At 38.1% G+C, this 72,089-nt stretch overlaps 2 protein-coding genes across 2 annotated transcripts; one reads left to right on the top strand and one right to left on the bottom strand.

Moving 5' to 3' along the window:
• Positions 1-22,548: 22,548 nt before the first annotated feature.
• On the top strand, positions 22,549-25,689 carry LOC307048689 (UDP-N-acetylglucosamine--peptide N-acetylglucosaminyltransferase 110 kDa subunit-like; the record flags this gene model as incomplete). Its single annotated transcript, XM_079697871.1, has 1 exon — positions 22,549-25,689. One exon carries the CDS (start codon positions 22,549-22,551, stop codon positions 25,687-25,689), a length of 3,141 nt encoding a protein of 1,046 aa, XP_079553997.1.
• Positions 25,690-37,224: 11,535 nt separating this feature from the next.
• LOC307065603 (ferritin light chain-like) lies at positions 37,225-58,901 on the bottom strand (the record flags this gene model as incomplete). The annotated part of the gene is made up of 4 exons (XM_079722478.1): positions 37,225-37,747; positions 57,527-57,617; positions 58,485-58,552; positions 58,795-58,901. 4 exons carry the CDS (start codon positions 58,899-58,901, stop codon positions 37,225-37,227), a joined length of 789 nt encoding a protein of 262 aa, XP_079578604.1.
• Between the last annotated feature and the right edge of the window lie 13,188 nt (positions 58,902-72,089).

Consider the following 72,089-nt stretch of genomic DNA (forward strand, 5'->3'; position numbering starts at 1 on the left):
GAAACACAGACGCAAGCTTGACACTTGGTGCAGCTTTTCTCCTTGGGGCATTTGCTGATTCAAATGTTACAGCCTAGGAGCTGAAAAGCCAAAGAGTTCAAAAGACTCTAACGACAGAAGCCAAACGGCAAGAACCGTTTTACATTGATAAACAGCATTTTAACTATGTAGAAGCAGAAAATGAAAAGAAAGAACTTTGCATTACATTTAATAAAAGTTTAGAGAGATCTTTGTGGTATATTAGTGAACTTATTTGTGGAAATTTAGCCATGTACATTGTGTTGGAGAGGCACCAAGAGTTCAAGAATTCTCACAATTTGAGTACACAGTTGCCTTAAATGTTGGCATGGTGGCATCCATTTACATAACAATGATTTGGAGGATGTTGTGTTAGTCAGCTCTTGCTGTGATAATGCTGTGGAACAAATCACACCAAAGTCAGTTACATAAACAAGAATTTATTTCTCTTGGACCTATGGGCTAGCTGCAGTGGCTCTCTTTTAGACCTCTAGATGGCTAGTTTTGCTCCGTGTTTTGGGTCAGTTTGAGGTCTGTCACACAAGCCCAACTGTGAGGCCGCAGCTCCCAGGTCCTGTCTTCTCTAAAAGTTCACTGAAACATAAGAGGTGAGCCCAACCGCACAAGCCCATTTAAGGCCTCTTCTGCTCATTTAAGGCCATCATGTCTGCTCATACTTCAGTGGCCAAAACATGTCACAGATCTAAGCTGTATTTAGAATATGTGTATTTGTTTAAAGTTGGGTGCTCTCACAGAAGAATATTGCATTTTGGACAGTGTTAGCTTGGCATTTCCATTGGCATTTGCAAACGTGATAAACGTCGTGTGCACTTTTTCACCTTTGAGAACTTTTTGAAACTGTGGGACAATTTCTATGGGAAAAGAGGAAGGTACATTTTAGAACTCAACTCTAGTTATAGCAGTGTTGGGAGAAGAATTAATGAGATAAGGTCAATACAAATGAAAGATTTGGGATTCACATATTCATAATTAACATTAGCATTCTTCAGAACATTCCTGGAGAATTGTGATGCTTGCTTTACGTGATTTTATCATAAATCATTATAATCTGACCAAGCCACTTCAGTAAAACATACATCATACAGTACATCGCATTTTAGTTTTTCCTACCACTGCACAACTTCTCATCAGGCACGAAAGGCTACATATGGTATGGTTCCATTTATGCGAGATGTCCAGCAGTGGCAGATCCATACACATGGCAAATATTATACATTAGTGGTTGCCAGGGGTTTGGAACAGAGGGAAATAGGGAATGACTCCTTAAAATGGGTGTAGGTTTCCTCTTGGGGTGATGAAAATGTTTTTCAGCTGGACAGCAGTGATAGTTGCACAACATTGTGACAGTACTAAATTCCACTGAATGGTACAGTGAATTGTAAAATGATCAAAATGGTGAATTTTGTGTTCTGTTCATTTTACTACAATAAAAAGGAGAAAGAATTAGGGAAAGACTTAGAGTTTGGGAAAGTAAGGTGAACTGGTCAAGAAAAAGACAGCTCTACTGTTCAGTTTTCTCTCAGCTCTCCCAGTGCATTAATCCTCAGCAAAAAGTAGCCTGAACTTGTAGATGATAGTCATTCAACACAGTGCAGGGAAAAGTAAATAAAATAAAAGGCACCTCTTCTTCTTTAGCACATCTGTGAAAGGTTAACTTCCTGCTCAGCCACATGGACATTCATGAAGACATTTCACTTTAGGTGTCCTCTACTTCAGTACTTTACTCACAGCTCATTCACACATGTAGGCAACAGCATTCCTTAATTCGATGGAATCTGCAGTGCTGGTTGTGATCAGTCTCATGAAAAGAAAAGGGAAGCAGGAAAAAGCCTCCACATTGACTTGGTGGTCTTGACAAAATGGATGCAGAAGACAGCTTGAGTGTCAAACTGGAAACTTATTTTCCTTTTCCTTTTCTTTTTATCTTTCCTATCAGGTCTTCTGCCCACTTCCCACCCCCTTCTTTCAAACAGGAGAGACACTAATTAGCTGCTTTTTTTTTGTTTGTGCTAAAACAACTATTGTTTTGGGTTTCTTGTTGTTCGGTGAACATTTTTGTTTTTACTGCCAAATGAGCTTCGGTGGTTGGTGTAGGGGGTCTCTTGGGAACTTAACTTTTTCCAGTTTAAGTGGGAAAGCTTTTTTGTTTGAATGGGCTTTTACTGGGTGCTTCAAGGTTTGCTCTTGGCTCTTTGATGGGGGACTGGATAGCACTGTGTTTCCTTTGAGGTTCCGATAAATAAAGGATCCTATGTCCTCCTGGGCACTCTTTGTTGATTTTGCTGTGTGTCCTCTCTAATAGCCAGATGCAGATTCCAGGAAAATGACATATAAATGAATATAAGTAATCTAATATTTTTAGAATTTGCTTTGGCCATACTCCTGGTCTTTTTCTACTTGTAGCAGATGGCTTTAAAGAGCATTAGCTATGTATATATTAAATATAATATAAATATACCAATATTAAATATTATATTGATATATAAATTTAATATACTAATATTTATATTAATGTATAACAATTATGTATTATATTAATATATATTTTTGCCTAGCGTATATTATATACAAAATATATGGGTAATGAAATGTATTTATATGGTTAATATGTTCATAATATTAATATGATATATCCTGTAAAATTGATTATAGAACAATTATATCATAATATATAAATTATAAATATATATATTTATATATATTATAAATATATAATTATTATTATCTGATATAATACACTATAGTTAATATATTCTATATAACACAATACGTAATGTATTAGTATAAGACAATTATATTATGTAATATAAATATAATACATCTATAAAACTATATATATTTTAATTATACATTACACATACAAGTATGTATAGCTATTTATAATTTTATTTACATAGGAATCTGTTCATCCTAACAATTGATGTAAAAATATGCAATATTTTCAATCAAATGGGCCTTTACCTCACTACCTACACATAACTACTTTTATAATCATGAACCCTGTCTAACTCATGCTTCCATATCTCGCAACCTGCTTTTCTACACATGCACATAGACGACACACATTTATACACGATATATATGTATACTGCCAGTTTTCAGTTCAATGTATATAACTATATAATATATATAATTATATTCCTGTGTATGTATACAAATATAAATCAAAGGTATGTGTATAGGTATGTATTTCATATGTTTATATAACTATATCATACAAATAATGTATGTGTATATAAATACATGACTATATACATACATACCCAGAAATATACTTCTTTAAACAAAAGGGACCTAAATAAAGAGTTCTCTAAGAATAAAACTAGTTATGTCTCACTGTTTCAATAAGAGTTTATAGTTTTCTACTGTATGTGCTTCTATAATTGTTAGGAACAATTCCCATTTGTTGAACGTTAAGTTGTTTTAATTTTTTGCCATTATTAATGAAGCTCTAAAGAATACGGTGGGCAAGATTACTTGAAAAACTCTCCTGAAGGAAAACGGTTAGGTATGCTAGGTTAAATGTACACAACTTATTTTTAAGTGCGTGGTTGATTTTTGAAGTATGCAGTAGAAATTTCCAGGACCCATGAAAGAAGGGTGGTACATGTGTGAGAGTTATAGCTATATTAGGAGTGGACTGAAGATCTTGATAGCTTAGAACAGAAGCTGGAAATCCTGCTTTTATGGAGCCAAGTGGCAAATATTTTAGGCTTTGTAGACCAAAGAGCAAAATTGAGGATATTATTTAGGTACTTAGGTAACCATTTAAAATGTTACCAGTTAAAATGTGAAAATTATTCATAGCTCACAGGCCATAGAAATAGGCATCTGTCTGGATTTGTAATACAGGCCATAGTTTAATGACACAACTGACATAGAGACTTGTTTATAAATGGCCATAACCACGTGAGAGGCAGGAGGTAAGACTCCATCCCTACTAGATGGGAAGATAGAACTAAACCTATCTATCCCTTGCTTCACCTTCAATGAAAGGGTGTGCCAGGAGAAAAAATATCTGCTGGCAAAGGGAGACTAAGACCAAATTCTCTTGGCCTCTGCTCTGGGTAGGAAACAGGTAGGAAATCTTGAGAATTCTGAACCCCAGATCTGTGTTCCCAGTGTTTGGGTTGCAAATTTATGTGCGGTCTTGCAAACAGAAGCTAAGAAATTAACTTAAAATGCTCCCAAATCGGTGGTATTCCAAACACAAAACTAAACCCTTTCTGGAGAGGTAGACCTTCAACACAGACCTATAGCATTCCCACAGATAAAGTTTAGCTAAACATGAGCTCATGATCTAAATTTACACAATAATGAAGAAATCAGCTAGAAGTGGAGAGAATCAGCCAAAAACAATCAATACCAGAATTATATTCCCAAGGCCATCCATCAGATGTTGGAATAATCAGGTGCAAGGCAGAAAATATACATAAAACTAGAACTGAAACAAGGAACAAGGATGTTTTAAAAGACTGGGTAGGATCTTTAAAACATTTTTCAAGTACATGTCATTGATAAAGCTAAAAACTCGAAGGTTGTGTAATACAGCAGATTAATCATGGAGAAGTGTGAATTTATGCTGTTTTTAAAAATATGGCAGGTCAGATTTTCTGCCTAATTATATAAGTAGGTTTATCTTTAAAAAATACACATTATTTTAAAGATTTTTTGGCTGTAAAATAAGTTAAGGTTATTTCAAAGGGCTTCTCTCCAAAGAAAAGTGAGAAGTAGCAAAACACAGAAAGTCGAGGGGAAAAAATGTCAATATATACATTGCAGTAGGGTGAACTAAGCCTTAGGCTAGCAACAGTGTGGACGAGCTGACCCTTAGATACTTACAACTAAGCTGGAATCTTCAAAAAGTTCCACTATTTATAACTAAAAAGATTTCTAAAATTAATAACCAAGTGTTTCAATTGACATCAGAAGAGTAAAACAATAAACCCTGAGAACATAGAAAAATAGATAATAAATATATGAGCAGAACTTAATAAAACAGAAAAAAAGTATAAAATTGAGGTGATTTAGTAAGTCAAAAGAATATTCTTTGAAAAGATTTAAAAAACACACTTTGATTAAGCAAAACAAAAACATAAGTAAATAATATACAGAAAGAATCCGGACAATGTTAGAGCAGAGAATATATGAAATGCCAGTAAATTTGAACATTTCTGTAAAGTGGACAATTTCCTAGCTCCTAAAGTTTACCAAAACTGACACAAGAGGAAATTTATAGCTGGAGTTCTTTCACCAGTAAAGGAATTATGTCAATAGTTTACAATCTTTCACCAAGAAAATACCAGACCCAGCCAGATCATTTGGGAGGTGAATTCTATGGAACTTCTATTAAACAGATAACATCAATATGAACAAAGAAAGACTTCTAGAGATAGCGAAGGAAGAATTCTCCTTTATTCATCTTATGAAGTCTATATAATCCTAATACTGAAAATAGATTAGGACTGTAAGGAAAAAGAAACTTACAGGTCAAATTTACTTGTAAATATAAAAGCAAAAATGTTAAACTATGATATTAGCTACCCAAGTTCACTAGAGTAAGAAAAAGCATGAGCAAGTTAGGTAATCCAATGAATGAAAAGGTAGTTTAATGTCAAGGATATATATCAATAGATTGAAAACACCACATTTTATTTCTTTCATCTGTCTCTTTAAAAAATGATAATTGATCTCTCTTGTACTAGGCACTGTGCTAAGTCACTTACATATTTACTCCTTTAAACCTTCTATCATCCCTGTGGGAAAGTTCTATTTTGCTTCCATTTCTTAGCTAAGACTCTAACCCCCAGGAAAGTGAAGCAACATTTGTAAGATTTTGTGGATGGTCAGTGATGGGACCAGTACAGGAACATCCAAAGTCTGTGCTTGGAAACAGTGCCCCATGTTGACACTCACATTACAGATGAAAGGAAAGGAACCATGCACTTACCATATAGATTAAGTCTCACATTACAGGTTAAAGGAAAGGAACCATGCACTTACATTATAGATTAATACCCCCATAACAGGTTAAAGGAAAAAGAAACATGTGCTTCCTCCAAAGTTGTAAAGAAAGCATATCCATTTCCTAATATATTTCCCAATTTCTTTTGCTTGTTTTCTGACCTTTGTAGTGCATTTTGCCATGAGGCAAATTTTTATTTCTTATATAATTAAATGTATCCTTTTTACTTTGTATCTGAGAAAGGTATTCCTCATGAATACTTTATTTCATGTCTCCCAGGTTTCTGATACTTCTACAGTTTCATTATTTTTTAACTTTTAACTACTTGCTGTATCTAGAATTTAGTAATGATAGCCATATTTTCCCCCTTTTGTTGAATAATTTTTGCTACTGATCCAAAATGTGAATTTTATTTTAAACTCAATTCCCTTATGCTCTTGCATCTAATTTTAAGATGCTTCCTATTCCACTGGTTGTTTTGCCTATCTAAAACAAAATGCTACCTTAGTTATAATGTAATTATAATATAATAAATGTAATTAGTAAACATAATACGACATATAATAAATAGCATATATAAAATAACAAAATATAATTTACCATATAACAAGGTCCAAGGAGAGCAATACTATACAATCACTTGAAATATCCCACAAAAGATAGTTTATAAAATTCAATATTCATTTGTAATTTAAAAGAAAGAGTAAAATAGGGATTGATGAATGCTTCCAAAATAAGGAGAAATTATATGTCTAAAAGAGAAAGATATAAATGATAAACTTTAATAACACTGGCAATAAATGCAGGACAAGATGAGGATGCCTGATATAATGTTAAAGAAAAAGTATTATGTAACATTGTTTTTGCAGCACTGATGAGTTCAGTGAAAAGAGAATCTCATAGAACAGAGTATCTCCTTCTTCTTAATGTCTGCACACTTGTCCATTGCATGAACATAACAGCTTATTTAGCCAATATGTTACTGATCTGCATCTGGATTTCTAGGTTTTCATGGAATTTTATTATGCACAATTGTTTCAAACACTAGGACTTCCTCTTATGTTTATATCTTTTGAAAGAAACAATATCTCCACAGATGATTTATCTGTTCTGGCTGCTAGCTGACTTTGGGTACTTCTCAGTTCTTCCCTTTACCTTCCTTGTCAATATGAAAACGGAAGGCAAGAAGTTCTCCTGTTTAGAGGCTGTCAAGATAGATCTTGGTGATAAAGTCTTGGTGGTAAAGGCTAAAAGTATCAACCCAGAACAAACGTTTTTCCAGCTGTAAGTATGTGTGATTCCCTTGGCTTGATTCCGTAGAGGATGTAAGACAAGACTGTAGAATCTGCCGTCAAAGTGCTTCCAGTAGGATGAGCTAAGTCAAGTATGGTGGCATATGTAATTCAAGACAAAATATAATGTCTCCTTTTCTCTCCTAGCAAAACTTGGTGGAGTGAATGTAGAAGTCACTGTATGCTTTGAATTAAAGGAACACAATAAATCTTGTTTTGGAAGGTAAGTATTCTGGTCTCTTTGTGGAGATGAATTGGAAATTGTCTAGAAGAAGGAAAATGAGGTTAACCAAAGTTAAACTCATAAATAATTGAGCATTACTTAAATATCTGTGGTCTATGTTTGTCTTTGATCATAATTTCTCCCAATTTATAGACCTCTTTGATACTTGATGAATCCTTGTCAAAGATGCACTTAACAATGGTTATCACTTGTGTATTAGGTTTTGCCTGGGCCCTGAAGAAACTATCCTAAATTACCAGCTATGATTGTCACTTCATTTCCTCACAGAGAACAATCAGAACTCCTTGTCTTAAGTGGCTTGGAATGTGAAACTAGTTAGTCTCTTAGATAGTGTTAGAGGAACCTACAGAGCCCATTGGTGAAAGTTTGGAAAACATTGGGCTTCTTAAAATTGATTCTTGTAGTGCTATAGGAAAGATCACTGAACCAAAAGGATAATGGTGCTTCTGGTTCTGTTGTTAGCGTTCTCCATGGAAACATTGCTGAAGCTTCTGGACTCAATTTCCTGCCCCATGTGTGAATGTCACTGAAAATATCCAACTCCATTCTATCCCCATATAACTTCAGGAACTAAGCAAAATGAAGACTCAAAATTCATTTCAAATAATGAAATGAATATATAACGTAGAATGGAACTGGGAAAATACCTGGTTTAAATTCTGGAAAGTACCAACTATACAATTCTGGATAAGTTGCTTACTCTTGCTTAGACTAATTTAATGCCCATCTCACAGGATGTTATGATGATTAATTTAATATCTTTGTATAACACACAGTGTTATGTAATTTCTTCTTGTTTTTCTTGAGTAAATACATATCCTTAAGCAACTCACTGTAAACAATAGTTACTTACTTGCTTAAATTACTCTTATCTTCTATTATCGCCTGAACTGTGTCCTGCTCAAGTTAATATGTGGAAGTCTTAACCCCCAATACCTCGTAATCTACCTGTATTTGGAGATAAGGCCCTTAAATAGGTAACTGAGGTCAAATGAGGTCAAATGGGTGGGCTCTAATTCAATATGACTGGTGTCCTTATAAAAAGAAAATATTAGGACACAGACATGCACAGAGAGAAGACCATGTGAAGACCAAAGGAAAACATGGCATCTACAAACCAAGAAGAGATACCTCAGAAGAAATCAATCCTGTTGACACCTTATCTCAGATTTCTAGCCTCTACACCCGTGAGTGAGTAAATTTCTGTTGTTTAACCTCCTCAGTCTCTGGGACTTTGTCATGGCAGCTCTAGGAAACTAATACAACTTTTTATGGCCTCCTTGTCTCAAGTTGAAAGTTCAATATTTGGCATCATAGCTAAGAAACAAAAATATCATCTACATTCCTTGTTGTGGTCTTTCTTCCCCATTCTCATCGCTAGTAATTTCCATATTTGGGTCTGTTTTCTGTATCTTGTAAACAGAGCGTTATGCTCATTTCTTGTCTTACTGCTAATATACAGTAGATGTGCAGATACCGAATAGATTTTGGAGAAGTGCAACATATAGTTGGTACATGTGTGATATGTGTGTATTCATATAATTTATACTTTTTCTCTATTTTCTTCCTTTGGTGTGAGCTAAGATTCTCTGCTTTTGTGACTAGCGCTCCTGAATACTAATCCCTGAATTTAATTCACCAAAAATTGTGAAAAATAATAATCATATGGGGAAAGAGAGAGTGATAGAGGGAGAAGAACAAACAATCAGGCAAGGGCAGTACTGTGAATTATTAGGGTCTTATTAATAAGATTATGTTAGTCTAGAGGAAATGACCGTAAGTACCATCAGTGAGCCCAGTTGGTCTTTACTGAGTGCTAGACACATCCCTGAGTTCTGTTCTTAGTGTCCAACTGTATGATGACTACTGTCTGGAAGTATTATCTGAACAACTAAGGTCACTTAATGGAAAAGGAATATGTCTTTAGAGAAGCAACAGTAATTTTTCTATCTGATTAAAAAGCAATGTTGACTGTCTGGAAACGTCAGTCATATTTGTAAGCAGAAAAGCATTGGCTATTAAAAGTGGATGACGTAAAGAGATGAGCAGAAACTTTGGTGATAGGTATACCTGGATTTAATTCTCACTTCTACCACTTGGCAGCTGGATAGCCTTAGGCAAGTTTCATACCTCCCTGAAATTCACTTAATTCAGTCTGTAAAATGGCATAATAACTTATTATAGCATCCTTTTAGGAATTTTAAATCAGTTATTGAAATAAAAGTACACACTATATAGAGAAGTATGGATTCCTCAATAGGTGTTTGACCTTTCATTTCTCCAGTATCCCACCCCCATCAAATAAAGAAAAATACTTTTTAAAATTTACGAATATTTCATTATTCTAAAGTTAAAGCCATAAAAATAAAAATAATCAAATGGCCTACGATCATACCATTAGAAGAACAAAAGAATAGGTGTTCATGAGAGTTCCAAATTAGAATACAAGTTTTCATTAGGCACCTGTTTATGTATGCTATTCTGCTCTTTAAAATAAATAATTAAATTTGAAAGACTTATTTCCTCACTTTTAAGACTTTATTAGTTTACAAATTACATATCAACCAATGCTAAATATTATACTGACCCATGCTAATGAATTCAGTACAGAAAACAAAAAACACTGCACTCAAGCAAACTACATATATATGTGTTTGTGTATATATATATATATATATATATATATATATATATATATATATATATATATATATATATATTACTTAAATGCATTTATATCCTAGCGTGTCTCATAAAGCATTGTGGTAACTCACCGGAATACAAACAATCAAATATAATGGCAAAAGCACTTAATATAAACAGGGCCAAGGAAACATAGACAGAAGATGAAGAAAAGATGAGGGAAATGTGAACAGGAGGAAGTGTAGTTAATCGAGTTGTATGTTTTGACCTTAAGATTCTCTGTGTGGGGACTTCCCTGGTGGCACAGTGGTTGGGAATCCGCCTGCCAGTGCAGGGGACATGGGTTCGAGCCCTGGTCCGGGAAGATCCCACATGCCGCGGAGCAAATAAGCCCGTGTGCCACAACTACTGAGCCTGTGCTCTAGGGCCCATGAGCCACAACTACTGAAGCCCGCGTGCCACAACTACTGAAGCCCCAGCGCCTAGAGCCCATGCTCCGCAACAAGAGAAGCCACAGCAATGAGGAGCCCGCACACCACAACGAAGAGTAGCCCCCGCTCGCCCCAACCAGAGACAGCCTGTGTGCAGCAACAAAGACCCAACACGGCCAAAAATAAATAATAAATAAATTAATTTTTTTAAAAAAGATTCTCTGTGGATAAAACAACATGTAAATAATTGGTTACAAAGCCACATTATTTGAAGGTGCCAGACTGCACATTAACAGTCTGACACAAAGGGACAGCACAGGAAAACTATTCAAAGATAGAGATTTTTAAATATTTGCAGTTTGAAACCTTTTAGAGCACGTATAATGAGCTCGACACACATTTCAACACTCAACATGTTAATCACATGTTCAAAGTATGTCTCAAAGTCCTTGGAAATAGCTGTTGTCTCTGTCCCTGATATCCAAAACTGATCTGTGATGTGTAAAACTCAGGAGGTATTGATATCCACTTTTTGGCATCTGAACAGGAAACAAAGTTGTTTCGCAGTGATAATAAAGAATGAAGTAAATGCAAAAGGATACAAAAGACAAAGTACTGAAGGAATGTATTAACAGAACGAGTCAAACTAAATTCTGGTGAACTGGGGCCTATGATTGTACACACTCCATGGAAATACCCCAGCCTAAATACTGGCATCGGAGGAAGGGTACTACGAAGCCCATCACCGTATAATCCTTTAAAATGTCCCTTTCAAGGTTGGCTCCACTCAACACTGAGTATAGGAAATCTTCCCATCAGGCAGAAACACGGGCTGCCCAATGATTGACCAAGAAATTAACACACTAATGAATAAATGATGCTAATTTATTTCTATCCCTGACAACGGGAAACAGCACACACTCTGTGTCAATGGTATGTCCTCTTTCCCACTTTTCTAAGTGGTAAATTATGTTTTTCCCTTCATTGCTTTATATCATGTGTGGCAGGCATGATGGGAAATGGCTATCAATGGTTCTGTTATTGATTTCTACCTTCATTTCACTGTGGCTAAAGAAGATACTTTGTATGATTTCAATTTCTTAAAAATGTATTGGTACTTGTATTGTGGCCTAACATATGGTCTTTCCCGGAGAGTGTTCCATGTGTACTTGAGAAAAATGTGTATTCTGCTGTTGTTGAGTGGAGTGATCTATATACGGCTGTTAGGTTTAGTTGGTTAAATGTGTTATTCAGTCCCCCTACCTCTCTACTGATTTTCTGTCTAGATGTGTTTTCCATTATTGAAAGCAAGGTATTGATCTCCAAGTATTATTTTAGAACTATCTATTTCTTCCTTCAATTCTGTCAATGTTTGCTTCACATATTTGGGGGTTGTTTGGTACATATATGTTTATAGTTGTTCTATCTTCTTGATAGATTGAACTTGTTATCAACATATAGTGGCCTCCTTTTCCTCTTGTGATAGTTTTTGATTTAAAGTTTATTTTGTGTGATAGTAACATAGCCATCCCAGATCTATCTTCCTTCCTTCCTTCCTTCCTTCCTTTCTTTTTCTGTCTCTCTTTCCTTCTTTTTTGTTACTATTTGCATGGGATATTTTATTCTATGCTTTAACGTTCAAGCAACTTGTGTCTTTTGAAATCGAGTGAGTTTTTTGCGGACAGCATATACTTGGATTATGGTTGTTTTTAAAGTCCATTCTGCCAATGTTTATCTTTTTATTGGAGAGCTTAATCCACTTACTTTTTCAAAAATTACTGATGAGGAAGAACTTAATTCTGTCTATTTCCTGCTTGTTTTCTGTATGTCTTATGCATTTTTTGCCCCTCATTTACTTCATTACTGACTTCTGTGCTTAGCCAATTTTCTTGTGGTGAACTCTTGATTCCCTTTTCATTTCTTTTTGCATATAGTCTATTGATATTTTCTTTGTGGTTATCAAGAAGATGACATTTACCATTCTAAAGTTAAAACAATATAATTTCAATTGAAACCAACTTCAGTAGCACACAGAAACTCTGTTCCTCTACAGTTCCGTTCCTCCTCTTTACATTATTATTGTCACAAATTACACCTTTATACTTTGTGAGCCCAATAACATGGATTTATGATTATTTTATACATTTGTTTTTTCAATCATGTAAGAAATAAAAAGTAGAGCTACAAGCCAATAACACAATACTGGCTTTAGTATTTGCCCATGTATTTATCTTTACTGGAGATTTCTATTTCTTTCTACAGCTTCGAGATGCTGTCTAGTGTCCTTTCATTTCAACCTGAAGGTTCAATTTAGCATTTCTCATAGGGCAGTGGTAGGAAGTTGTAAAATAAATGCCCTCAGCCTTTGTTCATCTGGGAATGCATTAATTTCTCCCTAAGTTTTGAAACCAGTTTGGCCAAATATAGAATTCTTGGTGGACAATTTTTTTTCTTTCAGCACTTTAAATATGTCTGGCCTCTTGCTTCCATGGTTTCATATAGGAAATTAGCTCTAATCTTTTTGAGGATCCCTGCTTTGTAACAAATTTCTTTTTTCTTTCTCCTTTGGGAGAAAAGATTCTTTCTGTGTCCTTTGGCTTCTGAGAGTTTGATTATACTGTTTTCTGCTGTGGGGTTCTTTGAGTTTCTCTTAGTCCTGAAATCAGCCAAAGATTTATAGCAACCAAACACATACTGAACCAGGGAAGAGGCAATTTGAAAATGGCAGGAAAGCTTTGTGGCATTTTTACTTGCCCTTGCCCCATCCACTGTTAGTGTAGTGATGGTGCTAAAGTGGTGGAGTCTTAATGCAGTGATAGTCTTAAAGTAGCAGCAGACCATTCCTAGTATGGGACCCTCAATCCTGCTTCAGGAGGGAGCAGAAGAGACCGTACTCTCAGATTATTATGTGTATCTGTTCTAACCTATCTGTTCTGGGAGCTACCTGAAGGTCTGACACACGATGCTTATCTCTGTCCTAGCTAACTTGGAACACAGTCTGGAAAAGCAGTGGTCAATGCTCAAAAAAAGTGCAAGGTGAACTAACAAAGCACAGATGCCTGGGGCAGAAGACTGTGCATTGAAATAAAATAGACCACATAAGATGCAGGAGCCAAAGTTGGGGGAGATTCTTTGGGAAATTAGAACCTACAAAAAGTACACGTGTCCAGAGAAATTAGGAAAGCCACATGCATGTTCTGAAAACACCAGAGGAGTCTCTAAGCTTTTACCATGGGCTGAGCCCTGAACTCAATGCAGGTCAGCTAAATGATGAAGGAGTGATCCAGCAATCTGCACAATGGGCAGAGGTGTGTGGTTTTGAGTGTGCATGTGGATGTGCTTGTGTGTATTTATTTTTGTTTGTTTTAGGTGCAGGAATTCAAGGAAATCTCTGTCAAAACATTAGCTAAACATGAACTAAAGTAACAGAGATTTCAGTGCATACATACGATAAGGAAAACAGTCATTGCAAAAATAGTTTGGAAAGGTCCCTAAACAAACAGACTACTACAGACTCCAACAATCAAAAGCCCAGGAAACCCTGGGAAAGTGGGAGAATCTGATTTCCATAGATACCACATTATAATATTTGAAAGACAAATTTTCAACCAAAAAAATCACAAGGTATAGAAAGACATGGAAAAGTATGGTCCATTTAAGAAAACAAATTAATTGATGAAACCATCCCTAAGGAAGCCCAGACATTTCTCCACTGCATATTCTTGCCTCCTTTGTCATAGATTCATTGACCATAAGTGCATGGGTTTCTTTCTGGACTCTCTATTCTGTTCCAGTGATGGATGTTTTTGTGCCAGTACCATACTGTTTTGGTTACTGTAGGTTTTTAGCACAGTTTGAATCCAGGGAGCATGATTCCTCCAGTTGTGTTCTTCTTTCTCAAGACTGTTTTAACTATTCAGGATCTTTTGTGTTTCCATACAAACTTTAAAATTATTTGTTCTAGGTCTGTGGAAAATGCTCTTGATATGTTGATACAGACTGCATTGAATCCGACGATTTCCTTGGGTATGATGGTCACTATAACAATATTAATTCTTCCAATCCGTGACCATGGTATATCTTTCCAGCTGTTTGTGTCATCTTTAATTTCTTGTATCAGTGTCATATAGTTCCCTGGGTGCAGGTCTTTTACCTCCTTAGGCAGATTTATTCTTCTGTATTTTATTCTTTTTTACGCGATTGTAAATGGGATTGTTTCCTTAATTTCTCTTTCTGATAGTTCACTGTTAGTGTATAGAAATACAGTAGATTTCTATATATAAATTTTGTAGCCTGCAAATTTACCAAGTTCATTTTTGAGCTCTAATAATTTTTTGATGGTGTCTTTCAGATTTTCTATGTATCATGCCATCTGCAAACAGTGACAGTTTTACTTTTACCTTTCCATTTTGGAGTCCTTTTATTTATTGACTTTTCTTGTCTGATTGCTGTGGCTAGGACTTCCAAAAGTACCTTCAATAAAAGTGGTGAGGGCTTCCCTGGTGGTGCAGTGGTTGAGAGTCCACCTGCCGATGCAGAGGACACGGGTTCGTGCCCCGGTGCGGGAGGATCCCACATACCACGGAGCGACTGGGCCCATGAGCCATGGCCGCTTAGCCTGTGAGTCCGGAGCCTGTGCTCCGCAACGGGAGAGGCCACAGCAGTGAGAGGCCCGCGTACCACAAAAAAAAAAAAAAAAAAAAAAGTGGTGAGAGTGGGCATCCTTGTCTTGTTCGTGATCTTAGGGGAAATGCTTTCAGCTTTTCACCGTTGAGTATGTTAGCTATGAGCTTGTCATATATGGCCTTTATTATGTTGAGGTATGTTCCCTCTATGCCCACTTTCTGGAGAGTTTTTACCATGAATGGATATTGAATTTTTTTCAAAAGCTTTTTCTTCATCTATTGAGATGATCATATGGTTTTTAGTCTTCAGTTTGTTACTGTGATGATAAGAGACCTAAGAGAGCTACAGAGGCTAAGTGACCTTTCCTTCCCTGAATGGGTAGATATCCTTGTTCTGCCTTCTAATTGAGTTAGTATCTGAGTAAAGAACTGCCAGGTGTCATTTAGTTCACAATACACTGCTGTGGCAATATAGAAATGAATTTGCCTAAATCATTTGGCTTTTCTAAATTATAGTAAATGAATATACTGAATGAATACTTCAACTTAAGGAAATGTTCTTAAAAATATATTAATGGAGGCACTTCAGCGGAGAATTGAAAACAGAACAAATAATTCAGGTAAAATTAAAGTACACTCAGTTGTATCCCGTTTCCTCTTGTAAATCTCTCTTTTTCATTTGAGTGGACAGTCACTGGAGAATATCTGACTTGGGGCTAAGGAAATCTAAGCCTTCTTGGCCACACTGTATTCTCTTATGTCGTTTAATAAAGACACCAGTTGGGTTGCTGAAAAAATAGTGGGAAAAATCAATCCCTCACATCCAAAGGGCAGCTCTTGAAAATATGTGGATTGTTGTAGTCATTTTGCTCTTCTGGCCTCAGAAGTTCTAATCTTAACCTTAGCCCCTCATGCAGAGAGACTTTTTAAACCAATTCGCACATTACTCATTATGTGACTGTTGAATAAGAGAAACCCAGCTCTTTTCCTGTGCTTTCAAGCAGTTATCTTCTTCAAAACTTTGTTTGGATTGTTATACCTTAATCTTGCCTGGCAAGGGACTTATGGGAAGGTTCTTATTGTTTGAAAGTTTGGTGCCAGTATCTGCAAAGAAAGAAGAAAGTAAAGAAGGAAAGGTGTGTTTATCAAACATCCCAATAGTGAAGGTGTGTGAAAGCAACTTTTGAAAAAGTGAATCTGTCAGAGTTTAGCCATATTATTACATTTTATTTTATTCATTGAACATAAATAATTATCAGTGAATCCTTTCTAGATTTTCTAGTTTCCCAAAGTTCCCTGTATTCACATTCTAAGGTGAAAAATGGTATTTTAAGTCACTGCTCTCCACCTTATATTATTTATAATCACTCCTCATGACCTCTTCCTTCAAAGAAACGTGATCCTGAGAAGTGTCCTTTGTTTGTCTTTGTGGAATAAGTGATGGGGATGCATCCTGGAGACCTGTGAGATGTTTAAATTGTGGCCTAATGAAACTAGGATGGAGAGTTCTGGAAAGATCTGGAAAGATGGCTGGTAGAGTGTGGCCAGATGTGGGAGAAGAGACACGTACAGAGAGAGGGAGAGGAAATTTTCAGAGGGAGACAATTAAACAAAGAATTCAATAAGTTTTGTTGTGTGGTGTGGGATGCAAGCCTTTCTCTCCCCCTTTCCTTCACAATCTCTTTGTTAAAGACTGTGTTTTTCATTAGTTTTACTAAGATAGGATTTGCCGTTTTCTTTGGATACTGAGAATGGACCCATGGAAACAGTTACATTTGGGTTATCTCTGACTGTCTTTAATGAAGAACATAAATATTGGCCACACTATCTATGCACATGCTATCACTATGCCTTTTTTGTTCTCTGTTCATATATCTAAGTCCTCTTCTTTGAGGTCAATCTCAAATCTCATCTGAAATGTACATTTATTGATAGATTCAACCCATAATGAACTGTCCCTTCTTTGTGCTCCTTAGGCTCTGATTATTTATAAAAACTCATTTTTGAACTTAGACACTGTCCAATATGATATATTAGTTATTTCATCAGCATATGTTATATCCTCAACACAGTTATAAGCTTTTGTGGGGCTGGGATCATACATTCTGTAATTTTTCTCAGTACTTACACTTACTTTGATAGAAAGTGCATTCATTCATCTAAACATCATTTATTGAGTGTTAATTAAATGTCTCAACTCAGTCAATATTGTTTGAATGAATGCATGCATGAATGAGGGAGTATGCAATAGGTAGCCTAAGTACCGCCGATGTGAAAAAACCAAAAACATAAACACAAAAGCAAGCCGAAAAGTGGACCAGGACTTTCTGTAAAATATCCTGCTTTTGTTGGATGAGGCCATGAAAATCAAAATGCTCCTGAAAGGTCTTAAGAGCTGACCAAGAATAGTAAACAATTGAAATTCTCTCAGGCTTATTCAACCCTATCACTGGACACATTTATACCTCTCAGGAATGTTATTAAAAGAAGAGATTAATAAAGCTTTTATAGATGAGTTGATAAATCTCTAAATATTTAAATCTTCATTTCCTCCTAGGTTTCTCTAGTTTGGGTTTCCAAAAGATTTCAAGAAACCACAGGATAATTAAAAAATTAGACATTATCTTTCTTACCTTCATGTTTTTTGATGGTAAACACATTGTATTTTCTCCATAGTGCTGCCCAATTTCCACCAGTACAGTTCTTAAGTGAATTTTGCTCTGGATGGTGGGATATATAAGATGTAAATGAATTGTTTGTATATGTTTTAGAATTCTTCAAAAGGGCCTGGCCATGGCAATGCATTGAATCTTACTTAAATAAGTAAAGTAACTTCCTCAGAATTATTATTTTATTCTGGTTAGGATACTCTCTGCCCTGGTTTGTTAAAATTTCCCTCTAGTGTGTTTTTAATTTTGTTTCTGATAGGGTCCTAGGATTTATTGCCACACCCATCCTGCATCTGGTTTTCTTTGAATTACTCTCCTTGCAGTTTCTGATTCATACAGGGCCTTACAGGTTAGTGACAACCTGGCCATCACAACTCTGGGAAGGACAGGCCTACTTTTCAGAAGTGTTGATGTTTTCTGTACCTGAAGGTTTTCAAGAGATATCAATCTTCCTCACCACCTCCCTTGGCCCTCTTAATGGACTAAGCAGTTCCTCATGAAAGTTCTGTAGGATATCTGTACTAACTTCTCCATATTGTTCCATCCTGAGTCTAAATTCCTGGCCTCAAGGTAATGTTAGATTTCTAGCTCCAGGCCCTATTTACGTAAGGCCTATACTAAGGAACGGAACCCATACACATCAGTCTGCTCTTATTTCTCTGGATTTAATTTCTGTGTTACTTTCTGAAACATGCAGGTGTTCCTTTCTTTCTTTTAATCTCAGCTATGTGCTTTTAACATTTTCAAAACTGACCCAGAATTTACATGTGTCTCCAGTAAGAGTACATTAAATTGAGCTTAGTCTGGTCTTCTACTGGCATATTTGAGATCCAAATAATTTGCTACTTAACTGGATTCAGTTACCTGTATATTTCAGGCACCTAAAACTCACCATGTTCCACATTTCCCCCTTGATTGTTAGTAATTTTCTTGGGAATCTGGATAACATTAGATGGAATAAAGTTAGTGAGTGGCCCAGGATTTCCTGAAATTTTGTTTGTCAGAGTGGCCAGGGAAAGTTAAGCAAAGAAGAAAACCAAATGAAAAACAGAATCACATTATTATGGCTGAGACAAGATTCCATGCAGAACTCTCTGTAGAGCTGGGTTGGGTCATAACTTATGCCAGAGCTCTAGGTGGGGCTGACACCATCTCATGCCAAGCTCTCAGTTCTGGGCTAACGTCATCTCTGGTCCACTCTATGGAGTGGAAACTTTGGAGGAATGGCCAATGTGTTCCGCGGTGTAGGAAGAGGGAAATTGTGAACGTTACTTTCTAAATTGTGGAGGAACTAACCACTGTAAATGTGCCTTGAACTATGGTGTTTAATTTGACCAGTCAGATCAATGACTTTCCCCTTGAATGAAATGCTGCTACGTATATGAGCAGAAAAACAAAACTGGTATAAGGAATAGATAGCTAGTGGGAAGCAGCCGCATAGCACAGGAAGATCAGCTCTGTGCTTTGTGACCACCTAGAGGGGTGAGATAGGGAGGGTGGGAGGGAGGGAGATGCAAGAGGGAAGAGATATGGGGACATATGTATATGTATAACTGATTTACTTTGTTATAAAGTGGAAACTAACACACCATTGTAAAGCAATTATACTCCAATAAAGATGTTTAAAAAAAAACTAGTGTAAGGAGATGGAGAGACTGGGAGTCTTATTTTCCCAGCAATTAACTTTTCCTCGACCATGACCTTCCCTTTGAGTCTCCTAGACGTTGGGGATGATCGCAACCCCTAGGGTTGGGTGATGGCAACCCCATCTTCACTAGAACCTCTATAGTTAACTTTGATCTTTCCCACTCCGTCTATCCATCCCATGTATGCAGTCAGACATTTGATCTTGGACTTTTACTGACAAAATATCCTTGACTATAACCATTTCTTTTCACTGCCACTGCTACTGCTTTTGTCACTGCCTTAACTAGGGCTTTATCTTTAAGTTCTTTATATAAATATATAAATATCTATATATAAATAAAATATACAAATAAATAAAATGTAATATTAATTCTGATGATTTTAAAGTCTTTTCTTGATAAAGACTTTTCCTGATAAATATACACAATATCTTATATAAATATTTTTGTATTATCTGTTCTTTTCTTAGAATTTTAGTCATATGATTCTATCTCTTGGTATGTCTAGAACTTTTTGATTGAATGCTGACTATTTTATTTGGCTTTTAAAATTTTTCTCAGTGGAAATGTTGTTTTACTTCAAAATATTTTACTCTACCTGGAAGTAGCAAATCTTCAAATTACAATTTTTTAAATGCTTTCAAATATCAATACTATAGGTGTCACAAAATCTAGAAAAATGACATTTGAAAATTAACTACTGCCAGATGTGTCTCTATAAAACATTTTCCCCACTCTTGTAGCTATATATTCTTTAACTGCCTCCTCATATGACAGTTTATGTGTTTTAGAAATAAAATTTTAAGAAATAAACTTTGTAGTTTATAGACATAGATTTCTTTTCACATGGTTGATTAGAGTTTGCTTTTAGTTATTAATAGTTTAGAAAAGTTTATTTCAGCGTCACAATTTATTATTGATAATGTCGCATTAATGTTCATTGTTAACTTTGAGAAAACCTCTATGGATTACTTCCTCATAAATATTTACTATTATAAATGCATTACTGATTTCAGTACTGCTATAGGTTTGTGCATTACAGGAATTCTGATAAAATACTCATTCACACCATTCCATTACACACATTATTGATGGAGTATATTCTTTTACTTATTTATTTATTTATTTTTGACTGTGTTGTGTCTTCGTTTGCTGTGCACAGGCTTTCTCTAGTTGCAGCGACTGGGGGATACTCTTTGTTGCGGTGTGCAGGCTTCTTATTGCGGTGGCTTCTCTTGTTGCAAAGCACAGGCTCTAGGCACACAAGCTTCAGTAGTTGTGGCTCGCAGGCTCAGTAGTTGTGGCTCACGGGCTCTAGAGCGAAGGTTCCATAGTCGTGGCACACGGTCTTATTTGCTCCACGGCATGTGGGATCTTCCCGGACCAGGGCTCAAACCCGTGTCCCCTGCATTGGCAGGTGGCTTCCTAACCACTGTGTCATCAGGGAAGCCCCTGGAGTATATTGGGTTTTTTTTTTTTTTTTTTTTTTTGCGGTATGCTGGCCTCTCACTGTTGTGGCCTCTCCCCGTTGTGGGGCACAGGCTCCGGACATGCAGGCTCAGTGGCCATGGCTCACGGGCCTAGCCGCTATGCGGCATTTGGGATCTTCCCAGACTGGGGCACGAACCCGTGTCCCCTGCATCGGCAGGCAGACTCTCAACCACTGCACCACCAGGGAAGCCCTGGAGTATATTCTTGACAGAAGGAAATTTCCGTTTTGACTAAGCATTGAAGAAAACTGAATCTTTGACTTATCTTTCACATGCTTGATGATTGAAATAATTTTCCACAGAATAACTTCTGGTTTTATACTTTTCAGTTCTTTTTTTCTTCTTCAAACGCACATGCTTTGAGAGCTGTGAAGTGCAAGACATGGCTATATTGTAAGGTGGTTTTTGTCCTTACGCTTCTGTGTCTTGTGCTAGTTAAGTCAGTAGAGTAGTCAGTAAGGGTACTGGAAGTTATTCCTGTAATGGGATATTATATAGTCCATTACATATGGTGGTGTCTGAAAATCACATAATAGCCTCACTTAAAACATCTCCTTAGCCAGATTTCAAAAAAGCCTGTGACCAATCCAATATGATCCAACATAGCAGAATATGATAGAAGGAACATTGACAAAGAAATAGACGCTGGACTTACCTGATGGAAATTAAAATATCTCACTTTTGACAATTTTGCAAAAACCTATAATGACATGAACTAATTTCTAGGGTTCTTCGTAGGACCTAAAAAGGAACCCATAGAGTTGTGGAACAACAATAGAAGCTATTGTGATGAGAAGCCCGGGCACCGCAACAAAGAGTAGCCCCCGCTCGCCGCAACTGGAGAAAGCCTGCACGCAGCACTGAAGACCCAACGCAGCCAAGATAAAAATAAATAAATAAAAATAAATAAATTTATCTTTTAAAAAGTAATACTCAGGTTTGAGGCATGAGAAATTTGATGAGGAGAAATTAGCAAATGTTTGCAGAACTTTTAAAATATCAAACTCAGTCTCTAAGATTTTAGCATTCTATACAACATCGGTTACTTATTAGTGGTTTGGGAAGGCCAATTTAAAATTTTCTCATCTTACTGTATTGAAATTCACGGCCCTAATGTTTTCCACGTTGACTATACGAATGATGAAGAAAAGTCAATCATGTATTTCATTTTCAACTGGACAGAAAACAATATTTTAAAAAGTGTTTGGCCTACTGACTTTTGGTTTCTTCTAAGGCAAATGGATAGGTAATTTTTATTCCCTGATTAGGAGAAAAATGGTGGAAGAGGGCAGGGTTAAGAATTAAGATTTCAAGAGCATGAGAGGTAGATGGCCAACCATAGTTCCTAAGGTTCGGTGCCTGTAACTGTTGCCGCCGCTTAAGCGTGCCAAAGCAGTGGTACGGCTGCTGCGCTCGTGTTTGCTACCACTAGAAACATTCTTGCCAGTAGTGGCGGCAGCGGGACTCCATTACCCCCTTTTTTCACTCTCTCCAGAAGCTCCAGATGGCGTCTTCCGTGGGCAACGTGGCCGACAGCACAGAACCAACGAAACGTATGCTTTCCTTCCAAGGGTTAGCTGAGCTGGCACATCGAGAATATCAGGCAGGAGATTTTGAGACAGCTGAGAGACACTGCATGCAGCTCTGGAGACAAGAGCCAGGCAATACTGGTGTACTTTTATTACTTTCATCTATACACTTCCAGTGTCGAAGGCTGGACAGATCTGCCCACTTTAGTACTCTGGCAATTAAACAGAACCCTCTTCTGGCAGAAGCCTATTCGAATTTGGGGAATGTGTACAAGGAAAGAGGGCAGTTGCAGGAAGCAACTGAGCATTACCGGCATGCATTGCGTCTCAAACCAGATTTCATCGATGGTTATATTAACCTGGCAGCCGCTTTGGTAGCAGCAGGCGACATGGAAGGGGCAGTACAAGCTTACGTCTCTGCTCTTCAGTACAATCCTTATTTGTACTGTGTTCGCAGTGACCTGGGGAACCTGCTCAAAGCCCTGGGTGGCTTAGAAGAAGCCAAGGCATGTTATTTGAAAGCAATTGAGATGCAACCGAACTTTGCAGTAGCTTGGAGTAATCTTGGCTGTGTTTTCAATGCACAAGGGGAGATTTGGCTTGCAATTCATCACTTTGAAAAGGCTGTCACCCTTGACCCCAGTTTTCTGGATGCTTATATCAATTTAGGAAATGTCTTCAATGAGGCACGGATTTTTGACAGAGCTGTGGCAGCTTACCTTCGTGCCCTAAGCTTGAGTCCAAATCATGCAGTGGTACATGGCAACCTGGCTTGTGTATACTATGAGCAAGGCCTGATGGATCTGGCAATAGACACCTACAGGCGAGCTATTGAATTGCAACCACACTTCCCTGATGCTTACTGCAACCTAGCCAACGCTCTCAAAGAGAAAGGCAGTGTTGCTGAAGCAGAAGATTGTTATCATACAGCTCTCCGGCTGTGTCCCACCCATGCAGACTCTCTGAATAACCTAGCCAATATCAAAGGAGAACAGGGAAACAGTGAAGAGGCAGTTCGCTTGTATCGTAAAGCATTAGAGCTCTGCCCAGACTTTGCTGATGCCCATTCAAATTTAGCAAGTGTATTGAAGCAGCAGGGAAAACTGCACGAAGCTCTGATGCATTATACGGAGGCTATTCGAATCAGTCCTACCTTTGCTGATGCGTACTGTAATATGGGAAACACTCTATGGGAGATGCAGGATGTTCAGGGAGCCTTGCAGTGTTATACTCGTGCCGTTCAGATCAACCCTGCATTTGCGGATGCCCACAGCAATCTGGCTTCCATTCACCAGGATTCAGGGAATATTCCAGAAGCAATTGCTTCTTATCGCACTGTTCTGAAGCTTCAACCTGATTTTCCTGACGCTTATTGTAATTTGGCTCATTGCCTGCAGGTTGTCTGTGATTGGACAGACTATGATGAGCGAATGAAGAAGTTGGTCAGCATTGTGGCTGACCAGTTGGAGAAGAATAGGTTGCCTTCTGTGCAGCCTCATCATAGTATGCTCTATCCTCTTCCTCATGGCTTCAGGAAGGCTATTGCTGAGAGGCATGGGAACCTCTGCTTGGCTAATATAAGTGTCCTTCATAAACCACCGTATGAACATCCAAAAGACTTGAAGCTCAGTGATGGTCGACTGCGTGTAGGATACGTGAGTTCTGACTTTGGGAATCATCCTACTTCTCACCTTATGCAGTCTATTCCAGGCATGCACAATCCTGATAAATTTGAGATATTCTGTTATGCCCTGAGCCCACATGATGGCACAAACTTCCGAGCGAAGGTGATGGCAGAAGCCAATCATTTCACTGATCTTTCTCAGATTCCATGCAATGGGAAAGCAGCTGATCGCATCCATCAAGATGGTATACACATCCTTGTAAATATGAATGGTTATACCAGGGGTGCTCGAAATGAACTCTTTGCTCTCAGGCCAGCTCCTATTCAGGCAATGTGGCTGGGGTACCCTGGGACTAGTGGCGCGCTTTTCATGGATTATATCATCACTGATCAGGAAACGTCACCTGCTGAAGTTGCTGAGCAGTATTCTGAGAAACTGGCTTATATGCCCCATACGTTCTTTATTGGTGATCATGCTAATATGTTCCCTCACCTGAAGAAAAAAGCCATCATCGATTTTAAGTCCAATGGGCACCTTTATGACAATCGGATTGTGCTGAATGGCATCGACCTCCAAGCATTTCTTGATAGTCTATCAGATGTGCAAATAGTCAAGATGAAATGTCCTGATGGAGAAGACAACGCAGACAGCAGTAATACAGCTCTTAATATGCCTGTCATTCCTATGAATACTGTTGCAGAAGCAGTTATTGAAATGATTAACAGAGGACAAATTCAGATTACAATGAATGGATTCAGTATTAGCAATGGACTGGCAACTACCCTGATCAACAATAAGGCTGCCACTGGAGAGGAGGTTCCCCGTACCATTATTGTAACCACACGTTCTCAGTACGGGTTACCGGAAGATGCCATTGTGTACTGTAACTTTAATCAGTTATACAAAATTGACCCATCTACTTTGCAGATGTGGGCAAATATTCTGAAGCGTGTTCCCAATAGTGTACTGTGGCTGTTGCGTTTTCCAGCAGCAGGAGAAGCTAATATTCAACAGTACACACAAAATATGGGCCTTCCCCCGAGCCGTATCATTTTTTCACCTGTTGCTCCTAAAGAGGAACATGTTCGGAGAGGCCAGCTGGCTGATGTCTGCTTGGACACTCCACTCTGTAATGGCCACACCACAGGGATGGATGTCCTTTGGGCAGGGCCCCCCATGGTGACTATGCCAGGAGAGACTCTTGCTTCCCGAGTTGCAGGTTTCCAGCTCACTTGTTTAGGCTGTCTTGAGCTGATTGCTAAAAATAGGCAAGAATATGAAGAGATAGCTGTGAAACTGGGAACTGATCTCGATTACCTGAAGAAAATTCGTGGCAAAGTCTGGAAGCAGAGAACATCTAGCCCTCTGTTCAACACCAAACAATACACAATGGAACTAGAGCGGCTCTATCTACAGATGTGGGAGCATTATGCAGCTGGCAACAAACCTGATCACATGATTAAGCCTGTTGAAGTCGCTGAGTCGGCCTAAATAATGACTGTGTGCCCAGGAGAATTACCCCTGTAGCTGAGCCTCAACCTTCTGTGGGAAAGGGAACTACTTTTTCAATATCATGGTGCAGATGGGTGACAGACAATGATAAGAAATAGCACAGCCAGACTTGCTTCCTGCATGATCACGATAGGGAGAGACCCAAGAGATGCGAAACTGCTGTTCCACAAGGAGTCTCCATCGAATTTTGCAGCAGCCAGGTGTCTGGAAGGTCTGGAAGGTAAGTCTGGAAGGTAAGTCTGGAAGGTCTGATCTCCCTTGGTCTTCCAGGGGGATGGATGGTTAGTGTGCAAGGGAGATAGAGATTGCCCAGCCGTTTTGTGATTATCATGGATTGATTGAGTCTTCTGAATTAATTTTTTTCTTTATATTTTGGGTATTGGAGCTTTTAAAAATGTTTGGTTTCAGGTATTTTTATTCATGTGAAGTGTATATGCTTCTCTTGAGATAAGGTTTTAAGCTAAAATATTCCTTGTTTTAGTTTCTGAACTCTACAGATAAATGGGGACTTTGCTGGTGTAGTCTTTTTATAGGTTTTATAAACCACTTGAGCCTATATCAGTCCCTTTAGTGTCTGACATAACGTTTGGAACTCTCAGTGCTTTGTTGGTTTGTAGATGATGGCCTCAATTCTTTTTCTGGTCCGTTTCCTTCTTCCCTTCCCCCCACTTTAAAAATTCTCCTGTAACGTGGCTAACAAAATACCAAGTGTGATTCAAAACCTCCCAGAGTGTTTCTCTTCAACACATCATCTGGTGCCAAATGAAGATTCTTAGGAGTTCTTATTAATTATGAAGGGCACAGTTGTGGTACTGTCACTGACGATAATAATAATGGATTTTTGGCCTAGAGTTTTGACCTATTTCACCAGTGTTTTACCGTTGACTGCCCCTCTATGCTGCTTCCAAAAGTGAGAGTGTGTGATAAGATTTTTACTTTCATTTCTAAAGTTTGTTTTTTTTTAGGTGAGTCCTGTTCTTCCTTTTTCTTTCAGCAGAAATGAAATCCCAGGTAAGTATAAGTATTCAAATATTTGATCAGTAAGTCACAGTTATCTCCAGTACATTAAATAACTTTCATCAAAAAACATGTTATAGGTAAAAAGCTCTGAAGGACCAGCTATGTATATGATAATTATGTATAATACCTTCTAGGGTATTATATATAATAACTTGTCTTCTGGTCGTGGTCTTGAAGTCTTTATGGATTCAGCCTCAGTAGTAGCGAACTGCACTGCTACTTGGTTTGGAGTACAAATTAGACTTTAGCCCTCCTGGAGGTTGAGTTTTTGGTATTGAAAACCACAGGAATGAGATTATTGTATTTCAACAAAGGATCGAGGGCTTGAGGCTTAAACGAGCCAACATATGTGTGGGAAGCAGTCAGCCTTGAGAGCAGGCTACGGACATGCCAGGCATGCCGCCGCTGCTCGAAGGGACTGTCCCTACTTGTTCCCCTCCTTGTTCCATTCCACGGGAGATAAATCACCAGGGCCCAGAAATCAGAAATAATGAAAAATGAGACAAGCCAATCTGTCTCTACCCTGCACGTGCAGGTTATTTTGGATGATTCTGGGTTTATGGGTTTTCTCCCAGGGAAGTTAACCTTGAGCCGAGACAGTCATTAGATAATGTAAACCACCGTCTGGCAACCTTCCCTTTTCTAGTCTATATAATCTGCAACTGTAGCATAATAAAACTTGCCTTGCAACCATCAGTTGTCTTGGTCCTTCTGACCCCATTCGACGGTGCTACTTCAGTTCCTTACCCCGTCCCTTCTGACCCTGGGCGGTGAAATCCTCTTTCTGAGGCTGGTCCGCGGCAAGTGGCGCCCGAACAGGGAGCTGAAGCGTGAAGCCAATGAAAAGAAAAAGAAAGTGCAGGTAAGAGAACCCTTATGCAAAATATGTGTGGACACGAGTAAAAGTGAAACTAATAGAGGCATAAGGCAACAGTCAGAAGTAAAATAAGATGGGGCAAAAGGGCTCCAAGGAGCGTGAATTATTTGCTCCGGTTTTACTTTTGATGCTTAAAGCTCGGGGTAATAAAGTTTCTACTCACAGTTGACTGAATTTTTGCAGTATATCCATGATGTATCTCCCTGGTTTCCTGATGGCGGCTCTGTGACATAGAAATCTGGCAGAAAGTTGGAGAAGATTTAAAAAATTATTATGAGTCTCAAGGGCCTAGTCATACTGCCGTTGTTACATTTAGTTTGTGGAATCTGATAAAAATATGTTTAGGTTCTTCTCATGATAGTGTTGATTTGAATGTAAAGTCAGAAAAACATAAGCCTCTGACAGAAGAAAAGACTGTATTGTCAGCTACTGTGTCGCCACTTCCTAAACCGAAAGAGCTAATTAATTTAAATATTTCAGATGAAGAGGAACATTTTGACTTAACAGATGAGGCTTTTAAACATAAAAGGGAGAAATATCCTGAGGATGATTTTCTAATGGCTATAATAGATAAGTCAGTGAAAAAGCTGCAAATTAGTAAGGACTGTCTTCCTCAAAATTCTCCATCTGTAAAAATGCTCAGTCCCTTGCAACGTGCTGTACAAGCAGCAATAAAACGAGGAGAAGATCCTATTTTCTGTTGTCCTGTCACGGAAAGACCTGATCCTAATAATCCTCAACAGGCTATTAGGGAGCATCAGGCTCTTCCTTTTAAAATTTTGAAAGATTTAAAATCTGCTTGTGCTCAATATGGGCCCACTGCTCCTTTTACTACTGCTATGGTTGACACTATTACAGGAGAAGCTCTTCCCCCTGCTGATTGGCAGTCTATTGCACGAGCTTGTTTAAATGGTGGAGATTATTTAATATGGAAGTTTGATTTTTATGAACGGGCTGCTGAACAAGGAGAAAAGAATGCTACCCATGATATTCCAGTTGATTATCATATGCTGATTGGGGAAGGACAATCTATTTCTTTACAAGATCGATTAACTTATCCCTTTGTTGCTTATCCTCAAATAAATCATTTGGCATTACAAGCCTGGAGGAAATTATCTTCTACACACAAAACTGAGCATCTTTCAAAAATTAGACAGGGACCTGATGAACCATATGCTGATTTTGTAGATAGATTGTTACAGCCGGTGGGGATACTCATTGTGGATGGACTCACTGGTACAATTGTAGTTAAGCAACTTGCTTTTGAAAACGCTAATAATGAATGTCAGGCTGCGATTCGACCTTGGAGAAAAGGGGGAACATTGGAGGATTATATTCGCCTTTGTGCAGACATTGGGCCTGCTTATATACAGGGTGCTGCTATGGCTGCAGCATTAACTAAAGTGGGGTTTAAAAACAATCCAAAGAGAACAAAGACTAGTTTTAAATGCGCAAAGGCAGGTCATTTTGCTGGAGAATGTAGATCTTTTCATTGTAACCCTGGTCCTTCCTTCCCTACTCAAAACCCTCCAGATGGTCAGAAAATCCCTGGTTTATGCCCTAAATGCAATAGGGGAAAACGTTGGGCACGAGATTGTCGCTCAGTGTCCCACAAGGATGGAACACCACTGTCGGGAAACTCCTCTCGGGGCCTTCCCCGGCCCCAACAGATAATAGGGGCAATGTCTGTGTATCCTCCTCAAACTATCAATCAGACATTAACCAAAAACCAAAACGTACAATATCTTTGCTCTCCAGAGAAACAGCAGGAAGCGCAGGACTGGACCACAGTACCTCCGCCCGATATGTATTAACTCCTGAAATGGGTCCTCGGGCCTTCTCTACGGGCATCTATGGACCTTTACCCAAGGGTTTGATGGGACTATTATTGGGAAGAAGTAGTGTCACCATGAAGGGTTTAACTGTTATGCCAGGAGTCATAGATTCTGACTACGAAGGAGAAATAAAAATCATGGCACAAACTATTAAAAATATAATAATGATTTCTCCTGGGGATAAAATTGCACAATTGCTACTTTTGCCCTTTGTACCTCATGGACAAATTTTACAGCATCAAAAGAGAGACACAAAGGCTTTTGGATCATCTAATGCTGCCTACCGGATTCAGAAGATAGGGAAAGAACGTCCAGAAATGAAATGAACCATTAATGGAAAGGTTTTTTCAGGTTTGTTAGACACTGGAGCTGATGTCTCTGTTATGACACAGATTCACTGGCATAAACGTTGGCCCGTTAGTCCTACTATTACAGAACTTCAAGGAATAGGACAGAGTTCTTCTCCTATGCAAAGTAGTCAGTTATTATTATGGCAAGATAGTGAGGGCCATTCAGGATACTTCCAGCCTTATGTTTTGCCTAGGCTGCCTTTAAACCTCTGGGGCCGAGATATATTAAAAGAAATGGGAGTGTTACTTTATAGTCCAAATTCTCAAGTCTCTAATATGATGTTGGATCAAGGATTTCTTCCCACAAAAGGGCTGGGAACAAATCAACAAGGAACTGTCTATCCTATTGATGTGAAAATAAAAAATGATAGACAAGGTTTGGGTTTTTCTTAGGGGCCTTGGATTCTCCTCCACTCACTGCTGATCCAATTACTTGGCTGAGTGATGACCCTGTATGGGTGGACCAATGGCCCCTCACAAAGGAGAAATTAGAAGCTGCAGAACAATTAGTACTGGAACAATTAGGGCATTTAGAAATTTCCAATAGTCCTTGGAATACTCCTATTTTTATTACCAAGAAAAAATCTGGAAAATATAGGTTATTACAGTATCTAAGAGCTGTTAATAAAACTATGCTAATAATGGGAGCTCTTCAAGCAGGCCTACCCTCTCCAACAGCCATACCACACAATTATCAGCTTTTAGTTATAGATTTAAAAGATTGTTTTTTTCACTATTCCTTTGTTTCCTGAAGATAGAAAACATTTTGCTTTTAGCTTGCCTTCCTTAAATTTTAAGGAACCCCTGAGGAGATTTCAATGGAAAGTATTGCCTCAGGGCATGGCAAATAGTCCTACATTATGCCAGAAATATGTGGCTCAGGCCTTAACTCCTGTGAGAAAAAGGTTTCCAACGTTATATCTCATACATTATATGGATGATATACCTTTAGCCACTGATAATATTTCTTTATTAGAGACTGCTTTTCAATTTTTACAACAATCCTTACAATCATTTGGCTTGGTCATTGCCTCAGAAAAAATTCAAAGACAATCTCCATTTTTCTATTTGGGAAAATATATTGATAACACTACCATTAGGCCTCAAAAGCTGCAAATTCGAGTTGATAATTTAAAAACATTAAAGGATTTTCAAAAATTACTTGGAGATATTAATTGGCCAAGGCCTTCCTTAAAACTTACTACTGCTCAATTAGAGCCTTTGTTTGATATTCTTAAAGGTGACTCAGATCCTTCTACTTCACGCTCTATGACTCCAGAAGCACTTCAAGCTTTACAAATAGTTAATAGAGCTATCAGCTCTGCACAATTAACTCGAATGCATACTCACCTGCCAATTTCTTTAATTGCTTGTCCAACACCTCATGTGCCTACTGCCATCTTATGGCAAACTCTTGGAATTACTGAATGGATTCATATGAAAACTACATCCTCTAAGGTTATTAACCCTTATTTTGAACTTATTAGTAAGCTAATAATGCAAGGTAGAACTAGATGCTTACAACTTCTGGGTATAGAAACTTCTCAAATTATTATCCCTTATTCAGTTAGTCAACAAAATTGGCTTTTTCAACATAGTAATGAATGGGGTCTTGCTCTTGCAGGATTTTCAGGTGCCTTGGAATGCCATTACCCTGCTGATAAATTGATCCAATTCGACAAACTTAACTGTTATATCTTTCCTTCTATAATTAGGCAACAGCCTATTCCTCATGTACCTTTGGTTTTTACAGACGGTTCTTCTTCAGGAGTGGCTACTGTAATCATTGACGATGGAACCAAACTCATTAAACAAACTTCCTTGACTTCAGCTCAACGTGTTGAACTGTATGCTGTCATTATGGCTTTTAAACATTTGCCTTCTATATCTTTTAATTTGTTTTCTGATAGTAAATATCTTATCAGCTTATTATTTCTTCTGGAGACTGCGACCAGAGGACATACTAATGACCCTGAATTATCATCCTCTTTTCGTTTGCTTCAACAGCTTATTCGTTCCCACGATGGTCGTGTTGCAGCTCTGCATATCCGTGCTCATTCTAACTTGCCTGGTCCATTGTCTAAACTTACTGCGGCTGCAGATGTTTTAACTCGATCTAAACGTGATCTTTATCCTGTGCGTTTTCCTCCCAAAAATAAAGTTAAAGTTACTCTTCCTCCTCAATCTCTTTTCCCTAAAGCAGGACATATCCCAAATTACCGTCCTCCTCCTTTCCGTTCGTCATGCTGTCAAGAATGGCTAAGGTATTGCATTCATTATCTTCATACTGTTGATACTCATGGTCCATGTCCTGGACACCATCATATTATGGTAAGTTATGATCAAACTGCTTCACAAGCAGCACAGCAATCGCATGCTTTACACCATCAGTCGGCGGCTACGTTACGCAAAGAATTTTCCCTTACTCGTGAAGCCGCCCGACAAATTGTTAAGCAATGCCCACAGTGCTTACCTCACCTTCCTGTTCCACATTATGGTGTTAATCCTCGTGGATTATTACCTAGTCATTTATGGCAAATGGATGTTACTCATATCCCGTCTTTTGGGAAATTACAATTTGTTCATGTCACTATTGATACTTATTCTGGTTTCCTCTGTGCTACAGCACAGACCCGAGAAGCTACTAAACATGTTATCACTCATTTATTACACTGTTTTGCTTTCATGAACCTTCATTTTACAGGAACCAACATTACTCTTACAGGCCCGGCTACCAGCCAACGAGAGGATCTTAAGGATACCATCATTTGGTATAAAAATGGGCAAGCTATTAATATTAGAGGTCGAATCTCATATGCCTCACCACTTTGGGATTCCGCTATTACTATAGCCAAGGTTCCAGGTGAAGATTCAGGAAATTATTTCTGTATGAAGCATTTACTTGGAGGACAAGGGATACTTATAGTTGGACATAAGGTTACTATTCTTAACAGAAAATCAAAAACTCAATTTCCTCCTTTTATGACCATTAACTTTGCTGGATCCAATTTTGAATGTTGCAATGCATCTTGGAATAATAACCAAATATGGTGTACTACAGATCATACCAAGGGGTCAATTCTTATCTCTTCTATTCCCATCATAGATAGGTTTATCACATTTCAAAAGAACTGGGATATATGGAAACTAGCTCTAACTTATTCCAATACACCTGTTATAACTTGTGTTGCTCCTCCATATACACTTTTGATTGGTTCTATTAACATTGGTAATTCTTCCAAAGGAGGATATAATATTAGCTGTGTTCATTGTATTTTTAGCAGTTGTATGTTCCCTTCTGCAGGAACACAATCTGTGCTTATACTAAGGCAACCCCTATATGTTATGGTGCCTGTACATCTGAGAGAAACTTGGTATGAAGATACTGGAGTACAGGCATGGGTGGAACTCTCCAAAGCCTTGCAGAGAAGGAGACGCTTTATTGGGTGGCTAATAGTAAGTTTACTTGCCTTGGCTGCTCTGTCTGCTACCGCGGCTACTGCCCGTCTTGCTCTTTCACAGAGTATTAATCATGCTCACTTTGCTAATCAATTATCTCAAAATACCAGTCTTGCTTAGTCTTTACAAAGTCACATAGATTTACAGATGAATAACAAGTTAGATGAATTTAAAAACGCAATTTTGAGGATTGGAGATCAGATGGCAGCATTAAAATTGAGGATGCGTTTAGCTTGTCATGCAAAGTATACGTGGATTTGTGTTATTCCTTACAAGTACAATGACTGTATTTGGGAATGGGAAAAAGTAAAAATGCATCTGCTGAGTGTTTGGTCAGATAATAATATTAGTCTTGATCTTAAGAAATTAAATGCTGAAATTCAGGATATACAAAATGCACATCTTGATGATATTTCACCAGAAGATGTAATTCAAACTTTACTGGATCATTTAAAGTGGTTAAACCCTTAGTCGTGGATTACTAGAGGGTTGTCAGGATTTATTACCCTGGCCATAATTTGCCTATTATTGATAATAATCTTCTCATGTCTGTTTCATATCCTCATGCAACAGTATACTACTCTCGGCACTAAGCTTCATGGAATTATTTTGCAGCAAAAATTAAAAAATAAAAAAGGGGGACCTGTGGGAAGCAGTCAGCCTTGAGAGCAGGCTACAGACATGCCAGGCATGCCGCCGCTGCTCGAAGGGACCGTCCCTACTTGTTCCCCTCCTTGTTCCATTCCATGGGAGATAAATCACCAGGGCCCAGAAATCAGAAGGAATGTAAAATGAGACAAGCCAATCTGTCTCCACCCTGCACGTGCAGGTTATTTTGGATGATTCTGGGTTTATGGGTTTTCTCCCAGGGAAGTTAACCTTGAGCCGAGACAGTCATTAGATAATGTAAACCACCGTCTGGCAACCTTCCCTTTTCTAGTCTATATAATCTGCAACTGTAGCATAATAAAACTTGCCTTGCAACCATCAGTTGTCTTGGTCCTTCTGACCCCATTCGACGGTGCTACTTCAGTTCCTTACCCCGTCCCTTCTGACCCTGGGCGGTGAAATCCTCTTTCTGAGGCTGGTCCGTGGCACATATGAATATGTTTTTGTCTTGCTGTACTGCACATATGCTGTCTAGTAACAGATATTTTGTCTGCTATTAGTGTTTTAGATTATGTCTTTCCAAAGCGCTGAGGCAGTGCACCTATTTTGAAGTTGCAGCTGATGGCTGAACGTATCCTAGCTGACAAATTATTGATTAATAAAAACATGAATTTCTGAAAGATTTGTACTGTTAACCAAAATCTGAGCAAGGAGTGTCAAATGTAATTCTTAGCCAGAATTACATGTTAATGAACCATTTAACAGTGTAAATCAAGGAACATCAATGTAGGGATTTCTTTTCATTTATTTCTTACCTGCTTGAAATATCAGTTAAAGGTTGCCAGCTTGGTTGCAGATGAACGGACGTTTGAAGTTCCCCGAACTACTTAATGTGGAATAGGATACTAGACTTCCAACGCCCTCAAGGCTGTGACCTTGCAGCCATTTTACATAGCACATCATCCTCCTATAGGGATGAACCTTTCCCTGGCCCGAAAAGTAGCCACTCCGTTGAAGCTTTGCTTATTGTAACAGGCTTTTGTTTCCAGGTTACATGTCTGTGGAAGACTTAATTCTGAATAGAGATATAGATATTACTGGAAACTAATTGTTTTTGCTATTATACTCTGCTTTATCAAAAAAAGTAAAACATTTAAATTGTGCTACAAAAATTCAGATGTTGTTTTGCAATCTTTAAACAATAAATGAATGAATTACCCTTAAAAAAAAAAAGAATTAAGCAGTTAGTTAAGCTGTTGGTCCCACATCAGACAAATTATCCTTATACCTCCTGTCAATATTGTTAACAGAGACTGTTATTTTATTAATCCTTATGATCCCGTGATTCTTTCTTTCATGTTTCGGGGCACAGCAGGTGAGAGAGTGGGTTTGTTAAGCTGGGTGGGTTTATCCTTCTTTTATGCGTTCATTCAATTTTATGTTCATTTACTTATTGTATACATATGGCAATAGAAGCTGCTAAGGCAATCATTGCTATTCTGCAAAACAACAAGGCACAGAAGCAGATGTCTTATTTCCGAGATTTCTCCCCCCAAGATTATTATGATTAAAGATCCTTTCCCCCCACTCCCTGGAGAGGACAAGGAGCTGCTCGCTGGAGGATTTTTAATGACTTGGGGAAAGGCTCAAATATCCCCCCATTATGGTAATCCACCCCAGGGGCAAACCACACAAGAATATTATGAATTTATTTTATTTTTCTATCCTTGCAAAGGTAATACTCAGCTCATTAGAATATGAAAACTATACTGTCAAATTTCAGACTTACATGGATGAAGAAAATCACCAAAGTGGCATCATATCATGTGTGTTATAGTTGTATTTACTATATTGAGTATATTAAATATGTTGTGTTAACAATGTATTGTATAACTATATATTGAAAAGGCAAAATGCTGTAACGTATTTCAGAGAAAATAATTATGTTGGCCAACCCCAAATTGTGCATTGTAGACGGGTCCTAGGAAAAGAAGATTTAATTCATAGTGAACAAGAGGTTAGCTTCTGTTTTCAGCCATGTGCCATTTCAAGAATTAAACATCATGAATAATACAGGATATAAGAGGAATAGTCTAAAGATGGAAAAGCACATTTTGATTAGGAAAGAGAATTTAAGGCTTAAGTCTTTTTTTTTTTTTTAAGGAAAACTGCCTTATTACTATGAGATAAGAAAATTGTTTCCTTCTTTTCTTCCTTGCTTTCTTCTTCTTTTTTTTAACCTTTTTAATTTTGGATATTTGACCTCTAAGCTGAGGTGACTGAAAATGCCTCCTCTGGGCATCAACCTTTTTGAAAGACTTTTTCCCCCTCCCTAAGGGCTATTTGTCTCTTGGAGGCTTTGTCTACATTACTCCTCAAGAGGCAAGCATTTGTCCTTGCGCTAAATGCTGACATCTCCTGATAAGAGGGAAGCTGCAAAGTAGAAGAATTGAAGGTCAGTATGTTGATATTGGTCTCAAGTGCATTGATGTACATTTGTGTATTGGGGAAGGGGAGTGAAGCTTGAGAGTGGGCCAGTGGGGAGGGGTAAATATTTTGTGATGCTGTCTACCTATGGGCTTATAAAGTTTACAGCTGCATTAGGAGGACAAGCATTACCATTAGCATGAAAAGTAGGGCAGACCTCAGTTGCAAAAGCTTCTAGCCATACACATAGGGCAATACGTAAATGATACACCTTATTGCATTCACCCATTCACCCTCCCCTGTTCACGCTAATTGGAAATTTCCATCCATTTCAGAGAAGTAACACAACTATCAATCATTTTCCCTGGCACGAATCTTCCAGGAGGAAGAAAATGGAATACACCTAGCGACAGAGCTCACGCACTAGTAGTCCATGTGTCTTAGATTTAATATCTGATGACTAGCTGCATTGAAGCCAAGAGGTGGTTCACAAAGTTGCTGCACATTAGAATCACCTGGGGAACTCTGAGACCTCCCTGTGCCCAGGCTCCTGCCTAGACCTACTGAATCAAAATCTCTGGGGCTGGGACCCAGACACCAATGTTTTTCTTCAAAGCTCTTTAGGTAATTCAAACGAGCAGCAAAGCTTGAGAACCAGCCCAATAATGGGAACAAACTTACTTCACACAGATAAAGTGGGGCAATTCATATGTTAAAAGAACGTGAATATATGTATATATTTCTTTTTTTCGCTTTATTCTGTTTGTATTTCAAATAGGCTTTTTTTTTTTCCTTCTGCAAAAAGCGTTATTGTTTCCATCTGGTCCAAGGCTTGGGAGAGGGCTCCAGGGCGGTTACAAAGCTGCCTAGTGGCTGCAGAGCGGGGCTTCAGGCAGAAGCTCTGACACCAGAGGGTCTCCTCAGACGCGGCTGGACTTCAGAGACTCCTGTTTGGCTCGAGGGTGAGCCTTTCAAAGAGATACTCGCCCAGCACAGCCTGCGGACCAGCCAGCCTGCGGAGGTTGGTCAGGTGGTCGCCCATCTTCTGGATGAGTTTCACCTGCTCCTCCAGGAAGCGGCTCTCCAGGAAGTCACAGAGCTGGGAGTCTGCACGGGCAGGACCCAGGGCGCGCAGATCCGATAGTGCCTGGTTCCGATTCTTCTCCCTAAGAATGGCGGCTTCCACAGCATCCTGGGTTTTACCCCACTCATCCTGAGAAGGCTTCCGCGCATCCTGGAAGAGGGCGCGGCCGCAGCACTGGTTTTGCATTTTCAAGAGGCGCTGGGCGCCCTCACACTTCTCCTCAGCCAGTTGGCGAAAAATGTGGCCCATACTGTCCAGAGTCCCATTGTTGCTGTCGAAATAGATGCTCAGAGAGGTAAGTGTCCACAGATGCATGTTGAACAGGCGGTGGACGGCGGCCTCCACCTCGGTGGAATAATTCTGACGAACCTGGGAACTCGTGGTTGATCAGTGATAAGGAGCTAAGCTCAAAGAATGGTGTTGGCCTGTCCTGGAGGCTGAGGATAGCTGAGTGTCTGATTCCAAAGGTTGCGAAAGGAAGAAAGGTTGGAGGGTGGTCGGGGGCTGGAGCAAGGAGCGTCCCTGGGTCTGTTCATTCCAAACACTGTTGAAGCAAAAGACAGATCTGCAGGACTGCCGAACGCACTGCCTCAAATAGGCTTTGATATAAATGAACAAGAAGTCCAAGCAAGGACAAAACTTACCCTTCCTCCCACCAAAATAGCTGGTGATACTGGAATCTAGATCTGGGAAGGGATTCTTCCATTACTTTCTTAACATTCCAAGCCACTAGAGCAGTGGTTCTCAAAGTATGGTCACCTTGTAACCAAGCAGTACCCTATGGGGCCTTCCTAGGACAGACCCATCCCCCATATCCTCTATTGTAGTTTCTCTCTGAAGTACTCAGATAATAGTATCTCAGGCATATTTCTTGAGTTTTCAGACACTAAAAACCACCACCCAATGGAAGAAATGAACTCCTTGATGATCATGAGCACGTAGCCCCCAGACCTTCTGGCACCTAAGGATGGATAATGTTACCTGCCTTGTGGCCTCAACATCAGCCAATCAGAGGATTGTGCACGAGCTGATCACATGCCCTGGGATGTCCCTCCCTCACCTGGCCTTTAAAAATGCTTTGCTGAGGGCCTCCCTGGTGGCGCAGTGGTTGAGAGTCCGCCTGCCGATGCAGGGGATACGGGTTCGTGCCCCGGTCTGGGAGGATCCCATATGCCGCGGAGCGGCTGGGCCCGTGAGCCATGGCCGCTGAGCCTGCGCATCCGGAGCCTGTGCTCCGCAACGGGAGAGGCCACAACAGTGAGAGGCCCGCGTACCGCAAAAAAAAAAAAAAAAAAAAAAAAAAAAAAAAAAAAAAAAATGCTTTGCTGAAATCCTTTGGAGATTTCAGGGGTTTTGGAACACGGACCACCCCTCTCCTTGCTCGATCCTGCAATAAACCTTTCTCTTCTCCAGACTCCAACCTTTAGGTTTGTTTGGCCTCACTGTGCTTCAGACACACGAACCTGCATTCGGTAACAAGCTGACCAGCTTTACCAGCGTCCCCTGATAATGTGTCAGATATTCAAGTTTTAGGGCCCTATCCCAGCCCTATGGAATCAGCAACTCTAGTGGGGCTCAGTGATCTCTGTTATAACAGGCCCTCCATATGATTTTTATTCACCTTAAAGTTTGAAGATATCTGCATTGTCAGCTGGCCAAAGCGTCCACCAGCAGGTGAAGGGGAGTGACGCCTGGAAAAGATAGGGAGTAGCCAAGGCAAGTACAGCAGCATTTGCCGTGGTAGTAATGGAGAATGCCTTTTCTCCACTGGTTGGCACAGACTAGTATCTGGGAGCAGTGGCAGGGTTATTTAGGATGCTTTACATTTCAATGTAGTGACCGCTGTCCTGGTTTGCCAGGGACTTCCCCTGTGTGAACACTTAAAATCTCATCCTGGCAAACCCCTTAGCCCTGGATTTGAAAAACTTAGGGAATAACATGAAATTTAGGGGAAACATGATCTAGGATTTGGGCAAGTCACAAGTGCTAATTAAAGCTAAGCAAGTATGGACAGCATCTAGCCTTCTTTACCCCTTTGTGGGAAGGTAAATCTGATTGGGTGAAAGGACTTATTGTTAAGAAATCTTTGTAGAAACATCCCCTGCTGCTTAGTCCGCTGGTTCTCAGTTCTGGCTAGACACTGGCATCGTCTGAGGAGATTTAAAATTATTTTATTGGTCTAGGATGACCAACAGTCAGTGTGAGGGTTTTTAAAAAGTGCTTCAGATGATTCTAATATGCAGCCAAATTTAGGTGCCACTGCTTAAGCTTTTGAACCACTGCTACATATTTTCACCTCATCTTCCTATGAGAATATCCAACTGTAGTTGAGGTTTGTTGTTTTTTCTTTTTCTTTTTTTAACTCTCTTATTATAAGATTTACTGTCTTAAATAAGATTGAATGTACAGAAAATCCTGCTAGTCCATCTGGTATAGCTAGACACTTAGAATAATATCGTTAAGATATATACCATTTAAGTACTGTGACTGGCCTTTTTAAAATTAACATATGCATTGAATTAGTACAATCTCTTTTGAAGTTGTCATGTTGGGGAGCTATACCTGTAATCTGCTGCCATTGCTAAATATCTGGACAACTCTTATTAGGAATTGTTTTTAAACATCTTTAGGGATTAAAACCAAGAGTGCTGTATTATTTGTACTGGGACCACAAAAACCTCACAAAGTTTCCCCACTGTACCTTCTACCCCCATCTCTAACCCTTGGCAACTTCTAATCTGTTCTCCATCTCCACAGTTTTGTTATTTTAAGAATAATATGTAAACATAATCATGAATTACTTAATCTTCGGAGATTGGCTTCTAAAAATTTTTTCTTCAGCATCATTCCCTTGAAGTTCATTTTAATTTTTGCATATATTAATAATTTGTTCCTTTTCGTTGCTCTGTAGTATTCTATCATAAGATTTTATCACAATTTGTTTCAACATTCATCCATTGAAAGACATTTGGGTAGTTGCCAGTTTTTGGCTATTATAAATAAAACTGCTATGAACATTTATGTGTAAGTTTCTGTGGGAACTTAATTAAGTTTTTGTTTCTTTTGGATAAATGCTCAAGAGTACAAGTACTGCGTTGTAGGGTGAATCTACTTTTAGGATTAAAAGAGACTGTCAAGCTGTTTCTCAGAGTGGCTAAACCATTTTATTTTCCCACCAGTGAGGTGATAAAACTTTTCTACGTACTCGCCAGCATTTGATGTTGTCACTATAATTTTAGTTATTCTCTGATATCTCATTATGGTCTTAATTTGCATTTCCCTAATGCTAATGATGTTGAGCATCTTTTCATGTGCTTCTTTGCCATGTGTATATTCTCTTCCATGAAATGTCTGTTCCTGTCTTCTGCCTATTTTCTAGTTGGATTTTTTTAAGTTGTTTGGAGAGTTCTTTGTATATTATAGATACAAGTCATCTGTCTCATATGGGATTTTCAAATATGTTTTCCCACTGTGTAATTTGAGTTTTCATCCACTTAAAAGGATCTTCTATGAAGCATTTTTAACTCATTTTGATGAGATCCAATTGATCAGTTTTTGCTTTTATTGATCATACTTTCGGTGTCAAGTCTAAGAATTATTCACCTAGTTCTAGATGCCAAAGATTTTCTCCTATTTCTTTTTCTAAAAATGTCCTGCTTTTACATTTCAGATTATGATCCACTTTGATTTAATTTTTGTGTAAGGTGTGGAGGTTTAGGTTAAGGTTCATTTTTTGTTTGTTTTTGTCGAGGGATGTCCAACTGTTTCAGTACCATTTTTTGAAATGTCTATTCTTCCTTGATAGCTTTTGCACTGCTGTCAAAAACAGGTTAAATGTATTTATGTCAGTCTATTTCTGGGTTCTCTATTCCATTCCATTGATCTATGTATCTACCGTCCAAAATTACTGCAAAGTCTTGAAATTGGGTGGATTAATTCCTCCCATTTTAATCTTCCTTTACAAATTGTTTTAGCTATTCTTCAGCCTCTTCTTACCATATAAATCTTAGAAAAAGCTTGTCTATATCCGCAAAAACCTTGAGGGCATTTTAAGAGTAATTGTGTTAAGCCTCTTGGGGAGAATTGACATCTTTATTATGTTGTGTTTTCTAATCCATGAACAAGGTATGTCTCCCTATTTGTTTGGGACTTTAAAATTTTTCTTCATCAGCATTTTGTAATTTTCAGTATAGAGGTCCTATAAATGTCTTAGTGGGCTTGTATTTAAGTATTTATTTAGGTCAGTTGTAAATGGCATCACATATTTTACTTTAAGCTTCTACACATTTGTTATTAATATATAATGTGATAAAATTGTGTTGATCTTGTACTCTAAAACATTTACAAACTAATATTATTTCTCAAGCTTTTTGTGGATTCCTTGGTATTTTCTCCATTTAGATTATCATCTCATCTTCAGACACAGACAGTTTTACTTTTCCTTAGGCAATATAATAGGATATATTACTATTCAACATTCAGTAGGATATATTCCTTCCTATTCAACATAGTAGGAATAGTCCTTTTATCTTTTAAATGAACTTTTTAAAAATTTAACTTTTAAATTTATGTATTTATTTATTTTTGCTTTATTTTCTTACTAGAACCTCCAGTAATATATTTAATAAAATTGGTGAGAGTAGATATCCGTGCCTTGTTTCTGATCTTACAGAGAAAGCATTCAGTCTTTCACAGTTAAATATAATGTCAGTATAGGTTGTTTGTAGATCATCTTTATGAGTTTCAGTATGTTCCTTTTCTATTCCTAGTTTGCTTGGAGTTCTTTTTTCTTCTTTTTTTACAATCATGAATGGGATTGGATTTTGTCAAGTGCTTTCTCTGCATTATTGGATAGGATCACATGACTTTTCCCTTTAATCTATTGGATATGGTGGATAACATTGTTTGATTTTCAAATATTTAACCAACTTTGCATAACTAGAATAAATGCCACTTGGTCATGGTATATTATTCTTTTTATATATTTCTGGATTTAATTTGCTAATATTTGGCAGAGGATTTTTATAGCCAATTTCATAAAAAATATTGGTCTGTAGTTTTCTTCTTTCTATCCTATCCCTGTCCGGTTTTGGTATCAAGGTAATACTGGCTTCATAAATTTAATTAGGAACTGTTCCTTCTACTTCTCTTTCTTCTCAAATCATGTAAAATTGGTGTTAATTCTTTATGTCTTGGGTAAAAGTGAAACATCTAAGCCTGAATATTCCTTTTGGGAGTTTTTAAATGAAAAATCAGTGTTTCTAATGGTTACAGGAAAATTGAGATTATCTATTTCATCTTGGCTGAGTTTTGGTAGTTTTGAGTGTAGAAGCATTGGCCCATTTCATCTACATTTTTGAATTTATAGTGTAGACTTGTTCATAACAACTTGTCCCTTATTAACCTGCAGGATATGTCATGGTATCCCTGGTTGCATTTCTGATATCTGTGATTTGTGCCATCCATCTTTTTATCTTTATCAGTCTTGCTAGATCTTTATTGATTAGGTTGTTTATTTCCAAAAACCAGCCTTTTGTTTCATTGATTTTTCCCCCCTATTTTCCTGTTTTCAGTTTCATGGATTGCTATTTCATCTTTATTATTTCCTTCTTTCTGCTTGTTTAGTGTTTTTTCCTCTTCCTTTTTTACTGTTGTAATATAGAAAATTAGATTATTGCTTTGAAATACTTTCTTTCCCAATTTAGTGCTATAAACTTCCCTTTCAGCATTGCTTTCACTTCATTCTGCAAACTTTGATCTGTTATATCTCCATTTTCTTTTATTCTATGCATTAAAAAATATTTCCTTGATGCTGTCTTTTTTACCCATGAGTTATTTGGAATTGTGATGTTTAGTTTTCACGTGACTGAAGACTTTCCTGTTGTCTTTCCGTTATTGATTTCTAGTCTGATTCCATTATGGCTAGAGAACATACTCTATGATTTTAATTCTTTTAAATCTGCTAATTTTTTTATGAATATATAAATGAAAGAAATAAGAAAACCTCTGAGTCTTAGCATCCAACACTTAGGCACATTACAATTTAAATCTGCTAAGGTTCTTTTTATTGCCCAGTATATAGTATATGAGTGAATATTCCATGGACACTTGAATATGTATTCTGCTGTTACTGAGTGTGTTCTTTAAATGTCAGTTATATCCTATTGATTGATGATGTTTTCATTTCTTCCATATTCTTGCTGATTTTTCTCTCTGGTAGTTCTATAAATTGCTGTGCTGAAGTCTCAAATAATAATTGTGGATTTAAAATTTTCTCCTTTTACTACTTTTTTCAGTGTTTGCTTCATGTATTTTGAAATTCTGTTGTTTGGTGCATACACATTTAGTATCATTAGGTCATCTAGGTGGATTATTCCTGTTATCTTTATGTAATGACCCTGTTTGCCCCTAATAATTTCCTTTTCTCTGAAGGCTACTTTATCTGATATTAATATAGCCTTTCCTACTTTTTCTGATTAACGTTCACATGATATATCATTATCTTCCTTTTACTTTGAACTACCTATATCATGATGTTTAAAGTAAACTTCTTATAGACAGTATATAGTTGGATCATGCTTGTGAATTTTTAATCTACTCTTCCAATCTCTGTCTTTGACTTGGTTATTTAGATCATTTACAGTTAATGTAATTATTGCTATGTTAAAGATTAGGTCTACCATTTTATTTTTTGTTTTGTCTTTTACCTTAGTTTCTCAATCTTGTGTTTCTGTTATTTTGCCTTCTTGTGGGTTACTTAAACATTTTTTAATAAGTCCATTTTAATTTAATTTATTTATAATCATTTGTGTGTACTGTTTGTATAGTTTTCTTAGTGGTTGCTTTTGGCATCACAGTATACATATGTAACTTACCATAGCCTACTGGAATCAGTGTTTTATTACTTCAAGTGAAGTTTCAAAATTTTACTTCCATTTAGTCTCTTAATATTCCCCAGTTTTAAAGTATGATTTTCTGTAGTATTTCCTTTCTCTACATTGAGAACCACATCAGATGGTGTCATAATATTTGCTTTGACCATCAGATAGTATTTAAGAAACTCATGAGGCTAATGATCGTCTCTTATATTTACCCCATTTGTTTTCACCCATTCCATTGTTCCCCTTTCCTTTCTGAAGTTCCCAGTCTTCTGTTGTTGTTTTTTTTATGTTTTCATAACATTAGGTGATATCTGAGCTTTCCAGTGCCATTGGATATGAGTTTCAGGAAACACTGAGTCTGGCTCACTTAATGCTGCTGAGTTGGAGGGTTTGTATATGTTGGGCCTGTTTGGCGCAGCAGGTGCTAGCAGATTAGACTAATGTTGATGGGACTAGTGCCACAGGAGGATGGGTTCCCATTCAGGCTATGCTGCTGCTACAGTAGATCAAGTCCCCCTCTACCCCAAGTGTGGGGCAGTGACCTGCTGCTGTCACTGCTTTGTATTAGGCTGCTTTTGCCTCAGGTGTGTGGTGGGATCCCTTGGAACCTGCTGCTGCTGTCAATCACAAGGTTAAATTCATTTCAGAAATACTTAAGTATAAATATGTAGCCTGGCTCCTGTAGGACCCCTGTAATAGTTTTTATTTTTATTTTATTTTTTTATTAGTTTCTGCTTTATAACAAAGTGAATCAGTCATACATGTACATCCGTTCCCACATCCCTTCCCTCATGCATCTCCCTCCCTCCCACCCTCCCCATCCCACCCCTCCAGGCGGTCACAAAGTACCGAGCTGATCTCCCCGTGCTCTGCGGCTGCTTCCCACTATCTATCTACCTCACGTTTGGTAGTGTATACATGTCCATGCCTCTCTTTCGCTTTGTCACAGCTTACACTTCCCCCTCCCCATATCCTCAAGTCCATTCTCAAGTAGGTCTGTGTCTTTATTCCCGTTTTACCCCTAGGTACTTCATGACATTTTTTTTTTTAATTCCATATATATGTGTTAGCATACGGTATTTATCTTTCTCTTTCTGACTTACTTCACTCTGTATGACAGACTCTAGGTCTATCCACCTCATTACAAATAGCTCAGTTTCATTTCTTTTTATGGCTGAGTAATAATCCATTGTATATATGTGCCACATCTTCTTTATCCATTCATCCGATGATGGACACTTAGGTTGTTTTCAGCTCCGGGCTATTGTGAATAGAGCTGCAATGAACATTTTGGTACATGTCTCTTTTTGAATTATGGTTTTCTCAGGGTATATGCCTAGTAGTGGGATTGCTGGATCATATGGTAGTTCTATTTGTAGTTTTTTAATGAACCTCCATACTGTTCTCCATAGTGGCTGTACCAATTCACATTCCCACCAGCAGTGCAAGAGTGTTCCCTTTTCTCCACACCCTCTCCAGCATTTATTGTTTCTAGATTTCTTGATGATGGCCATTCTGACTGGTGTGAGATGATATCTCATTGTAGTTTTGATTTGCATTTCTCTAATGATTAATGATGTTGAGCATTCTTTCATGTGTTTGTTGGCAGTCTGTATATCTTCTTTGGAGAAATGCCTATTTAAGTCTTCTGCCCATTTTTGGATTGGGTTGTTTGTTTTTTTGCTATTGAGCTGCATGAGCTGTTTATAAATTTTGGAGATTAATCCTTTGTCAGTTGCTTCATTTGCAAATATTTTCTCCCATTCTGAGGGTTCTCTTTTGGTCTTGTTTATGGTTTCCTTTGCTGTGCAAAAGCTTTGAAGTTTCATTAGGTCCCATTTGTTTATCTTTGTTTTTATTTCCATTTCTCTAGGAGGTGGGTCCAAAAGGATCTTGCTGTGATTTATGTCATAGAGTGTTCTGCCTATGTTTTCCTCTAAGAGTTTGATAGTTTCTGGCCTTACATGTAGGTCTTTAATCCACTTTGAGCTTATTTTTGTGTATGGTGTTAGGGAATGATCGAATCTCATACTTTTACATGTCCCTGTCCAGTTTTCCCAGCACCACTTATTGAAGAGGCTGTCCTTTCTCCACTGTACATTCCTGCCTCCTTTATCAAAGATAAGTTGACCATATGTGCGTGGGTTTATCTCTGGGCTTTCTATCCTGTTTCATTGATCTATCTTTCTGTTTTTATGCCAGTACCACACTGTCTTGATTACTGTAGCTTTGTAGTATAGTCTGAAGTCAGGGAGCCTGATTCCTCCAGCTCCGTTTTTCGTTCTCAAGATTGCTTTGGCTATTCGGAGTCTTTGGTTTTTCCAAACAAATTTTGTAATTTTTTGTTCTAGTTCTGTGAAAAATGCCAGTGGTAGTTTGATAGGGATTGCATTGAATCTGTAGATTGCTTTGGGTAGTAGAGTCATTTTCACAATATTGATTCTTCCAATCCAGGAGCATGGTATATCTCTCCATCTATTTGTATCATCTTTAATTTCTTTCATCAGTGTCTTATAATTTTCTGCATACAGGTCTCTTGTCTCCTTAGGTAGGTTTATTCCTAGATATTTTATTCTTTTTGTTGCAATGGTAAATGGGAGTGTTTTCTTGATTTCATTTTCAGATTTTTCATCATTAGTGTACAGGATTGCCAGAGATTTCTGTGCATTAATTTTGTATCCTGCTACTTTACCAAATTCATTGATTAGCTCTAGTAGTTTTCTGGTAGCATTTTAGTATTCTCTATGTATAGTATCATGTCATCTGCAAACAGTGACAGCTTTACTTCTTCTTTTCCAATTTGGATTCCTTTTATTTCCTTTTCTCCTCTGATTGCTGTGGCTAGAACTTCCAAAACTAGGTTGAATAAGAGTGGTGAGAGTGGGCAGCCTTGTCTTGTTCCTGATCTTAGTGGAAATGGTTTCAATTTTTCACCATTGAGGACAATGTTGGCTGTGGGTTTTTCATATATGGCCTTTATTATGTTGAGGAAAGTTCCCTCTATGCCTACTTTCTGCAGGGTTTTTATCATAAATGGGTGTTGAATTTTGTCGAAAGCTTTCTCTGCATCTATTGAGATGATCATATGGTTTTTCTCCTTCAACTTGTTAATATGCTGTATCACGTTGATTGATTTGCGTATATTGAAGAATCCTTGCATTCCTGGAATAAACCCCACTTGATCATGGTGTATGATCCTTTTAATGTGCTGTTGGATTCTGTTTGCTAGTATTTTGTTGAGGATTTTTGCATCTATGTTCATCAGTGATATTGGCCTTTAGTTTTCTTTCTTTGTGACATCCTTGCCTGGTTTTGGTATCAAGGTGATGGTGGCCTTGTAGAATGAGTTTGGGAGTGTTCCTTCCTCTGATATTGTTTGGAAGAGTTTGAGAAGGATGGGTGTTAGCTCTTCTCTAAATGTTTGGTAGAATTCGCCTGTGAAGCCATCTGGTCCTGGGCTTTTGTTTGTTGGAAGATTTTTAATCACAGTTTCAATTTCAGTGCTTGTGATTGGTCTGTTCATATTTTCTATTTCTTCCTGATTCAGTCTTGGCAGGTTGTGCATTTCTAAGAATTTGTCCATTTCTTCCAGGTTGTCCATTTTATTGGCATAGAGTTGCTTGTAGTAATCTCTCATGATCTTTTGTATTTCTGCAGTGTCAGTTGTTACTTCTCCTTTTTCATTTCTAATTCTATTGATTTGAGTCTTCTCCCTTCTTTTCTTGATGAGTCTAGCTAATGGTTTGTCAATTTTGTTTATCTTCTCAAAGAACCAGCTTTTAGTTTGGTTGATCTTTGCTATCATTTCCTTCATTTCTTTTTCATTTATTTCTGATCTGATCTTTATGATTTCTTTCCTTCTGCTAACTTTGGGGGTTTTTTGTTCTTCTTTCTCTAATTGCTTTAGGTGCAGGGTCAGGTTGTTTACTCAAGATGTTTCCTGTTTCTTAAGGTGGGATTTTATTGCTATAAACTTCCCCCTTAGAACTGCTTTTGCTGCGTCCCATAGGTTTTGGGTCGTCGTGTCTCCATTGTCATTTGTTTCTAGGTATTTTTTAATTTCCTCTTTGATTTCTTCAGTGATCACTTCGTTATTGAGTAGTGTATTGTTTAGCCTCCATGTGTTTGTATTTTTTACAGATCTTTTCCTGTAATTGATGTCTAGTCTCATAGCATTGTGGTCGGAAAAGATACTTGATACAATTTCAATTTTCTTAAATTTACCAAGGCTTGATTTGTGACCCAAGATACGATCTATCCTGGAGAATGTTCCATGAGCACTTGAGAAAAATGTGTATTCTGTTGTTTTTGGATGGAATGTCCTATAAATATCAACTAAGTCCATCTTGTTTAATGTATCATTTAAAGCTTGTGTTTCCTTATTTATTTTCATTTTGGATGATCTGTCCATTGGTGAAAGTGGGGTGTTAAAGTCTCCTACTATGATTGTGTTACTGTCGATTTCCCCTTTTATGGCTGTTAGTATTTGCCTTATGTATTGAGGTGCTCCTATGTTGGGTGCATAAATATTTACAATTGTTATATCTTCTTCTTGGATCGATCCCTTTATCATTATGTAGTGTCCTTCTTTGTCTCTTCTAATAGTCTTTATTTTAAACTCTATTTTGTCTGATATGAGAATTCCTACTCCAGCTTTCTTTTGATTTCCATTTGCATGGAATATCTTTTTCCATCCCCTTACTTTCAGTCTGTATGTGTCTCTAGGTCTGAAGTGGGTCTCTTGTAGACAGCATATATATGGGTCTTGTTTTTGTATCCATTCAGCCAATCTGTGTCTTTTGGTGGGAGCATTTAGTCCATTTACATTTAAGGTAATTATTGATATGTGTGTTCCTATTCCCATTTCCTTAATTGCTTTGGGTTTGTTATTGTAGGTATATTCCTTCTGTTGTGTTTCTTGCCTAGAGAAGTTCCTTTAGCATTTGTTGTAAAGCTGGTTTGGTGGTGCTGAACTCTCTCAGCTTTTGCTTGTCTGTAAAGGTTTTAATTTCTCCATCAAATCTGAATGAGATCTTTGCTGGGTAGAGTAATCTTGGTTGCAGCTTTCTCTCCTTCATCACTTTAATTATGCCCTGCCACTCCCTTCTGGTTTGTAGAGTTTCTGCTGAGAGATCAGCTGTTAACCTGATGGGGATTCCCTTGTGTGTTATTTGTTGTTTTTCCCTTGCTGCTTTTAATATGACTTCTTTGTGTATAATTTTTGACAGTTTGATTAATATGTGTCTTGGCATATCTCTCCTTGGATTTATTCTGTATGGGACTCTCTGTGCCTCCTGGACTTGATTAACTATTTCCTTTCCCATATTAGGGAAGTTTTCAACTATAATCTCTTCAAATATTTTCTCAGTCCCTTTCTTTTTCTCTTCTTCTTCTGGAACCCCTATAATTCGAATGTTGGTGCGTTTAATGTTGTCCCAGAGGTCTCTGAGACTGTCCTCTGTTCTTTTCATTCTTTTTTCTTTATTTTTCTCTGCATCAGTTATTTCCACTATTTTATCTTCCACCTCACTTATCCGTTCTTCTGCCTCAGTTATTCTGCTATTGATCCCATCTAGAGTATTTTTCATTTCATTTATTGTGTTTTTAATCGATGCTTGATTCATCTTTAGTTCTTCTAGGTTCTTGTTAACTGTTTCTTGCATGTTGTCTATTCTATTTCCAAGATTTTGGATCTTGGAAATAGAATCTTGGATCAGCTTTACTATCATTATTCTGAATTCTTTTTCAGGTAGACTGCCTATTACCTCTTCATTTGTTAGGTCTGGTAGGTTTTTATCTTGCTCCTTCACCTGCTGTGTGTTTTTCTGCCTTCTCATTTTGCTTATGTTACTGTGTTTGGGGTCTCCTTTTTGCAGGCTGCAGATTCGTAGTTCCCGTTGTTTTTGGTGTCTGTCCCCCGTGGCTAAGGTTGTTTCAGTAGGTTGTGTAGGCTTCCTGGTGGGGGGGACTAATGCCTGTGTTCTGGTAGTTGAGGCTCGATCTTGTCTTTCTGGTGGACAGGTCCACGTCTGGTGGTGTGTTTTGGGGTGCCTGTGGCCTTATTATGTTTTTAGGTAGCCTCTCTGCTAATGGGTGGGGTTGTGTTCCTGCCTTGCTAGTTGCTTGGCATAGGGTGACCAGCACTGTATCTTGCTGGTCGTTGACTGAAGCTGGGTGCTGGTGTTGAGATGGAGATCTCTGGGACATTTTCGCTGCTTGATATTATGTGGAGCTGGGAGGTCTCTTGTGGACCCGTGTCCTGAAGTTAGCTCTCCCACTTCAGAGGCACAACACTGACTCCTGGCTGCAGCACCAAGAGCCTTTCATCCACCCGGCTTGTGTCTCAAATACCATTCTATACCATGCTGGGAAAGCTGTGGATTCCTTGAGGGTATTTGTCTTGATTTCTGTGGTCCAATTTCCTTTTCACTGACTCCTTTTTGCTTAGCTGGCATGTAAAAGGGTACCAACAAGGTGGCAGCAGGCACAATAAATCTCTTTAAAAGACTCCTGTACCCCTTGCCTGTAATAGTTTTTTATTGCTTTCATACAAATTACCACAAGTATAGTGACTCAAAACAATGTAAATTTATTACCTTACAAGTCTGACATTGGCCTCAATTGAGTAAAGTACAAGTGTTGGCAGGATCGACAGATGAATGGATAAAGATGTGGCACATATATACAATGGAATATTACTTAGCCATAAAAAGAAATGAAATTGAGTTATTTCCAGTGAGGTGGATTGACCTAGAGACTGTCATACAGAGTGAAGTAAGTCAGAAAGAGAAAAACAAATACCGTATGCTAACACATATATATGGAATCTAAAAAAAAAGAAAAAATGGTTATGAAGAACCTAGGGGGCAGGGCAGGAATAAAGACGCAGCCATAGAGAGAGGACTTGTGGACACAGGGAGGGGGAAGGGTGATCTGGGATGAAGTGAGAGAGTGGCATGGACATATATACACTACCAAATGTAAAATAGATAGCTAGTGGGAAACAGCCGCAAAGCACAGGGAGACCAGCTCTGTGCTTTGTGTCCACCTACAGGGGTGCGATTGGGAATGGAGGGTGGTAGGGAGATGCAAGAGGGAGGAGATATGGGGATATATGTATACGTATAGCTGATGCACTTTGTTATGAAGCAGAAACTAACACACCATTGTAAATCCGTTATACTCCAATATAGATGGTTAAAAAAGAAAAAAAAAAGTGTTGGCAGAGCTACATTCTTTTCTGGAGGCTCTTAGGGGTGTTTCTGTTCCCTGGACTTTATCCGCTTCCAGCGGTCCCTTGTAGTCCTTGACTCAGAGTCCCCTTTCTCCACCTACAAAACCCAAAATGTGGCATCTCTCTGATTCTGCTTCTATTAGGACATCTCTCTCTTTCTCTTTCTACAGTTGGGAATGGTTTTCTACTTTTAAGGACTCATGCAATTAGATTTGTTCCATGAGGTAATCCAGGATATTCTTTCTATCTCAAGGTCTATAACTTCAGTCATATCTGCAAAGTCCTCTTCACCATGTGAGGTAACACATTAATAGGTTCTAGGGATTAGGGTGAGGGCATTTTTAGGAGCCATTATGCTGCCTACCACACCCTTAACAAGTGACCTTGAGAAAATTACTGAGATTTTTTTTTTTTTTTTTTTTTTTTTTTTGTGGTACGCGGGCCTCTCACTGTTGTGGCCTCTCCCGTTGCGGAGCACAGGCTCCGGATGCGCAGGCTCAGCAGCCATGGCTCACGGGCCCAGCCGCTCCGCGGCATATGGGATCCTCCCAGACCGGGGCACGAACCCGTATCCCCTGCATCGGCAGGCGGACTCTCAACCACTGCGCCACCAGGGAGGCCCTACTGAGATTTTTAAAGCCTTACTTTCCTCAAACATAAAATGGAAAGAAAGCTAACTAGTTAATATCATGAAAGTGAAACAGTATATATGAAATCAACTAATTCAAAAAATAAGATTTCTTCTTTTTCTTTATGATTTACATGATTCTCAGAGTTCAGTTCCTTGAAGAGTTACTTTTTTTTAAACAGAACTAAGGAATTTCAGGGTTCAGGTGCTGTAAGATTGTCTGAATTATCTGAGTAACAATTAGCTTAGCACAGGTGTAAAGCATTTGATTTACTCCCTGGTTTTCTTTATCTTCTCATCCCAATAAATGCCTATCCCTTTTCTAGCTCCAGCCAGTAGAGTCAGAGCTTGTTTTACTGTTTAACTAAAGTTCAATTTAAATTCTCTCTACATCTCCAGATTCTCAGCCCTGGTTGCATATTATAATCACCTGGGGAGATTTCAAGAACTACTGATGCCAAATTTCTACCTATCATGGATATTTGAGGAGGGACCTGGAATGAAATGCTCTAGCTTATGGTTTTTGGAACCAAATCATAGTCTACACTGAGCCAAATTATTTGCGAGATCACCTCTAAAAAGGAATTTATCTGTGGTGACTAATGCTCTTCCTTTGTCAGTATGCTTGATTTGTCCCTCTTTGGGGGAAAAAAAGAGGGGGAAAAAACCCCCAGCAGTTGTGCTCCCTGAATTATAACCCGATGCTGTGGAATTAGTGTTGGCTTAGAGTGCACATCTTCGGATACCCATTCTCTCTCCTGCTTCCTTGCATGAACTTATATCCTTGGGCAGTGTTTCATCCACCACCCTCTTTTGCCTCTAATCTTAGCAAGTAAAGTCTCCCCTTAATGAAACAGCATTTCATGAGGCTTACTGGGAGCATAGGTCTGTTCCAGACCTATCCTATGTTAGCTAAAGCAGATATAAGTGATGTATTTTTGGTATTCATCCTTGTGGGTTGCAAAGAGAAGACAGAATTTTATCCTTTAGGTGTCATCTGACTGGACAAATGGGCTCTTTCCCTCTGCTGCCTACCATGTAAAAACCTGAGGGTGTTACCTCTAGAAGGTATCTTCTAGTTATCAAAATAGTTCAGATAAGTCAAATTTCTCAGTAAAAGATGACAAAACTATGGCTTAGGTGGTTAATTTTCTATGTCAATTTGTCTGGGCCACCATGCCCAGTTATTTGGTCAGATATTATTCTGGATATTTCTGTGATGGTGTTTTCGTGTTTTTTACAATTTTTATTTATTTATTTATTTATTTATTTATTTATTTATTTATTTATTTATTTATATTTTTGGCTGCATTGGGTCTTCGTTGTCACACGTGGGCTTTCTCTATTTGCAGCAAGCGAAGGCTACTCTTTGTTGTGGTGTGCAGGCTTCTCATTGCGGTGGCTTCTCTTGTTGCAGAGCATGGGCTCTAGGTGCACGGGCTCAGTAGCTGTGGTGCACTGGCTTATTTGCTCCACGGCACATGGGATCTTCCCAGACCAGGGCTCAAACCTGTGTCCCCTGCATTTGCAGGCGGATTCTTAACCACTGCGCCACCAGGGTAGTCTCTGTGATGGTGTTTTTGGATGAAATTCATATTTACATTGGTGTTGGACTTTGAGTAAAGCAGATTCTCCTCCATAGTATGGGTGCGCCTCATCCAATCAGTTGAAGCTCTTAATAAAACAAAGACTGACCTCGCTGTCGCAAAAAGGAATTCTGCAAGAAGACTTACAGAAATTGAACTGCAACTCTTCCTAGAGTCTCTAGACAGCCTAAGCTGCAGATTTTGAATTGACCAAGCCTCTATTATTGTGTGAACCAATTGTTTAAAATCTCTCTGTCTCTTTCTCTATCTTTATATAGATATGGATATAGATCTAGGTATCATTATTGATATCTAGATCTATATCTATCAATATATATGGGCACATTGTATACACATGCTGTTGGTTCTGTTTTTCTGGAGAAGCTTGACTAATATAGTGGCCCATATAAATAAAAGGATGAACCCAAGTTCACCCAGGTAGAAAGTAGTACAATGAGAACTGGAACTTAAGGCCTCATGACTCATTCAGCTGTGAACACTGACCCAGAACTGGGGTCCGCAAACTCTGGCCCACTGATCAGATCTCGCTTGACTCCTGGTTTTGTACATAACATTTTGCTTGAACACAGCCACACCCATTCATTAACGTATGGTGCATGGCTGTTTCTGTGCTACAGCAGCAGATAGGCAGTTGCAACGGAGAGGTATGGTACACAAAATCCAAAATATTTACTACCTGACCCTTTACAGAAAAGACCTGCTGACCCTTGCTCTAGGATGCCATCTGATTTCTGATAACACAGAGGAGAATAATTCATGCACATTGGGGTTGATTGTTAATCTCATGTCCTCCTTAGGTCAAAGATCTCTTAAATGCTCACCCTTGCAATAGCCAGCTTGGGGAGCATTGTCTGAGGATGCAGAAATATTTCTTGCCAGGTCTTTCCAATCCACACTGCTCCCTGACTATGGTTCTTAAAACCTATTTTTTTAAAAATTTTTCTTGGAATATAGTTGATTTACAGTGTTGTGTTAATTTCATGTGTACAGCAAAGTGAATCTGTTATACATATACATATATCCACTTTTTTTTTAGAGTCATTTCCAAATAGCCCATTACAGAGTATTGAGTGGAGTTCCCTGTGCTAATAAGAAGAGCAGGTTCTTATTAGTTATCTATTTTATGTATAGCAGTGTGTATATTTCAGCCCCAATCTCCCAATTTAGCCTCCCCACCACAATCCCCTGGTAACCCTAAGTTTGTTTTCTACATCCCTGCCTCTACTTCTAAAACCTGTCTATTTTAACCAACTACCACTCATTGCTTACTGTCTCTGGCTTCATGTACTTCATAATAAATCTACCTCTTGTTCAATCCTGGATGACATGTTCCAAGGACTGAGATAATATCTTATTCTACATAACTTGTCCTTGATATTGTCTAACTTGGGGTCTTTATCTATGTCCCAAAGAAGACAGTCACACTCTGTCTTCTAGTACTACTAATAATACCACATTTTATGGCATGAATTTGACCCAATGCACTGAACTATCCCTTTAGAAACTGTATGCAACCTGTCACTGGGTTTTAGCACCGGGATAGAGCTCAAATTAGTGTTCATATTTAAACAAATCTACTTGACCAGAAACTTTTTGTCTCACCATTTATTTTATGACACAAGTAACTTCTCTCTTTGCATCTATGATGTAAATATTTTTAATTTCCTAAATCATCTGCAAAATTATTTAGAGCTTCCATTTCAGTAGGCATTGGAATTGCTGTGTTATGACTATTTCATTATTTTATTTCCAAATGTTAAATTAGGCTTCAAGCTTTGGCCAAGAGTAGACAGGAAAGGGTTTTAAAAGAAATGAAGAATGGGAAAGACTTCTGATGCAACGGAGACTTAATAAAGATTTGATTTTGAATCAAGAATTTATAATAAAGGTTTGATTTTGAATCAATAAGTTATGTCATTGCAAAATAGCTCCCTGGTAAAATTCCATTCTTTTGTAATCATTAAGTACAGAAATTAACCATCAAAATATGCAGTGATCTTTTTCATTTTCTAAAAACAAACCTATATCTAGATGAGAGGAGAATTCATTTCATAACTCAGGCTCTGGACTTACGACTCCAAGTCCTGTTTTCTTTCAACCATGCCTGCTAAGTTTCTGTCTAACTTCTTGAGCATGAGGTAATGGCTTCAGCTTTCATCTCCTTACTCAGTATATAGCTTGGTGACTAAGAGTAAGGGATTTAAACCTTGAGAACTTGGGTTCCAATCTTGACTCTAAAATTTACTTGTTGAGTACTCTTGAGCATGTTATCTGTTTTGGCCTCAGTTTTCTCATCTATAATATAGAGATAACATTACTTCTCTCAGCGCGTTGCTATGAGGGTTAAAAGAGGAAATTCACACAATGCAAGAATTTATCAGTTCTTGGAACACAATAAATACCGAAAAGAAATGTTAGCCATTATCAAGGGCCCCTCATTTTATGGATAATATAGATGAGTTTATATAGGTCTAATATTTACATATACATAAATATTTTGTACCTATATGTGTGTATACGTTCTTCTTAGAAATTGAGCAGTCAACATTCACATCTAAAAGTATGTGCTGTGTGAAATGTAGATCTCCTGTGTACAGACACAGTGCTGTAGTTATCTATTGCTACATAATAAAGAAGTCCAAACTTAGTGGTGAAATAAACAAAAATTTTAATATGTGCCCAGATTCTGTGGTTCAGCAATTCAAACAGTACGCAGAGGAGATGGCTTGTCTCTACTCTGTGACTGATGTCTGAAACCTCAGCTCATGAGGATTCAAATGGCTGGGGCTGCAATCATCTAGATTATTTTAATTCACATGTCTGACCGTTGAGATGGGATGACTTGAACACTGCGCCCAACAAGGACTGTTGCCTGGAGTGCCTATAGATGGCTGCCCATGTGGCTTGGACTTCTCATAACGTGGTCGTTAGGATTCAAGATAGAGTATCCCAAGAATGAGCGTTCAGGGTTGAAGCATTCCAGGAGAATCATGCAAAAGCTGCATGACCTTTTATGACCTAGTCTTAGATGTTACATAGCATCACTTTATACTATTGCAGGCGTTGGAGACCTTTTTCCATAAAGTGTGAGACGGTCAATATTTTAGGCTTTACACGCCATACAGTCTCTTTTGCAACTACTTAGCTCCGCTGCTGTGATGTGAAAACAGACACAAACAATACATATACTAAGGAACATGGCTGTGTTCCAATAAAGCTTCATTTATAAAAGCCGGTAGAGGCCTAGATTTGGCCCACCAGCCATAATTTACTGACCCCTGCTCTATTGTTTGAAGCCATGGAAAGCCTGCCCAAATTCAAGGGAAAACGCCCACATCTGGATGTGAAGAATGGCAACGAATCTGAGACCTTGTATTAAAACCACTACATATGGGATACTTAGAAGAAGATCTGTCTGCATACCTTGTTTCTCCCATGTATGGTGGATATGAGGTATTGGCACATGTTACATCTCTGTAAGCCTGGGTCAAGGTCAAAGTTGGAATGTGAACTCAATGACCTTGATTTCTGGAATAATTGGTAACTCTACTTATGATATCCTTACACTCCTTACCCATATAAATACACCACAAAAGATAGATTTCAAGTAAAGAGTTGCTTTATGGCAGATTTTTATTATGTCTCCATTGACTGAATTATTCCATTTTGGTTAGAAACATGAGTTTTGTTTCTTTCCTAAAGAGATCTGCAAGTTTTCAGATGTGGCATTTCATTCTAATGAGAGGATGATGTAGGTTTTTATAAACGGAAAAAGCAGGGCAGGCTGAGTTCACTCAGATCATACCAATGCTTACAGGAATAACCGAAACTGGAACACAGGCTTCCAGGTTTTCCTGTCCTGTGCTCTTTCCGGTAGGTGCCATTGTCTGCTGGGCCTGGCAGTAATAAGTTTTGACCTTTACCTCTCTATGCTATTGTGAAGTGGTTTTGGGCTTTGTTAGCTTTCTTATGAGTTTGTACTAAATTGTGTCCATAAAGTAGGCTGAATTCCTCAGGGAAGGATGATAGCTGTTACTGTATTATTACTGCAAATGTTGTGTTGGTTACTTTTTTTTCTTTTCTTTTGTCCAGTTGTATCCTGAACTTAAAAGTTATATTATCTGAAATGAACGATGTGCATCTGGTGGAAAACACTAATTTAAGGGATGAAAATTCCTGATGATTGCTTCAGTCAACCCTTAATACACACTGAGCTTCATTAGTAAATAGACAACTCTCAGACCTTTCCCTTGGAAGAGGTCGCATAATCAGGCTTTGTGTTGATTTCGCATTCTGTTCGTTAGAGACAGAACAAAGTAGAATAATTGGCTGGTACAGGGAAAGCAGAAAGAACTTTCTTCTATTTTGGTGATGCATCCCGTAATAAGGGTTGAAAATGAGACTGGAGGTAAAAACGTGAAACTCAGAAGAGCAAAGGAGAGAGGATATTGTTTCTTTGAAAATATTCTTTCAGTGTTGGCCCAGATGAAATATGAAGCTGAGGAAATTTTTTTTTAAATGATGATTTTTGTGTTAACAATGTGAGTGTGGAATTAGTAAGAATCAGAAAGCAAGCATCCTTTTCCACCAAGGACTTGGGAGCAAGTGAAACCATAAATACTCCCGGTTCTTGGAAACCCTTTTGGAGCAGTAATCAGAGAAGGGTAAAGGCAAAGCCTCAGAGCAGAGGTGTTCAGAGCAAAGGGATAGGAGGAGAACAAAAGGAGAGTGGATATTTTTAGAGCTGTCATTTTGAAATTTACCTGCTTCTGATTCAGTGCTGCTTTGCGACTGTGTTGATCCCGTGGAAATCCTCAAAGCAGGAGCAGCCCTATTTTAAAATAATAAGGTTAGAGCAAGTGACTTGAATCCAGGTCTCTTTAGCTCAAGAGCACAGAGGAGAGTGTGAGGAAAGAGTGAGGCCACAAGGAATTGTTCACTGGGTACATTTTCCCCAAACCTCACTAACTGGGAGAAACTGACCACTGGATTATGTGGCTTGAAGGAAAGCAAAAATGTTGAAAGCAAAGAGTGTGGAGCTTGTTTAGAAAGCAAGCTCTATCATTTGGTCACCTGCTGATGATAATAGCATTGGCTGAGTCCTGACCATTTGCAATGAAGGCACTTCTGTAGGTCATAAGTTCCAGGAGGGCCAGAACTGTGTACGTCTGTTTCAGCATTTAGCATGGTTTAGCATCTTAGAGCCCGGTACATTATTGGCATATAGTAGACTTAAAAATGAATATTTGTGGATTGTCTGAATGAGTGGATGGATGTGTGTGATTCATATCCTATTTGCAGGTCCTATGCCCTACAGTGGATTTTCAGTGTCAGATTGTGAACGTATTTATGATGGGGATTGGCATTGTTCCCTATCTAATGGATAAAGATTACACATCAAAGGACTTTACATTGACATCCCAAAAACCTCATAGGAATTACTTAACAAAAAAATAAAATTGGATTCTGTATAATTTCTAATTTATAAGCTGGCCAGACCACTGGTATTTCTGCCAGTCCTCTGGTAGTTCCGATGATGTCCCCCTGATGACCCAGGCATAATCAGAATGGCTTTAGGATTTGGGAGCCAAAATTTTCCTCAGTATTTCCTGCTTTGCTAGTCCATTTAAGAAAATGGACTATTGAAAAAATAGCTTCAGACACAATATGGCATTTTATGATTTAGCATAAAATCTGAGAAATATAGAGGTTATCTGAAGCCTGCAATGGTAAAGTTCCCTCTGCTATTGAAGTTATTGTCTTTAAATAAAGATTCTACATCAGTAATGCTATATATATATATATATTTTTCTGATATTCAGGTTAATTTCCTATTCTCTATAAGGAAGTAATTGGTTGGTTGGTATGAGAGATAGTGTGGCTTCTAAAAGTGAAAAGTATTATTTTGTTGTAATTTCCAGCTACCTAAGGATGGGAGAGGCCCAGGACACTGCAGTCAGTATATTATGTGGAGCAGGTTATATTTTGGTTTATTTATGACCTTTTACATGTTTATTTTCTATGCAATTTTGTGTGCTCCTTTTTGAGTTTTGGTAGATAAGTGTTTTGTAACTTCGGAATACTTGGAGTTATATATATATATATGATATATATATATATATATATATATATATATATATATCATATATATATATATATTATCATAGTAGTTAAAGCCGTGGACAGTGTACTAGTCTACCTAGGTTCAAATTCTGGCTTTACCCTATGACTTCCCTGTGGCTTCCTCTGCTCACCTATTTAAAAGGAGTATAATAAGCCTGCTGTGGTGAGTTATATACTAAGTGCTATTTAAGCATTTGCTATAATGATTATGTATACTCGAAGGCAAGGAACTTGCCCCTTGATTGTCTCTGTATTCCTAGTGCTTAAGAATTCCTAGTGCTTTCCTAGAGCATTGTCTTAGGATAGAGATAGCTCAGTATAGTTCTTCTCACTATAAAGTACTGTTACGTTGAAAGTCTTTGCTTGTGTACTAATAATCTATGCCATATCTGCTGAGGACAAGGAAAGGAATAGTTTTAAAACTGCAATGGATAACAAAAGATTGTATGATGTAATGCCTTTATTATGTAATTATAAAACTAACAAATGATCATGGTAGAAAATTTGAAAAACTCCTAGACAAAATAGAGATCAATAAAATTTGGAGTAGCGTTCAGAGTGTAGAGTTGTCCATGAATATTAGTGCTTTCACATTTTCCAGGACTTTAAGTAGACTCTGCTTCTTAAGAGTCTATTCATGATATTTTATTTTAATGATGTTTTCATCATGGGGACACACACACACACACACACAGAAATCTGTTTAAAAAAAAAAGAAAGACATGTAAATCACTGATGTTTCAGATAGCCACATGAAATAAAGTGAGAAGTCAACAAGCTGAAAGAATGTGGAGTAGCATCTCCTTAATTGCTTACATAATTCTGATAATTACCTCTCTGTGGATAATGTAATTAATGGGGAATCTAATTCAAGAAAAATGTATGAACTTCAAGCCTTCTCGAAGCCAAGTATTTCTTTCTGCAAAAGTTTAATCTCCACGGCCGTGCTTCCTTATTACCTGACAGGGAAAGTGTATTGTATGGCAAAGGATCTTCCCGAAGGAGGGTGCTTCCCACACTGATCGTCCTAAATGACTTCGGAATTACTGTTGCTATATTACCAAAATCTTAAACTAGGGTATTTTTGACAAATGCGGTCCTTAGTTAATTTTTAGAGCTACAAACTGTCAGATGGCTCTGCAATAACAATTGTCTGGCTGTTCTTCAGGGTGATCACAATATGGTAATGACCTTGAGGTACCACTAAAAAGCAGGAAGGTGTGAGTCTTCCTTTGGTTCCAGAGTGAAATGCGAGTTGGAGTTGGAGTTGGAAAAGAGGCCGACAACCAAGTGATAGAGAAGGAAATGTGAGGTCATTAATGAAAAACCAGGTTTAAGTTAAGGTGAAGAGGCATGAGGAAATGGTCAGCTGTTACAGTATTACAAAGATCATGAAGAAGCGTATCCATGAATGTGGTTTGTATTGCAATCTGCTGAAAAAGAGACAAATATCCTGGCCTGGCCTTCATGGAGATTATTTTTATTGATTCTGATAATAGATTATTGTTGAAAAGGGCCTCCTATAAATTATAACCATGCAAAGGCAGCAAGATAATTTGTTTTTTCTTTATGTATGTGTTTCTCATTCCTACTCACTTCTCTCTTAGGGGAAGAGAAAATCACAAAACACAAAAATGTCAAATCTCAGCTATTCATTCTCAAAATAATTTTTTTCCCAAATTCCAAAGGAGGCAATAGGTTAACTGTTAAGATTTGTAAGGCTCAAAAAACTAGATTTTTAGAAAGTGTAGCCAAATTTTGTTCCATAAATAGTAGCTTTGGAAAGAATATGTGATGATGCAAAGTTGGAAAAAGCTGGTTTTTCTTCCGTAAATGACTTCACCGTGTGGGAGAAGAGGCAGAGAAGAAATCAAAGTAATTAAACATGGGGTGAGTTTTTCTGATAGGGGACTCTAGTGCTTTCAAATTGACTAGATAATCCTCGGGATAATCTGAGGGTCGAACAGACCAGTGCCTCATTTCCAATCTGGTACCCTGGAAGAAAACAGTGTATTTCCTTTGAGGTCTTGAGAGGTTTTTCTTCTTCTTTGTTTTGTTTTTGGTTCATTTTGTAATCAACTTTATTAAGGTATCATTTACACACAATAAAATGCAGACATTTTTAGTCAACGGTTCAATGACTTTTAATTAATGTACACATTTGTATAACTACCACCCCCATAAGATCGATAACAATTCTAAAACCCTAGAAAGTTTCCTCCTAGGCTTTTGCAAAAGTATCCCCATCTCCCACCCCAAGGCAACCACGGATCTGATTTTTATCTTTAGAGATGAATTTTGCCCAGTTTAGAATTTCATGTAAGTTGAATAATACAGTAGGTGCCCTTTTGATCTGGCTTCACTTGCTCAGCATATGGTTTTTGAGATTCATTCATGTTGGGATGTTTTAAACCAGGACTTTAGCCTGGGTGGCTGATGTTGTCTGAAGGCACCTATAGGTACATCTGAGTCTCTGGCATTGTCACTGTCTGTTCTTGGCTCAGTATTTTCAACTTTACTAAGAAGCACAAGGTTGAAGTAAGGAAGATCATTGTCAGTATAATGGAGGTGAAGTGGGGTCTGTTATATAATATTCTCAGCATAAATTGACCTGCTTGGAATCATTGTGTTGATAACCGACAAGGATACTCTTCCTCCAAAAACCTTGATACTATAAAACTTCTAAAGGACGCTGTCCTAGGACTCTTTTAGTTTTCATTTTTTGGGAAACATTTCTGGAAAATTGAAATGCTCACAACCTGAAAGAAGCAATTATTCACCTGAAGGCTAACTCTGCTAAAGTTGAGTTGTCCGACCTCTACATGCTGATAGAACCCAAATAGCCTTGCAAAACAATGCTCTCTTATTGGATATAAGCATATAGATTGTTTAAGACGGACGTGTATATGCAGTAAAGTGAAAAAACAAAGAATCTTTGAGTTTTCCTTGCTGGTTTTTTTTAATTTTTTCATTTACGCTTCTATATCATACGCTAATAGTTTAGGGTAACCTCAGGTTAGTTTTAGGTCCACTCTTTAGGTAAATGTTGATGTACTCCATACGCAACTTTTTTCTACCTTCCTTCTTTTCTTCCATCTTTCCTTTCTAACTTCTTATAATCCATTATACTTAATCCTGCATTTGTTGAGGTGGCAATTACTGTAGGAAAATTGAAAGCAGTGTGAAATTTTGCTGTTCAGAATGCATGTTGACCAAATTCTATATTGAGAAAAGGTCTGAATTTACCCACAGTAACCGTTTCTCAGCGTCTCTGAATAAAGGCCATAGAAACTGGGCTATATATAATATCCTGACAGGTATGTAGAATTCATAGCAATTGCCCTCAAAGAGCTTACCTAGCGTAGATGCATATGAATGCATTTAATGATTGCTTTATTGGCAGCAGTGCCAACATACACAGTCTATTTTGTTTTATATCATTATCATTACCTGCTGTTTACCACTGTATACATTGCTAATGGTGTGGTTTCTATGGCTTGTGAATTTCACGGCCCAATATCATGTAATTTATTGCACACTTTAGTGTAGAAGATGGAGACTCCATAAATTTTCGTGTGCTCTTTGCCCCTTTGAAATGTATTACACTGAGATCAGGCAAAGTAATAAATTTATTTCAAATGTGCGTGATAGCTAAGCATCAATTAGGACTTGATGGGAAATATTTCTTCTTCCAGCAACATAACAGTTTTTAAAGACTAAGCCATTGAACGTGGAGTTCCTGAACATGGGACTCAGTTCACTGGGATCCCTTCTTAGAAAAATAAAGGAAAACTTGAATTGGATATGTGTGGCTTATTCAAATAGTAACCAATCAGCTACATCTTTGTTAACTTAATTTGTCACAATGGTTTGGTATTTTATTAACTCTCTTCCCCTTCTTCCCCTGACTCTCACGAGAATGGATCATGAGTATCTTAAAACATACTAAGTCGTCTTCCATCCCTGTTAATCTAACTACAAAAACACACTTTCCTTATCCAATGTAACATACTGTCTTTTAGAGTAGCTGTGGTTTTAATTCTCTACAAAATTAAAACCAGCAAAGAGAAACATTTTCAAGGAGCCACCACATTGTAGAGCTTTAGAAAGAAGACTTTAGAATTAAGGGCAACTATATCATTTTATAGCTAAAGCACCTGAGATGTAAAGTAGGAAGGTAACCATCGAGGTCAGGGAAAGGGGTTGAAGATCAGGTTTCAAGCTGAGAAAGTGTCTACAGGGACTCAATCTGAGCAGGTCAAAAACTGAAATGAGACCACGAATGTTCTGGGAAGGGTGGCACCTGGCCTCGAGGGTGGGATTCAAACAGGGAGTGGGCCTGGGGGAACTGAGCTTCTGCAGTAGGCAGAGAAGGCCACCTCATCTGCGGAAAGTGCCACTGACATCAGGGAGTTGAGGGGAAAGAGCAGTGAATTCCAGTCCCCCTGAGAAAGCAGGCCAATCTGATTAACTCTGTATTTAGGCTTATTTCAGATACTTCTAATTTTTTTTCTTTTTTTTTTTTGCGGTACACAGGCCTCTCACTGTTGTGGCCTCTCCCGTTGCGGAGCACAGGCTCGGACACGCAGGCCCAGCAGCCATGGCTTATGGGCCCAGCCACTCCACGGCATGTGGGATCTTCCCAGACTGGGGCACGAACCAGTGTCCCCTGCATCGGCAGGCAGACTCTCAACCACTGCACCACCAGGGAAGCCCAGATGTGTAGTTCTTTAAAAATATTTTTAACATTTTTCCAGCTACATGTAGAATACAACTTAGCATAAAAACAGTATGGGTTTTATTTTAAGTAAGTTAACATTTTGACATCCTCATAATGAAATTAAATCCAGACGGTTTCTCTCCATGATCTCTTGAAATAGTCCTTGATCATCCACAGTATTTCCCATCATCACAAAGGTGGTACCAAGGGCAGAGAACTCCAACATTATTAAAGTTTCATAAAGCAAAGTCAATTTTAAGAATATAATGTCCCCTAACTGATAAAGGTCTTGACAGATAATTTCAAGGGAAGCATAAATTATTTTCTGTTTGTTAGAGGGCAGAATTATTTAGGTTGACTTAATGAATGGTAGAGTTTTTGAGTGCAGAGTGTTCTTAAAATATTATGTAGATCTGTACTGTCAACAGATGCTAGCCACGTGGCATTATTTATATGGAAACAAATTTTAAAATAAGGTTAAAAATTCAGTTCCTCAGTTGCATTTGCCATATTTCAAAGATGTTTATTAGCTCCATGTAGCTATTGAATACTGCTTTGCATAGTACAGATATAGAATATTTTCATTATCACCAAAAATTCTATTGAGCAATACTAAAATTATACCCAGATATTCACAGAGAAGGCAACCAAGTCTCAAGGAAATAATATAACTTCCCCAAGGTCACACAGCTATGTTTTTAAAGAAAAGCAAAATGACACAAAGGAAATAGTAACAGAGGCATTAACGAAACCTAGTAAGTTTCTGGAGCAGTCAAAGTAGGGTTTAAAAGTGCACACTTAGCTGTTAGCAGGGTTGAAGCTCTTGATGGTTGGTAAGATCTACCTGCCTGAATTTGGACATTAGCATTTTATGCAATGAATTAAAAGCAAAAAATCATTTCAACGAATGCCTTCCAGCTCCATATTTTTAGCCACTGCCGTGCTTCCAGATTATGTTTATCACTTTCATATACAGGGCACCACTGTGAAATGTGATGGTTTATCTGACCCCAGAGAAATCAGGAAATCTTGTGGGGGTTATGGCTCTATTTGAAAAGGTTGATTTTTCAATGCATCATGCAGACTGGCCCTGTTTTAGAAGGGATTCCTGCCATCAAATAATCAAAATGTAAACCTCTTCTCAGCTTGCAAAAGTCAAAGATAGTCCCTGCATCTTTATTATTTCCTTGAAATCCAAATATTATTTTTCCTTTCTCTAACTTGTTTTCCTCACAGTGTGATCAACTATTGCCAAGGAAGGAAAGGTTAGATTTATCAATCAAAGTTTGCTAAAGGCCCCCTAGGTAATTGAAGCTTCAGGAGAAACAATCCTCATGTATTCTTTTTCTGTTGTTTCAATAGCTTTGTAAAGAGTCATTTCAGTATGTTTGGTTCTGTAGCAGAGGTTCTGTGAAGTGCTTGTCGTCCTCAGAGGTCCAGAAAGTCTGCGAGTCTGTGGGTAAAGATGGGTAAGGAGAGAGAGGGAAGGAGGATAGAGAGAGGCTCAGGGCTGAGATAAGGACAGTGATCTAAAGCCTCCTGGGGGTGAGGCTGGGGTGCACAGACACCCATGACTAATCTAGACAGAAACTGAGTAATCAAGGGGATGACCACTGTGAGGTCATGTGGTCACCTCTCCCTCTAGAAATAAACATTGCCCTCAGTAAGTCTCCTCCCGCCCCAGAAGAGCATTAGGAAGGTCTGGAGAGGGGGCTTATTGGCAGAAATGGAAAAAGCAGGTTGAAGGGATTAGCCTGGAGCAGAGAGACCAAGAAACCCAAGCCAGTAGGTGGAAGGCAGACTTTTCATGGAAGTCTCCAAGCCCAAGTCAAGTTCTGGGACCACCAAGTACAAGTCAAAGAGTGCTCATTTAACCCCTTTGGGCCCCATGGGAGTGGAGGAAGACTGGACAGAGAGGGAGAAGGGGCCAATGAAGGTACAGTATTTACTATGGGATTTAACTCCTGAAAGGCCTCCCAGTAGCTTCAGGTCTGCTCAAGAATCCTTCATGTCCTGCTGGTTTGCAGTGAGTGGCTCACAGCTTCAAGGCCTCCTCTGCCAGATAGAGAACTATTTCAACCATCCTGCCTCTATTTTGGACTGTAGCAATGCAGACAGGAAACCTGACCCCATTTTCAGGTTCTAAAGAGAAATTCTAAGTACCTGAAAGACTGAGGAACATGGTGGCTTTTATTTAAGATGGGGAGCTAGAGAGCACATACCTGGACTTGGGCCTGCAGCAGCACCAAATTGCACCAAGAGTTCCCTTTATTTTCTCTCGCATCTCTGTTTCTCCTTTTCTCTCTGCTGGATTAGCCACGGGGACTCCAAGTTCTTCATTGTGTGGTCCTGGTACCAAGATTCTCCTGGGAATTATAAAGCTATTCACCTTCTACATGGAGCACTTCTTATTTTTTCCCCAGCAAAGTTAAGTCATCCTTAAGAGGAGTCAGGGTGCTAGCTCTTAAATATATTTTAGTCATCCCTTTGTACATTAACTGCTCTTTCTTGGAGACTGCTCCTGATGTGGCGTTCACCGTGCTCTCAGCTGGCCTCCTGAAGTTCTGCCCTGCCTTCCCCACCAGGTACAGTTCAGGAGCTGCCTACCTCAGGGTGATAGGTTATCTTCTAGTTGCTTTATTCCTTTCCCTTTTACATTTAGAAAATATAATTTGAATACATAAACTTCTCTGTGGCCACAGCTTTATTTGCAACCCACAGGTTTTGTTATGGCATATTTTCATTATCATTCAATTAATAAAATTCTAATTCCCATTGCGACTTTATCTTTGACTTACATAATGATCAGAAGTATGTTTTTAATATCCAACTATTTGGTAAAATATTGGTTATATATTTTTAAATTTCTTGCTTATTCGGAGTCTTGTTTTATAACTGGAATATAGTCAATTTTATAAATGTGCCATGTGCACCTAAAATTTTCTGCATAATATATATATTCCATCATTGTTGTTGCAGTGTTTTATGTAAATGTAGGCCAACGTTTTTAATGTTGGTATTCAGATCTTCTCTAATCTGCTGATTTGTTGTTGTGGTTCTATGTTACTGATCTAGGTAATTTGGATTTTTCTATTTCTACTTAGTTTTTTGGAATTTCCCTTCATCTATTGCATTGAAGTTTAGATTTATAATCTATTCCTTGTAAAGTAACAGTGAGTTTTATTATCCTGCCTTATCGCCAGTGATACTTTTTGCTTTCAAATTTATGTTAACATTAAAAAATCTTCTTCAATTTTACTTATTGTTGTTATGACATAATTTTTGAATCCTTTAATTTTCAATCTGACTCTTGTCTCTTGTAGGTGGCATAGAATTACGTTTTTTGTTTTAATAATCCTTGTCCTTTAATTTGAGTATTTACAGTGAAGGTATTTTCTTGTAGACCATTTACTCCTCGTTTACTATCTGTCCCACCTTGTTATGTTCCTTTTGATCTTCTTTCTTCCTTTTAGATTTCTTCAAATTCCATTTTCCTTGTATTAGCTTGTTATTTTTACATAAGTAGCAGTTACACATGTACCAAGACTTATTAGCTCTTTTACTGCTTCTCAAGCAATGCTGAGGTCTTAAATATCTTTTTTTTTTTTTGATGGGGACGTACAATGTTTTATTTTTTTTATTTTTTTGCTTTATAACAAATTTAATCAGTTATACATATACATATGTTCCCATTTCCCCTCCCTTTTGCATCTCCCTCCCACCCTCCCTATCCCACCCCCCCAGGCGGTCACAAAGCACCGAGCTGATCTCCCTGTGCTATGCGGCTGCTTCCCACTAGCTATCTACCTTACGTTTGGTAGTGTATATATGTCCATGCCGCTCTTTCACTTTGTCACAGCTTACCCTTCCCCCTCCCCATATCCTCAAGTCCATTCTCTAGTAGGTCTGTGTCTTTATTCCTGTCTTACCCCTATGTTCTTCATGACATTTTTTTTTCTTAAATTCCATATATATGTGTCAGCATACAGTATTTGTCTTTCTCTTTCTGACTTACTTCACTCTGTATGACAGACTCTAGGTCCATCCACCTCATTACAAATAGCTCAATTTCATTTCTTTTTATGGCTGAGTAATATGCCATTGTATATATGTGCCACATCTTCTTTACCCATTCATCTGATGATGGACACTTAGGTTGTTTCCATCTCCGGGCTATTGTAAATAGGGCTGCTATGAACATTTTGGTACATGTCTCTTTTTGAATTATGGTTTTCTCAGGGTATATGCCCAGTAGTGGGATTGCTGGGTCATATGGTAGTTCTATTTGTAGTTTTTTAAGGAACTTCCATACTGTTCTCCATAGTGGCTGTACCAATTCACATTCCCACCAGCAGTGCAAGAGTGTTCGCTTTTTTCCACACCTTCTCCAGCATTTATTGTTTCTAGATTTTTTGATGATGGCCATTCTGACTGGTGTGAGATGATATCTCATTGTAGTTTTGCTTTGCATTTCTCTAATGATTAATGATGTTGAGCATCCTTTCATGTGTTTGTTGGCATTCTGTATATCTTCTGTGGAGAAATGTCTATTTAGGTCTTCTGCCCATTTTTGGATTGGGTTGTTTGTTTTTTTGTTATTGAGCTGCATGAGCTGCTTATAAATTTTGGAGATTAATCCTTTGTCAGTTGCTTCATTTGCAAATATTTTCTCCCATTCTGAGGGTTCTCTTTTGGTCTTGTTTATGGTTTCCTTTGCTGTGCAAAAGCTTTTAAGTTTCATTAGGTCCCATGTGTTTATTTTTGTCTTTATTTCCATTTCTCTAGGAGGTGGGTCAAAAAGGATCTTGCTGTGATTTATGTCATAGAGTGTTCTGCCTATGTTTTCCTCTAAGAGTTTGATAGTGTCTGGCCTTACATTTAGGTCTTTAATCCATTTTGGGCTTATTTTTGTGTATGGTGTTAGGGAGTGATCTAATCTCATACTTTTACATGTCCCTGTCCAGTTTTCCCAGCACCACTTATTGAAGAGACTGTCCTTTCTCCACTGTACATTCCTGCCTCCTTTATCAAAGATAAGGTGACCATATGTCCATGGGTTTATCTCTGGGCTTTCTATCCTGTTCCATTGATCTATCTTTCTGTTTTTGTGCCAGTACCATACTGTCTTGATTACTGTAGCTTTGTAGTATAGTCTGAAGTCAGGGAGCCTGATTCCTCCAGCTCCATTTTTCGTTCTCAAGATTGCTTTGGCTATTTGGGGTCTTTTGTGTTTCCATACAAATTGTGAAATTTTTTGTTCTAGTTCTGTGAAAAATGCCAGTGGTAGTTTGATAGGGATTGCATTGAATCTGTAGATTGCTTTGGGTAGTAGAGTCATTTTCACAATGTTGATTCTTCCAATCCAAGAACATGGTACATCTCTCCATCTATTTGTATCATCTTTAATTTCTTTCATCAGTGTCTTATAATTTTCTGCATACAGGTCTTTTGTCTCCTTAGGTAGATTTATTCCTAGATATTTTATTCTTTTTGTTGCAATGGTAAATGTGAGTGTTTCCTTGATTTCACTTTCAGATTTTTCATCATTAGTATATAGGAATTCCAGAGATTTCTGTGCATTAATTTTGTATCCTGCAACTTTACCAAATTCATTGATTAGCTCTAGTAGTTTTCTGGTAGCATCTTTAGGATTCTCTATGTATAGTATCATGTCATCTGCAAACAGTGACAGCTTTACTTCTTCTTTTCCAATTTGGATTCCTTTTATTTCCTTTTTTTCTCTGATTGCTGTGGCTAAAACTTCCAAAACTATGTTGAATAAGAGTGGTGAGAGTGGGCAACCTTGTCTTGTTCCTGATCTTAGTGGAAATGGTTTCAGTTTTTCACCATTGAGGACGATGCTGGCTGTGGGTTTGTCATATATGGCCTTTATTATGTTGAGGAAAGTTCCCTCTATGCCTACTTTCTGCAGGGTTTTTATCATAAATGGGTGTTGAATTTTGTCGAAAGCTTTCTCTGCATCTATTGAGATGATCATATGGTTTTTCTCCTTCAATTTTTTAATATGGTGTATCACGTTGATTGATTTGCGTATATTGAAGAATCCTTGCATTCCTGGAATAAACCCCACTTGATCATGGTGTATGATCCTTTTAATGTGCTGTTGGATTCTGTTTGCTAGTATTTTGTTGAGGATTTTTGCATCTATGTTCATCAGTGATATTGGCCTTTAGTTTTCTTTCTTTGTGACATCCTTGCCTGGTTTTGGTATCAAGGTGATGGTGGCCTCGTAGAATGAGTTTGGGAGTGTTCCTCCCTCTGCTATATTTTGGAAGAGTTTGAGAAGGATAGGTGTTAGCTCTTCTCTAAATGCTTGACAGAATTCGCCTGTGAAGCCATCTGGTCCTGGGCTTTTGTTTGTTGAAAGATTTTTTATCACAGTTTCAATTTCAGTGCTTGTGATTGGTCTGTTCATATTTTCTATTTCTTCCTGATTCAGTCTTGGCAGGTTGTGCATTTCTAAGAATTTGTCCATTTCTTCCAGGTTGTCCATTTTATTGGCATAGAGTTGCTTATAGTAATCTCTCATGATCTTTTGTATTTCTGCAGTGTCAGTTGTTACTTCTCCTTTTTCATTTCTAATTCTATTGATTTGAGTCTTCTTCGTTTTTTTCTTGATGAGTCTGGCTAATGGTTTCTCAATTTTGTTTATCTTCTCAAAGAACCAGCTTTTAGTTTTATTGATCTTTGCTATCATTTCCTTCATTTCTTTTTCATTTATTTCTGATCTGATTTTTATGATTTCTTTCCTTCTGCTAACTTTGGGATGTTTTTGTTCTTCTTTCTCTAATTGCTTTAGGTGCAAGGTTAGGTTGTTTATTCGAGATGTTTCCTGTTTCTTAAGGTGGGATTGTATTGCTATAAACTTCCCACTTAGAACTGCTTTTGCTGCATCCCATAGGTTTAGGGTCGTCGTGTCTCCATTGTCATTTGTTTCTAGGTATTTTTTAATTTCCTCTTTGATTTCTTCAGTGATCACTTCGTTATTGAGTAGTGTATTGTTTAGCCTCCATGTGTTTGTATTTTTTACAGATCTTTTCCTGTAATTGATATCTAGTCTCATAGCATTGTGGTCGGAAAAGATACTTGATACAATTTCAATTTTCTTAAATTTACCAAGGCTTGATTTGTGCCCCAAGATATGATCTATCCTGGAGAATGTTCCATGAGCACTTGAGAAAAATGTGTATTCTGTTGTTTTTGGATGGAATGTCCTATAAATATCAATTAAGTCCATCTTGTTTAATGTATCATTTAAAGCTTGTGTTTCCTTATTTATTTTCATTTTGGATGATCTGTCCATTGGTGAAAGTGGGGTGTTAAAGTCCCCTACTATGATTGTGTTACTGTCGATTTCTCCTTTTATGGCTGTTAGTATTTGCCTTATGTATTGAGGTGCTCCTATATTGGGTGCATAAATATTTACAATTGTTATTTCTTCTTCTTGGATTGATCCCTTGATCATTATGTAGTGTCCTTCTTTGTCTCTTCTAGTAGTCTTTAT

This window comes from Hyperoodon ampullatus (assembly GCF_949752795.1).
Source record: "Hyperoodon ampullatus genome assembly, chromosome: 2".
Taxonomy (NCBI): Eukaryota; Metazoa; Chordata; class Mammalia; order Artiodactyla; family Ziphiidae; genus Hyperoodon; species Hyperoodon ampullatus.